At 34.9% G+C, this 72,089-nt stretch overlaps 1 protein-coding gene across 1 annotated transcript; it reads right to left on the bottom strand.

Annotated features, from left to right (window-relative positions):
- Positions 1-35,391: 35,391 nt before the first annotated feature.
- LOC107913032 (callose synthase 3) lies at positions 35,392-56,529 on the bottom strand. The gene is given in 45 exon segments (XM_016841505.2): positions 35,392-35,943; positions 36,414-36,599; positions 36,716-36,766; positions 36,855-37,009; positions 37,012-37,651; positions 37,732-37,961; positions 38,049-38,161; positions 39,445-39,528; positions 39,608-39,726; positions 39,883-40,002; positions 40,573-40,723; positions 40,814-41,000; positions 41,161-41,229; positions 41,369-41,494; positions 41,577-41,686; positions 43,354-43,505; positions 43,872-44,013; positions 44,112-44,212; positions 44,309-44,432; positions 44,564-44,724; positions 44,800-44,884; positions 44,967-45,061; positions 45,166-45,300; positions 45,685-45,771; positions 45,869-45,918; positions 46,004-46,085; positions 46,374-46,434; positions 46,524-46,576; positions 46,662-46,996; positions 47,744-47,861; positions 47,948-48,073; positions 48,635-48,725; positions 48,804-48,880; positions 49,008-49,145; positions 51,230-51,356; positions 51,468-51,559; positions 52,627-52,719; positions 52,826-52,942; positions 53,019-53,129; positions 53,288-53,381; positions 53,495-53,619; positions 54,693-54,793; positions 55,690-55,936; positions 56,238-56,275; positions 56,363-56,529. Coding segments are annotated over 43 exon segments (5,850 nt in total). The 5' UTR covers positions 55,877-55,936; positions 56,238-56,275; positions 56,363-56,529; the 3' UTR covers positions 35,392-35,694.
- Positions 56,530-72,089: the final 15,560 nt, after the last annotated feature.

The following is a 72,089-nucleotide window of genomic DNA, read 5'->3' as shown; positions in this document are numbered from 1 at the left end:
CGCATCTCAAGTATCCTCAATATCCTCAATGCTTAAAAATTTTACCACTAATGGGTTTAATAGTTTTGCAGCACAGCCACCAAATCAATTTGAAAATGTAGCCTGTGTCTATTGTGGGGAAGGACATTTGTTTGAATAATATCCATCAAACCCAGAATCCGTGTATTACATGGGTAACTAAAACCAAAATCGAGGAAGGCAAGGACTGCAATCCAATTTCTATAACCCATCGTGGCGAAACCACCCAAATTTTTCCTGTAATAACCGAGGGGTTGGAACCAGTAACACTTACACCCAACCTAGACCGACTTAGCCACCTGGTTTCCCCCAACAAGTTCAGAAACCAACCGAAGGTAAACTACCCAATAGCTTAGAGAACCTATTGAAGGCATACATGGCAAAAAATGATGTCACCCTAAGGAATTTGGAGAATCAAATAGGCCAGCTTGCAACTGATCTCAGAAACCAACCATAAGGTGCTTTACCTAGTGTTACAGAGAATTTGAAAATTCCAGGGAACGAGAATTGTAAAGCATTGACATTAAGGAGCGGAAAGACATTAGAGCCCAACACCGTCGAAGTTGAAAAGGAGCCAATTGATGCTCAAGGCTCAAAGGAAGTTCGACCGAGTGTTGAAATTCCAATTTCACCGGAACTTAAATCTTCAAATCCGATAAGGTAACTTCTGAACCAGCAAATTTTGATAAACTAACAACTTCGTTAGATGCAGAATTGCCATAGGAGACGAATCAACCAGTTCCAAGTAAAGAAGCCTCCACCACCCTACCCTCAAAGACTTTAAAGGCATAAGCAGGAAATTCAGTTCAAGAAGTTCCTAGACGTACTCAAGCAACTTCATATCAACATCCCATTGGTTAAAGCACTTGAGCAAATGTCAAACTACGTCAAATTCATGAAGGATATCCTATCTAAAAAATAAAGACTTGGAGAATTTGAGACGGTAGCCCTGACAAAGGAATGCAGTGCATATCTTCAAGACAAACTAACCCCAAAGTTGAAGGATCCTAGATGTTTTACCATACCTTGCAACATTGGAGCAACATATTGTGGTAAGGCACTATGTGACTTGGGTGCGAGTATCAACTTGATGCCCATCTTAATATTTAGGAAGTTGGGAATAAGTGAAGTTAGACCTACTACAGTTACACTTCAATTAGTAGATCGATCCTTAGCACATCCAAAAGGAAAAATAGAGGACGTATTGGTACATGTAGACAAATTTATTTTTCGTACTGATTTTGTGGTTTTAGAGTTTAAAGTAGACAAAGAAGTGCCAATCATCCTAGGAAAGCTTTTCCTAGCAATCAGAAGGGCCGTTATTGATGTGTAGAAGGGCGAGCATACTATGCCTATTCAGGATTATCAGGTAACATTTAATGTTTTTAAGTCTATGCGATTTCCTAACACAATTGATGATTATTCTGCAGTTTCTGATTTAGAGGAATTAATCAGGGAAAAGGAACTTAACTATGCTGAGGACCCATTGGAACAAATTTTGACAGACCCTCCAAATAATGAAGAGGAGGATGAATACTTAGCTTTGCTAGAAACTAATCAAAGGGGATTTAATTCGCAATCCCGCTTTGAATCTTTGGAGTTAGAGAATAGGGATTATTCCCAACCAAAAACATCAATCAAGGAGCCACCTAATTTAGAACTCAAGGTACTTCCTTAACATTTGAAATATGTTTATTTAGGTAATGCTTCTACTTTGCTTGTGATTGTTTCAGCGGAATTAACCATTGAGCAAGAAGAGAAACTCATCCTAGTATTGAAACAATTCAAGAAGGCTATCGGATGGACCATAGCCGATATTCGCAATATTAGTCCATCTATATGTGTAAACTGAAAAATATATAGGATTTTTCCTATGTAATTTATCACCTTTTTACTTAAATTCATTGTTAAAACTAAGTAATTGTTTAATAAATTAATGAAATATGTGAAAATATGAAATTAGGACATAGAAATTATTAAAATGTGATTTTATGCTTTATTATATAATTTTCATGCATAAAATGGCTTATTTTATATTGATTTGAACATATTACATTTTTAAGACATAAAATAGGCCATGCATGATTAAATTAAATAATAAAATATAAAATTATATTTAATAAATAATTTCAAATATTTCATTAATAATTTAGGTTGTAATTAATTATTTAAATTGGATAAATTTTATTCTTTGGTCCTTTAACTTATTGATTTATTTTGGACAGGTCTTATAGCTTTGTTGGATTACAAAAACTGTCCAAATTGAAGACCAAGTCAATCCAAATTTGGCTACACATGGCTGTCCATTTAAACCACTTTTTGGTTTAATTACACAAGGTCTTTGCATTATTGAAGAAATTAGAGATTTGCCCGAAGATTTACATTTGACCAAGTCTCAGTCCTGAGTTATTATGGCATTTAAATTGCTTAAAAATCAAGCAAAAATCAGCTCAAATTTCACTAATTGTGGCTGGCGAATCATGGAAGAAGATTGAAGAGACTAAACCCAGCTATTTTTAGCAAACTACCCACCTCTCTTCACCTATAAATAAGACCCCTTCATTCCCTCATTCATCATCCCTCATCCATCATCATTCTCTTAGCATTTTCCATTTCCCACACCTAGCATCATCTCTTCATAGAGAATTTAGCAATTAAATCCTCTTAAAGGGTCCTTGGTCAACCACCTTGGAGAGCCATCAGCAAAGGAGCAATGTGAAGAAGCGAAGAAGCCTCATCAGTTAGAGTCTTGGGTGACAGCCACTTTGATTTGGGTTTATTCTTTCTTTTCTTTAATTTAATCTAAAAATGTTTGCTATGTATTCTTTGTTCTTGTTTACAACAATGTTAGCTTAATTTTATTTAAGTTAGAATGATTGCTTTGATAAAATAATATTTATTTGATTCATGCTTATAATGTTTGTGCCTCAATCAATCATGTTTTCAATTAAAATGAAGTTTGTATTTCATTCGTACGTGATTGAAATGCACCTAAATTAGCTGAGCGATCCTAACTAGACGACGGCAAGTGGACACATAATTGAAATGAGCATGCTCAATTTAGATCCTAACCCGATTAAATTGCAGGTTGCATAACAACTCTAACCAAGTTCTGTTATCTGCATAGTTTTTAGATTTATGTGATTAAACTATTTCAAACCTAACACGTCCCTATTACCTCACACGAATGCTAACAAACCCTTACTAAATAAGGATCAGTAAAATGAGTATTTACTAAGTAAAGGATTTCGAAAGGACCTAAAGTGGTTTCCAAACTCATAAAACATCGAGTTTCCGTGGAATGTTTTTCTGAATGTTATTAAACATGTTGATAATAAATTGAGTTTAATTAAAGTAATTGTCCTAGTTTATTTATGTTATCATTGTTGCAAATTGTGTTTAATTTTCCTAAAGTCTGTTTCATTCATATAGTTTGCATATTTAGGATTATTTGTATTAGGGATCATTGCAATTAGTTTAATATATTCAATTTCAATCATCAATTCTCAACCATATTGTGTTTTTATTTACCAAGTTGTTAGTCTAATTTTACAATTAAGTGATTTAAAACAAATACAATCCCTGTGGAGATGAAAACTCGATACTTACTTGTTACTTGATAACGATTGTGTACACTTGTGAAAACCTACGCATTACAGTATGCATGCACAAGATCATCCAAAAAGATAGCGAAAAAGAGATGATTGATGGACAACAAAGACTGAACCCCGTCATGAAGGACGTGGTAAAAAAGAAAATCATCAAGTGGTTAGATGCGGTATAATTTACCGCATCTCAGACAGTTCGTGGATAAGTCCAGTCTAGTGCGTACCAAAGAAAGGAGGTATTATGGTCATTGAAAATGAGAATAACGAGTTGATACTGACTAGAACGGTTACGGGATGGAGAATTTGCATTGATTATCAGAAGCTAAACAAAGCGACTAGGAAATATCACTTTCCTTTATCGTTTTTGGACCAGATGCTGGATAGACTTATGGGACGAGACTATTACTATTTTCTCAATGGATACATGTGGTATAATCAGATTACAGTAGCACCGAAAGATCAACATTCACCTGGCTGTACGGTACATTTGCATTTAGACACTTGCCATTTGGTTTATGTAATGCACCTGCTAATTTCAAAGATGTATGATGTCTATTTTTACTAATATGGTTGAGAAATACTTGGAAGTCTTTATGGATGATTTTTTAGTATTTGAAGATACATATGATGATTGTCTAGCCAATCTAGCCAAGGTACTAAGGCAATATGAAGAAACAAACCTCATACTCAACTGGGAAAAGTGTCATTTCAAGGTACGAGAAGGTATTGTTCTAGGGCATCAGATAATGAGACATGGAATCGAGGTAGATAAAGCAAAGGTAGACGTTATTGAGAAACTCCCACCTCCAACTTCTGTAAAGGGAGTTAGGAACTTTTTAGGCCACGCCAGTTTCTATCGAAGATTTTATCAAGGACTTCTCCAAAATTGCTAAACCTTTATGCAAGTTATTAGAAAAGGACACGACCGTCAAACTTAATGAGGAGTGCTTAAGAGCTTTCAAAGATTTGAAGAGTCGATTTGTTTCGGCAACCATAATCGTCACATCAGACTGGGATTTTCTGTGATAGCCCTAATTTGACCCTAGTCGAAAAGTGGTTTCGGGACCACAAAACCGAGTCACAAAAATAATTAATCATTATATTCTATGCTTATAATATGTGTAAATGCATGTGTGAAAGTTTCATGCTTTGATTTTGTCATTTGTATGTGAAATTTATTAAATAGGACTTATGTGAGACATTTTTTAAATGTGATAGGTTAATTTAAAATGGTCTATTAATGCATGTTATAAAAAAAAGTGGACTTGCATGTCAAATTGTCCATTTTTTTATAGTGGTCGGCCATGATATTGTTTTATACATATTCTATGTATTTTATATTAATATTATTTTCAACTAAATGAATTAAAGAATTAAGGGAAATAAAATAATGGGTAGTGGGAGGAGAAACCAAAGTGGTTCATCTTTGCTCCTCCATTGCCGAAACTAGAAGGGAGAAAGAAGAAAATTCTTGTTTAAATTTCGGCTAAGGTGATTGCTAGAAGAAGGTATGTATAATGCCACTCTTGGAAATGTATGCATAATTTGGATGATTAGTTTGAATTCTACCTATTTCTTGGTTTGAATTTAGGTTATTTTGGAGGTTTGAAATTCGGCCAAGGAACTTGAAATTCTTAGTAGATACTTTGATGTCATTAGTATGGATAATTATGTTGGATATGTTGAGTTGTTAGTTGTTTTAGCTTGAAAGTTAAGGTTAGTATTTGTTTATAGGATTGCCGAATTTAAATTTAAGGAGAAAAGAAATTAAGTATTCGGTCATGCTATAGATTCATGATGAAAAATGTTTAACGCTTTATATGTTATATAATTGTACTTGTGAGTGAATTTGAGAATTTCTAAATTGTTGTTGGGAGGTGCCGAATGTGGTTTTGGATGTGTCGTAAGGAATAAAATTATGTGGCTAGAGTTTAATGAAATTTGGCCAAAGGTCTTATGTGCTAGCAAATTCGGTATAAATGTTTAAGTATTATGCATTTTATATTTGATGTCTTGATGAATAAGTAGTGGTTTATTGAAGTGAAAAAGTTAAATTTTGAGTTTTAGTTAAGTATGTGCATTCGGCATTTCTTAATTAACATTAGAGATGAGTGCATGAAATCGGCATGTGTATTTGTGAAAATGTTGAATGTGAACTTGAATAATGATTTGAGCATGATGTGTTGTATTGAGATTATGCTTAAGTGAAATTATAGATATATGTGATGAAATTGATTGGTGATATACATGTTTAAATAATATGAATGCAAAGAGTTGTGAAAGAGTAAATTGTAGTAAATCTGCTCGGGACAACAGCTGTAATGTGAATTTCGAAAAATCACCATAAACTGTGGGAGTGGAGTTAGAAGCTGAATAAATTACGTAATTAAATCTTAATGAGTCTAGTTTCAAATGAAATCAACGAGAACATATTTTGACTTCCGTACAATTAGAAATTTGATTCATAGTAAAGGGTGGTCAGATTAGTCAAACAGTGAAACAGGGGAAACTTTAAGAAAAATCTGGTATTGATTGGCCAAACTAAAAATTATGAAAATTTTATGGATAAAATATAAATGAGTCTATTTTCATGGAAATTTTATGAAAATTGATTTGGAGTTTCGTAGCTCCAGTTATAAATAATTTAGTGACTGTTGCTCAGGAAGACAGCTTATTGTGAATTTGTGATTTTGTGGTAAACATTGATAAAAAAATTTGTTAATGAGTTGCTTAATGTTTTCTTATAAACTTACTATGATCTATATGTGTGAAAGTCGAATATATATATATTATATTCCTGAAGTAATGCTTGAATGGTCGAATAATGACTAGTTTAAAATTTTTGAATTTAAGCTCAAGAGCAAAGAGGATCAAAGTTGGATAGGGGAAAAGAGAAAGTAATTGAGTAGCCTTTCCACAACCGTTCAAGTATATCCGAGGTAAGTTTTGAGTAGTCACCTTTAGTATATAATTGATGATGCTTTGATATGTATATATATTAGATGAATTGTGACCTTTTGGTTCTACTTGAATTAAGTTGTGTGATAAATAATTTATGTATATGACTTATAGTCGAATGGTCACTATAGGTTAAGCTTGAATGATGAAATGGATATGTAAAATTTATGTATGACTTTTGAACCGAAATGTAAATGATGGTGTTCATATGGAGCTTATATCCGAATGTAGCAAATGACTACTAATGTGATATGTTGAATGAGATGTGTTAAGATATGATTAAATATGCATGATATTTGATGTGTATCCGGGCTTAAAGACCCGCAGGCTATATGCTGGAATTATATCCGGGTTAAATCCGCAGGCTTCGTGCTGGTAATATATCCGGGTTAAATCCCGCAGGCTTCGTGCTGGTATTATATCCGGGTTAAATCCCGCAGGCCTAGTGCTGGTATTATATCTGAGCTTAAAGTCCCGCATGTTTTGTGCTGGTGACTAGATTCGGGTTTTAAACCTAGCAGGCTTAACGCCAATGATTCGAGTAAGATTATGAATTCGAAAGTTCGAGGTAAACTACTATTGATTATGTATGATACATTATGATATTCAAGTACGTATTAGGAATTCGTATGTGAATTGATTTTTTTTAAAGTGAATTATTATCAAAGAATGATATATATGTGTGAATGATTATTATATCTACGAATAAGAGCATGACCTATTCGGTCGATGTCTATCATTGCATGAAAGTATGTGACTTAAATTAATTGTATGAGCTATAAAGTAAAGTAAAGTATGTGCTGAAATTTCTTTGTGTATTTATATATTTATATACATATATATTCGGCCAATAGGCTTTCTAATTGGTGTACTTGTGTATATTCGGCCAAGTGATTTGTAATTAGAATATTTGTTTTGTGATACTAAATGCTCGTTTTAAATGACAAGTTTTAATTGTTTGAATTGCTTAAAACTTACTAAGCTTTGAAAGCTTACTCTGTTGTTTATTTCTCTGTTTTATAGATTGTTGATTTTGGCCACCAACTCGGGGATCGTCAGCAGTTCATCACACTATCGATCATTTTGGTACTATTATATTTTGGAGTTGATGTGGCATGTATAGGTTAGACTGTTGAGAATGATATTTTGTAAATGTAAATATTTAGCCATACGAATATGGCATATGATCTTGAATGTTTGTATAGTTTTCAGCTTGATTTTAGATTGTGTTTAATGACTATATGAATGTGATAATTAAATGTTTAGTTCGGTAATACCTCTTTACCTTAATCCGGCAATTGGATATGGGTTAGGGGTGTTACATTTTCCATTTGAATTTATGTGTGACGCAAGTGACTTCACGATAGGAGCTGTCATGGGCCAGCGAAGGAATAAAGTTTTTCATCCCATCTATTACACAAGTCAAACTCTGACAAGAGCTCAACTAAATTATACGGTAACAGAGAAAGAGTTACTTGCTATTATGTTTGCTTTTGACAAGTTTCGATCTTATCTTGTAGGTACCAAGGTGACTGTCTATACGGACCACTCGGCAATTAAGTACTTACTTTCCAAGAAAGACGCTAAGCCGAGACTGATCCGATGGGTACTTCTACTTCAAGAGTTTGATCTAGAAATCCAAGATCGAAAGGGAGTAGAAAACCAAGTAGCATACCACTTGTCCAGATTGGAGCCGCAAGAAAGGAATTCTCCACTTATACCCATCCAAGAGACATTTCCAGATGAACATATACTAAAGGTAAATCATGTTCATAATACCCCTTGGTTTGCTGATATTGCTAACTATTTAGCTTGTGGTTTGGTATCGACTGATAAGGCATATCATCAAAAGAAAAGTTCCTTCACAATGTGAAGTAGTATTTCTGGGAAGAGCCATACTTATTTGAAAAGTGTGCAAATCAAATGATCAGGAGATGCGTGGAAAAAGATGAAGTACATAAGATTCTATATCATTGCCACTCAGCTCTGAGTGGGGGAAACTTTAGAGGTACACATACTGCGGCCAAAGTATTGCAAGCCAGAATCTTCTAGGCAACATTATTTAAAGACGCGTTTGCTTATGTAAGGAGTTGTGATCGATGCCAAAGGGTTGGAAACGTCACCAACAGAAACGAGATACCTCGAACAAATATCATTGAGGTAGAATTATTCGATGTTTGGGGTATTGACTTTCTCAAACCTTTTCCTCTATATTTTGGTCACAAGTACATATTGGTAGCAGTAGATTACCTGTCTAAATGCGTTGAGGCTGACACATATCCAACAAATGATGCTAAGGTTGTGATGAAGTTTTTGCAGAAACATGTGTTCACAAGGTTTGGAACCCCAAGAGCCATCATCAGTGATGTAGGGTTCCATTTTGTGAACAACTGGTTGAAATGGTTAGTGGACAAACATGGAATGAAGCACAAGGTTGCCACAGCTTACCACCCATAGACGAATGGGCAAGCTGAACTGGAAAACAAAGAGATCAAAGGCATACTCAAGAAAGTAGTTGTCTCGAACCAACGAGACTGGTCCAAAAGAGTGGATGATGCTTTATGGGCCTACAGGACAGCGTACAAGACACCTTTAGGGCTGTCACCATATAGGTTGGTCTTTAGGAAAGCCTGTCATCTACCCTTGGAGTTAGAGCACAAAGCTTACTAGGCTCTCCAACAACTCAACTTGGATCTTAAGCTTGCTGAGAAACGGACGCTCCAACTCAACAAGTTAGAAGAATTTTGAATGTTCTCATACGAAAATGCTAAATTACTTAAGGAAAGACTTAAGAAATGGCATGAAAAGCACATTCGAGTTCAGGAATTTGAAGCAGGTCAGCAAGTCTTGTTATTTAATTCTAGATTAAGTTTCTTTCCAGGTAAGTTAAAATCATGTTGGTTCGATCCATTTACAATTCACCAAGTTTATCCATACAGAGTTGTCGAACTTCAAAGTAATGGAGGTAATTTTTGAGTTAATGCTCATCGCTTAAAACATTACTGGGGAGATAAAATTGAACGGGATCAAATCTCGTTCATTTTATCATATGATTATTTTTTACTTGTCTTCCTTTTTAAATAAATGATTTAGGGTATATTTTCAGGATTAGTATGTTTAAATAAATCCTGTCTAGGAGATTAGAACTTAAGCAGGACCACTTGTGACCCCACCAATCTTTCCAAGAAATTGATTTTAACATAATTTTTCGAGAAACTATTCCCTAAATGGAAAAATATTTTTTTAGTTTTTCAAATAAAAGGGTCAATTTTTATCAATCTTTTAAATTGCAACTCAATTTCAAATTTTCGTTAAGTATAGGTACTTAATTGAATTATTTCAAAATTTGGTTGCTCTTTTTGTAAATATTAAAAATTAGATGTCTCTTTTTGTAAATATTTTCAAAAGGCATCCAGAAATTATGTTTAATTTAATAAATAAGATGGTAATCATTAATATATGATTATATTCATTATAATATATATTAACTATTATCAACTTTGCATAGAATTAGGATTAGTTTAAATTTGATCATATTTTATTTAATAAGTATTTATCTTTAATAAATTAATAGCAAATAATAATGCATTGTGTTACTTATTAATTGTTGTTAACTTTATGTACAATTAGAACTTAGAATATTTTAAGTATTAAATTGTTCTAAGAATTCTAATTAAACTCCTACCCCTCTCACTATAAGTTTCACCCACCTTTTCCATTTTTTTCACTCATCCCTCAATCAAACCTAGCATCCAAACCCACCAAATCACTTAGTGCCGTAGCTCCCAACTCCCTAGCCACAACATCACCCGTTATCCCCATTCGACCAGCAGCTCATGTGCGCACCAACAACTCATGCCGCTACTCCAACTCGTACCAGACCGACTCTCACGCACCTGCTCGGGCGCGCCAACACACCAGCCCTGCTGTTCACCCAATTGTGCCGCCTGTTGCTTACTTGCTGCCCATCCACATAGAACACGCATATCCTACTACTTCCTAGCAAGCCGCTGCTACCTTGCTACTTGTACCACACCATCAAGACACCCTACAAACATCCCTAAACTGACCTCTTTTGCTTTAGATTTATTTTCTTTGAGTTCTTAACTTTCATAAAAATGTGGTAAGACAAATTTTTCTCGTCAATTTTAATTTTATTTAATTAATTAATTTTTTAATTTATTGAATTATTAATATTTTATACCGATTAAATATTTGAGAAAATATTTGTTTTCATCTTATCTTCAGGTTAATCATGCCTCGCAAGAGAACTCGTGCTTCTGCTCAAATTGACGAATCACAAAATAAATTTCACTGTGAGGAAGCCAAAGCGAGATACGAAAGTATTTTCAAGAATCAACAGATGCATCTAGAGAAAGGCTTTACACTGAAAGAAAGCAACTATATTGATTTCATGGCGCGCATTCGACAAGTTGCTAAAGCTCTCAATTGGGAGTTGTTTTGTGAGAACAGACCTAGTGTAGATAAGGAGTTAGTTTGTGAATTTTATGCGAATTTGATCTCAAGCGAATTGACGAAAGTTTATGTTCGTCGAATCAAGATACCAATAACCTCAAACGTTATTAATGAATTCTTTGAATTACCTGATTTCAAAAATGATGAATATTCTTCCTTGATAAGCAATATTGAGTCTGAAAATCTGCAAGAAGTTCTCAAGGAACTTATAGTTCCAGGTTCTAAGTGTACTGTGTCAAAGGAATTCACATTTGTCGCAGAGAATATTTGACACCACTAGCGAAGGTATAGTTCTATTTCATTCGATTCAACCTTATGCCTATTTCACATGGGACTACAATTTCATTAGAGCGAATGGTCTTATTATACTTGATTTTAACTAGAAATACCTGTAGCACCCCAAACCCGACTTGGACATTATGGCCGAATTTGGCGATGTCACATGAGAGTGTTTTTGAAAAAGCATTAACCTTTCAATCGTTCTAATTATTAACTTTTAACTAGTTTGGGGAAACCATGCTCTAATTGATTTTATTTAAAACATATCTTTTACGCAGAAACTTTTGAAAGCCAAATATTTTTTTGAAAACCGTTTCATTTACGAAAAAACTTGATTTATTTTAAGAAAACCATACTTTGTTGCATTGCAGCTTATAAATCCATAATCAATAGTTCAAAATCCCAAATTAAAAACCAAATAGTCCCAAAGTCCATCATACATAAAATACCAACAAGAAATAAGTGATGTAACCGCAAAAACTGTAAATAAGCAGTTCGATAGTGGTGGTCACCATTGAGCCCTCTGCTGCACCAATCCGTCAGGTCTAAGGATTACCTGCATAGATTAAACAGAAAAGGATGAGTTTTCACAAACTCAGTGTGTAATCCTCACATAAAATATACACAGTAGATACACACTTGCATTAATGAATTACAGAAATATTTAAAAACTTGGGGCATTACAACTCTACCCCCAAAAAAAATTCGGCCTCAAAATTTGACCTGATCAGAAAAGGTGAGGATACTGCTGACGCATCAAATCCTCCAGCTCCCAAGTGGCCTCCTCAGTTCTATGATTCTGCCACAACATCTTCACTAAGGGGATAGAATTTCTTCATAGAACCTTAATGTCGTGATCTAAAATTTGAACTGACTCCTCCTCAAACGTTAGATCTGGCCTCACCTCAATCTCCTCCACAAACACAATATGTTTGGGATCAGAGTGATAACATCTCAACATTGAGACGTGAAACACATCATGTATGCGATCTAACTCTGGAGGTAGCTCCAACAGGTATGCAACTAGCCCCACTCATTTTAGAATTTGGTACAGCCCAATAAACCGTGTGCTCAGCTTGCCCTTGCACCGAACCTCAAAATCTTCTTCCGTGGTGAGACCTTAAGAAAACAAGGTCTCCTATAAAATATTCTATCTCTTGACGCTTCAAATCTGCATAGGACTTTTGCCTATCAGAAGTCGTTTTCGGTCGATCTCAAATCAAGCGGACCTTGTCCTCAGTTTCTAAAACCAATTTCGGACCCAGAATACGTCACTCACCCAACTCAATCCAGCATAAGGGAGTGCGACACTTATGACCATACAGTACCTCGTAAGGTGCCATCTGTATACTAGACTGGTAGCTGTTATTGTAAGCGAACTCTGCTAATGGCAAGTACTCCTCCCAACTGCCTCGAAAATCAATAACGCAGCTCCTTCACATGTCCTCTAGTATTTGAATCACCCTCTCCGACTGACCATCTGTCTGAGGATGGAAAGCAGTACTGAAGTCTAATCTTGAACCCAGAGCCTCATGAAGCTTCTTCCAGAATCGAGACGTGAAACAAGGATCCCTATCAGAGATGATTGAGACAGGTACCCCATGTAGCCTTAGTATTTCAGAAATGTAGAGTTTAGCCAATTTTTGCAGAGAGAAGTCCATCTTAACCGGAATGAAGTGAGCAGACTTGGTCATTCGATCCACGATGACCCATACAGAATCCTTCTTAGTGGGTGTTAGAGGCAACCTACTAACGAATTCCATTGTTACTCGCACCCATTTCCATAACGGTATCTTTACCAGCTGCAGCAAACCCGAAGGTAACTGATGCTCAGCCTTTACCTGCTAACAAGTCAAATAGCGAGTAACAAAGTCAGTAACTTGATCAATCCATGTCGGTCTAACCTGAAGTTCTGCCAACAGTCTCTCATCATCGAAAAGACTAAGTCGAGCGAACATCATTCTCAGATTGGTTATGGCTCTACTGCTCAATGCATCACCCACCACATTCGCCTTACCAGGATGGTACTCAATGGTGTAGTCAAAATCTTTAAGCATCTCAACCCATCTACGCTGCCTAAGATTCAACTACGTCTGGGTGAGGAGATATTTTAGGCTCTTGTGATCAATGTAGATAGTACACTTCTCACCGTACAGATAATGCCTCTAGATTTTCAGCGCAAAAACTATCGCCGCCAACTCCAAATCATGCGTCAGATAATTAATCTCATGAGTCTTGAGCTGATGAGACGCATAACCAACCACTTTTCGTCTTGTATCAGAACACAACCCAGACCCACATGTGACGCATCACTGTATACCACAAAGTCCTTACCAAGCTCAGGCTGTATTAGAACAGGAGTTTGAGTCAGAATAGTCTTAAGCTTATCAAAACTCTCCTGCTGTGCAACAGTCCAAACGAAAGGAACTCCCTTATGCAGCAGCTTAGTCATCGGAACTGCAATCGAAGAGAACCCTTCTACCAAACGTCGATAATATCTTGTCAGCCCAAGAAAGCTACAAATTTCAGACACATTCTTCTGCTGTTTCTAATCAAACACAGCTTCAATCTTACGAGGATCAACACGAATCCCCTCAGTCGAAACCACATGTCCCAAAAAGGTTACTTCTCGGAGCCAGAACTCACACTTACTAAACTTCACATACAGCTGTTTCTCACGAAGAGTCTGTAAAACTACTCTGAGCTGCTCATTGTGCTCGTCCTCAGACTTAGAATATACCAAGATGTCCTCGATAAATACCACCACAAATTGGTCCAAATAGGGCTAGAACACTCGGTTCATCAAGTCTATAAATGTCGCTGGTGCATTAGTCAAACCAAAAGGCATAACTAGAAACTCCTAATGTCTATACCGGGTCCTGAATATCGTCTTATGCACGTCAGCCTCCTTTACTCTCAAATGATGATATCCCGATCGCAGATCGATCTTAGAAAACACAGAAGCCCCTCTGAATTGGTCGAATAAGTCGTCTATTCTTAGAAGTTGGTATTTATTCTTGATCGTTAGCTTGTTCAGCTGTCGATAATCGATGCACCCATCTTTCTTTTTTACAAATGGAACAGGTGCTCCCTACGGAGACACAATGGGACAAATGAAACAACGATCTAATAGTTCCTAAATCTGGGCCTTAAGCTCTGTAAGCTAATTCGATGCCATTCTGTAAGGGGCGATAGACACCGGAGCTGTACAAGGAATCAACTCAATCTTGAACTCTACCTCTCGGCTCAGAGGCAACCCCGATAGTTCCACAGAAAAAATATCTGGAAAGTCCCTCACGGTTCTAATGTCCTTGACCGAAGAGTCCCCAGAATCAGAAATACTGACGTAGGCCAAGAATGCCTCACACCCTTTCCTTACTTTTCCGCCATCAACGTAGAAATCACATTGGTCAAATAATCTCGTCGTTCCCCAATCACGACTACCTCGTTGTCCTCCTCAGTCCTCAAGACAACCCTTTTCGTCACACAATCCAGACTCACCCGGTGTATGTTTAACCAGCCAGTCTGTTCCCGAAATTAGATCGAGCTCCCCAAACAGAAGCTCCATTAGATCAGCTAGAAATACCTTCCTTTAGACCTCTAACGGAACATCTCTATACAGCTTACTAACCTGGACTGATTGCCCCAAAGGACTTAACACAGTTACCTCATTATCAGTACTCTCGAGTGGAATCCCCAAAGATTTAGACATAGTACAAGCTACATATGTGTGTGTAGAGCCTATGTCTATCAGTGCAAAATAGGGTCATCAAATATTAAAAACATACCCGTAATGATGTCTGGAGCATTTCACTCCTCATGGTGACATGCAGCATATACCAAAGTAGGCTGCCTCGCCTCAGCTGGTCCGACACTTCTACCCGGTTCTCTCTACCCTCGGCCCATACCGTTACCAACCCTGGCTTGACCTCGGCCTCTAGGTGGTTACTGAACTACCCTCGGTGCTTGTGCAATCTCAATAATCGGAGCTTACATCTAACTAGCCCTCAATGGACAGTCTCTAACACAACGCTCAGTCGACCTACATCTCAGACATGTCCTAGTAGTCCTCCAACACTCGCCCAGATGGTGTCTACCCCAGTGCCCACAAAGCGCCACCACAGTAGGTGCCGCAGGGGGCTCAACTCTGACTGGCCCATCAAATCTAGCCTTTTTCTTAGGCTTCATCCCTAAATTCGAGGGTTCTGAATCCCTCTTAGTCTTTCTTGTCTCAGTTTTGGCGCTCAGTGCGCTTTACCTCTTCGGTGATCTTCGCCTTCTCAACTAGAGCAGAAAAATCACGCTCCCTCTATGAGGCTATCAGAACTTGCAAACTGTCCCTGAGGCCATCCTCAAATCAGACACAGCACTCAGACTCAGTCGTCACCATGCCTCGAGCATAACGGCTCAATCTCAGGAACTCGGCCTCATACTCGGCTACTGAACGATCTTCCTGAGTGAGATTAAGGAACTCTTGCCTCCTAGCATCAATATAACTGGCCCCCACATATTTACCCTGGAAGGCCATCTTAAAGAAATCCCATGTCATTCGATCGGGCTGGGTGCCCTCTTTAACCGTAAAATCTAGGTCATCCATAATTCTCTTCGTGGCATCCATCAATACTCGGCCACTTTAGGGGCGACTTTAGCGACACCTCTGAATAACTCAACCCCATTGGACCGGAGTTATTCTGTAACTGACCCTAAGCCCCTAGATCCAATGTTGGGCCCAGCTACCCTCTCTAAAATTCGTAACATGGCTTGGGATAGTGCATCGTCCCCAACTGCACGATCTCGAAACCCAATCTCTGTCATAGGTGATACAGCTGTCTCACTAGTATCTAAGTTAGGCAGATTCCCAGATGATAAGGACCCCGTTTGAGCCCCTCTACGTCCTCTGCCACGGCCTCTGGTACCCCGTCCACGAGTATCACGTGCGCTCATCGTAAATTTTGGAATTTATCTGTATTAATAGTTTTATACATTAGTTAATAGTTCCGATATTTTATTATCAGATATTTTATGCAGTACAGTATCAGAATGTTCAGAGTCGGTTATCGCGAGTAGTAGTCTCACTACAGTTTTCAGTTTACACTACCTAGAGTGTTTTCAATGTGATATACTACCTAAAGCAGTTTCAGTATATTCTAATCATACTTTCAGACAATTCTAAACAGAGTTTCAGAAACTTACAGGATCGGCGCCAGAAACTCGGTGTACCACATACTTATTCCAAAAATATTTCAAATTATTTACAACATTTTTTAAAAACCAATCTTAAAAACCTAAATCCACAGCTGAGTTTTATAACCTGGGTCTAATACCATAAATGTAACACCCCAAACCTGGCCTGGACGTTATGGTCGAATCTGGCAATGTCACATGAGAGTGTTTTTGAAAATGCATTAACTTCAAATTGTTTCAATTATTACCTTTTACCTAGTTTAGGGAAATCGTGTTCTAATTGATTTGATTTAAAACATTTCTTTTACGCGGAAGCTTTTGAAACCCAAATAATTTTTTGAAAACCGTTTCATTTACGAAAAATCTTAGTTTATTTTAGGAAAACCATACTTTGTTGCACTGCAGTTTATAAATCCATAATCAACAGTTCAAAATCCCAAATCAAAAACCAAACAGTCCCAAAGTCCATTATACATAAAATACCAACAAGAAATAAGCGATGTAACCATAAAAATTGTAAATAAGCAGTTTGATAGTGGTGGTCACTGTTGAGCCCTCCGCTGCACCGATCCATCAAGTCTGGGGATTACCTACACAGATTATATAGAAAACGGTGAGTTTTCACAAACTCAGTGTGTAATCCCTATAGAAAATATACACAGTAGCAGAAGTCAGTCATATATCCAAATAACAGATAATCCGGGCCTGATCCCTTTATAGAATCTGTGTGAACCTTAGTCCACTTAGATACAGAATCAGATGCGAACTGGGCCTTAGCACATCTCAGATATCACATGCATAAAAAAGCAGAATAACAGAACATGCCCACCAGCCCTGCACACCATCTTCGGCCAACCCAACACACCATGTGGGATAAAATCGACCCACCCATCCCAACACACCCTGCTATATCAAAATGCAGCACATAATCAGATAATTACAGCTATGCTACCAAATATCAGTCTTAAGAGCCTTTCAGAACACTTCTTCCATCATAACACCAACCCCACCCCGATGCAATGCATCATACAAATATGGCATGCTATAATGCAGCTTAACAGATCATACAATCAGTCAGATACACATGCTAAGAGTAACATGCTGAATACTTACATCATAGAATTAGATAACAAAATCAAGGGTCTAACTAATTCTTACTAACCCTATGGTAGGTCACAATCGACTTGGGCGACCGTGCAACCTTACAGATTATTCCAGAAAAATGGGCTCATGCGCCTATATGGCCTACCCGTGTGGGCCCACACGCCTGTATGGCCCACACGGCCTAAACTAGCCTTGGCCGTGTGGATCACATAGCCTGGCCCAGAATCCCACACACCTGTGTGGTTCACCCGTGTAGGCCCACACGTTCGTGTGGCCCATACAGCCTAAAAGGTCAAGCCCGTGTGTCGCACACTGCATTGCTCAGTCATCACACGACCGTGTCACTTGCGCATGGCCTGGCTCGTCGATCACACAGCCGTGTTGTAGCTCACAGCCTTACACACGGCCTACCACACTATTGTGTGGCATGAACAGAATCATTTTTTGGCTTTTACCAATTCTCGTTTTTTGTGTTTTCGGGTACATACCTAGTTCATTTTCGATGCGTAATCACTCCCGAGCAAACCCAAACATATAATTGAACATGTTTTGCTCGGTTAATTCTCTTAAATGATCGAATTGAACCAAAACCCCAAAACAGATTAGACACTTTTCGAGCATACAACCCTTACCTTGCGAACGAATGCTTCCCACTACGGTTTAGCACTAGAAAAGCCTCTCACACCAGACTTTCGACTGTCAAAACAGTTAATAAAAATCCCAATTATTATTTTAAAAACCAAAACTTCAAGGCACCAAAACCATTTACCGAATCCGCAATGACGATGTAGAACAACAGAAGGCAAATTGAAAACAAAATCGAACAGAACTAGGGAGAGGAAGATGGGAATTTCGACAGAGAGTCAAAAAGAAAGAACGGATAGGAGATTTTTGGGGAAAATGAAGGAGAACCGAAAACTGTATTTTGGGAAAGAGATAATCAGAATATTTTCTGATAATCACTGAATCTCAACATCCCCTCACTAACTCCACTAACCCACTCCCATTAGAATTTCAAATTTACTCAAACACCTACACGGCATCAAGCAAAAGTAATTCTGCTCGGTCACGTAGGGATTCAAACTCCAGACCTCCAACACGCCAACACACATCTTAACCACCAGACCAGCAGACCTATTCTGATGTGAAACTACAAATATTTAAAAATAAACTTGCTGGACTAGAGTAAGGCTTAATTCCAAAAATTACTAAAATTTGCCAAATGCAAGGCTTGAACTTGGGAGCTTTCACAGATACCTAGAACACTTAACCACTGAAGTAGATACACACTTGTGTCAATGAATTACAGAAATATTTAAAAACTTGAGGCGTTACAAGACCATTGATGTAGGGAAAATCATCCAGAGAGAAATGCGAAATTGTGCCGCTAGATGTTCTGGCCCCGCTTACTTCCCCTTTACAATAACCATTTTGTGCTTAAAAGCTGAAATTCTTGCAAACGTAAAAAATATAGTGTATAGTCAAGGTACAATCACAGATTGCGACCTTTACTGGATAGCTGGAGACTCTGTTCTACAGCAACGAGTTGAAAAAAGTGAGGATCCCTAAAAAGATCCCACAGAGATCGAACCAATACAATCAGTTGAAATTCCTAATAAGGTAGAATCAATGGAACCAGTAACTGAACCTGACGTTGCAACTTCAATGTTTAAGACTCAATCGTCTAGCCCAGATCTTTGAGATGAGCTGTCAAACTCGATGGATATAATGCAATATATGTAGTGGCAGCAACAAGCTTACTAGAGATATTCAAAAATATGGGACGGCTCAATGAGAAGTGCTCTTACCAAAATAATTTAAAATGGGGGATCTTGACTTTATTTTTTTCTGTTCTTAGGTTATTTAATATTTTTGGATTCGGTTTTACTTAGAATTTTTATTTGCACGTAATAAAACAAGAGGTGGAATTCATAGATAAAAAATGAACAAGTTGCAAAGTGTGGCAATAGATATATACATGTCTAAGATTGGATCTAGAGAGAACTTGGTACTTAAGCAGTCAAATTGACTAACCTCCTCTTTTTTAGAATCCTACCTAGTGTATAGTATTTATTCAATTTTAAACAATGAGGACATTGCTCATCTTAAGTGGAGGGACCGAAAAATTAAAATTATTTCCACTCAAAATAAATTTTTCTTTCAGTTTTTTGTTCAAAAATTTGAAATTTTGTTAAGTATGCTAAACTTTAGTATGAATAAAGTTCGATTATTTTAATAATTGTTATGTTAACTGAAATATGACATAAATGCATTTTTAATAAAGCATGCAAATCATATCATAAAATTTTTAGTTCTTTAGGAAAGTTAGGCATGCATGAAAGTTTAAGTCTCTAGAATTGACTTAGTAGTTTCTTGAGGCGAAATCCTAGGAATCATGGGAAGTTGAAAATGATTTAGGCAACTTTTTTTTTTGGATTGTTTGAGCCTTTCAAGCCAACCATGATGAATTTTTATCCCTTGAAACCCAACTTTAAGACTATATGGCCTAATTATATTTGAACCCTTGCAATATTTAGCCATCACTTTTGTCGTAATTATCTTTAAATTGTCCCAAACGCTAGACTCAGTACTATTCAAAATGTTCCTTCAAAATAAGTTTGGGGGAGTTGAAAAGAAGTATCAAATGCTTAAAAATTGTAGTGTATACAGTAAAATGCTCATGTAAAAAAGAAAAAAGAGAGAGCATATGTACTTAAAAGAAGATAGATGTACAAAAGAGCATGTGAAAGCAAAGTAAGTAGGTGTATTGAAGATAATTATTCCTAAGGTCCAATTGAAGCTGAGTCTAGGGTTTTTAGCCTAAATTTACCTCTAGCTTAGCCACGTTACAACCTTTTTAAAGACCTATTGATTCAAGTTTTCTATGCTACCTACATTAGTGGAGAGAAATTTCTATGTTCAATATATGAAGGCATAAGTTAAACTTAATGATTGCAACTTTCTTGAATAAGGGAATAAAATTAAATTGGTAGGAATTCAACATGTCTTTATTGAGAAAGCACTTAGTCTGTTTTTGCTATCATAATAATAATTGAGATTAATTTGAATGATATGTATACATAAGTAGCATATGTATCAAATTTCTTGTTTTTGAGTATAAGCATACTTAAATCATGATTTTTGGGAAGAATCTTGTTCTAAAGAAAGTTTTCAAAGGTGTTTTTGAGAAATTCTTTCCAAATTTGTGCATTACTCGAGACGAGCAATGAATTAAGTTTGGGGGTGTGGAAACACGAAAATATACACACTTTTTCATACCCTTTTTAACTCAAATTCATGCAGTTTCGATAAAATTCTTGTCGAAAAATATATAATTATTATAAAATAATTATTTTGTACTTAAATTATTAACATGTTGAATTTTAATTAATTTTATAATTAATTTTGATTATTTTCGACATATTTGTACAAAGGGCGATAAAGGACTCGGCAGACACTAATAGAAGCACAAAATCGAGAATCAATTTTGAAGCATCAAGGCGAATTAATTTTTCAGCCTAAGACAGTCCAAATTATGTGTATTAATTCATAATATAATAAATTTTAATTTTAATCCAATTTAATTTGGGTTAAATAATTTATTATTAATTAATTATGAAAAGTGGCCCAGTTGAACTGAACCGAGAAAACCGATCCAACCAAGCACTGGGCAGCCCAAAACCGTCCCATATGCTGACCCAATCAGCTTGCTTGGTTGATTATTTAACTTGAAAAATGGCCCTTGAAGACTCCTTCAAATTGCATTCAAACCCTTCCACTATTTGTGCCTTTTTAGATTTGCCCCTACCTTAAAATAGAAAGTTTGAATTCTTCAAACTTGCCACATGTGTGGCTGGCCATGGGGGAACTCTCTGGCTGCTGATTTTTGCTAACTTTAGCAGCCATCTCAACCTATAAATACCCCCCCTTTACTACTCACTTCAAACATATCTCAACCCTTCTCATCTCTTCACTTCTCTCTCTTTTTTCTCTCTTTATTCCTTCCATTTTTTTTCCATTTCCTTCCCCTATTCCCTTGCCGATTTCATCTCTTGAAAAAGAGTCAACCAACCACCATTTTAAGAAACATTCAAGTGTTCGGGGAGGCCTCGGTTCAATAAGAAAAAGCAGAGAAAAAGGAGCAGAGCAAACTAGTCAAGCCTCGGAGGATCACCGGATTTTATTCTTGTTCCCTATCCTTTTAATTTTGTTGTTGTTATGATGAACATGTCTATGAATATTTGTGATGTTGATATGTTTAATTTAATTAATATGGCTTAAATTTAATTTGTGTTAGGCTGATTGCATTTCGTCTACTTAATTTATTGAAATTGTGTTTCTGTTGTTATAAGCCTCGATAAGATGTTTGATTAAGCAAAACCATGACTAAGTTATTCTTGCATTACAATTGTAAAGTAACTAATGAATTAATTATTTAAACAGATTGAGATTATAATTAATTAACACAATACTTAATGAGTGCATGTTTAATCATCTAAGGTAGCTAAGGGTTAAATTAGCAATGGTATCTAACGATACATTAGCCTTGCATAACTTGCAAGATTATTGTGATTAAACTGTTTCAAGGTAGAAATACATTGTTACCGCACATAATCTTTTATGTGCTTATGAGATTGACTTAATTGTTTGAATTGGCATAAAGATATGTACAAGAGATTATTTTAGTTTCATATGTATGTACTGCGTGCATTGCGCGATGGATGTGAAGAAGTAGACCATTATCTCGGCAATAATGAGCCAATAACCCATTTGCTTATTAAACTTTGTTTAATCGGTTGAATTGACATAGAGATATTGTCAAGAGATAAATGGATTTTGATAAGTATGTTCATAAGTTAGCAAATTACTGAGTTGCCGTGAATTTATTCATAACAACATAAACATGACTTTAGTAATTCTAAGTTAAGAAATGTAATTAATCTAACACAACTATGTCATGTTGATTAAAATCATCTTTTGAAACCGTGCATTGGAACTTTTATTTTATTTTTATTTATTTTAATTAGTTAAAATCCTAGTTTTTAATCACCTCCTCAAATCAAAATATTTTTCTTCACCAAAGTGTTTTTAAAATTGCATTCATAAATAATTCTATTCAATTCAATTTAGTTTTTTATCTCAATATTCCATATCAAACATCTAACCTTAACTCATACAAGCATTATATCCTTACCTCATATCTAAATCATCTAATTTAACATGAATAAGAAATAATTAAATTTAATAGGCTCATAGAAATACAAACCGAAAGCTCACATCACTCATCGTCGGCTCTCGGATTTCCTTCCCCTCTTAATGGTCCTATGTCATCTTTAGCTATGAGTAATAATTCAATCATAATACAGTATAAAAATCCATATTAAAACACATTAAGTTTCAAAATCATGCATATTCTTTTTAATTTATTCAATTTAGTCCCTAAAATTGGGACAAGCATAACTTCCAATTTAAAGCTCCAAATTGAAATTCGATTTCACTATTACCCAATAGGGACCCGTAAACTCGAAATTATATAGGATTTTTATAATAATTTTTACCACCTTTTTACTTAAAAATAATATTAATCTTGAGTATTTGTTAATTAGTTAAGTGAATTTTGCTTAATTATTAATAATGGACATAAATTTATAAAGTATGTGAATTTGTGTTTTTTTTATATGATTTTATTCATAAAATTAAAGTATTCCATGTTATTTATTAATATGTTAAATTTACTTATGCAGTGGGACCATAAAGTTGATTTTATTATAATGTTTCATGGACATGAGTTATTATTCTCATGTGTTGGACAACAAGACCAAGCTTAATGGGTCATCAAGATGCCACCTTGACCCAGTAAAAAAATATGATACATGTTGGTCAAGTCTACAAGCTAGTGTCACGGGGCTAGACCTTTCGTCTCACAATCCGTGCGGCCTTAGGCAATTTGCTCGTCCAAACTCGCCTAAGTCAGCCTTTACTCGAATGAGGATTCCTTAAGAACTCCTCCAAGGCACCAACTCGTACAGCGGAAGCAAACTTATGCCAAAAGAAGCTTAAAAAGAACAACAGAAAGGGACGCTCGCAAAGTGTTTGAGTAAATGCACTCTATTCTCTTATTCACAAAGAATAATGAAACAATGAATGGAGTGAGTACAACTGAGGGGGAGGCTCTCCATTTATACTTGAGCTCCCCCAAAACCGATGGTCAAGATACAATTACATCGACGGACGAGATTAACCATATCCCCTAATTTAAGGTATTTACAAGATATTGCCATATCAAATCCTATCTAATCTTACAAGATATGATTCCCTCTATCTTTAAGATTAGTTACCATAGTTGCCTAAGTTGCCATATCTTCACTATCGGGCCAACCGGGTTTCAATCTGATAGGCTTTTCCAATAGTTCCTTGAATCAGGCCAGCTCTCGTGGGCCAAATGATCCCCATCTAAGTAATAGACCTCCATCGAATGCATTTGGTTCGATGATCATGGGCTTTGAACTCTGGCCTGTGACATTCTCCCCCACCCATTCTTGCAAGGTCCTCGTTGTGACTCTCGAATGGCACTGACTTGATTTGCCTTGGATCCCACTTGTTGCCTTAGCTCTTCCCTTCCTTCAGGACTTTTGCCTCGGCTTCCGTCGCTTCTTAACTCGAGCCATCCTACTCATTTGTACATCTCGACAACAAGGAGTTATGTCACTCCCTTGCCCACATTCTAACTTCCCTCGAACAGAATCCGCGTGATTCACAACACTTGGCTTCGCTTTGCCCACAGTCTCTCGGCCTCCTTGCTCAAGAACTTCGAAAGGGCCCCTACGTTCTCACCAAGTACACAAGTTAGAATACAAAACACTATCAGAGTGTTCCGAATGTACCTTTGTATTTACTCAGGTCAACTGTCCCACATGCATCACTTCTTTTTCCTTGAAGTCTGATGCACCACCCACCTCTCCCATAGGTGGAAGCCTTGTCGATGACTCGACCAACTCCGATGCTTCACTTGATTCGAGCCTTATTGGTCCCAGCTTCAATGTTTTCATCGCAACTTCTTCTTCTAAGTTCGATGACAAAATCACATCTTCCTTGGGTGGAAGCCCCTCTGACGACTCACTATGCTCGAACGTTTCCTTTCCTTTAACTACGGCTTACTTTGGACAGTTCCGCAACTCATGTGGACCACGGCACAAGAAGCACTTTACTCACTTCTTTTTGCTCCTCTTAGCCCTCTTGGCTTCGGCTTTACCCTTACCCGAACCAAGCTTCTTAGGCTCTTTGTCTGCTCCATCGTTCCCTTCGATAACAGACTTGCTCCTCTTTGCCCTCTTGACTTCGGCTTTTCCCTTGCTCGAACCAAGCTTCTTGGGCTCCGTATCTGCTCGATCATTCCCATCGATAACAGACTTCCTCAGACACCTCCGCAACCTATGCGGACCATGACATAAGAAGCACTCGACTGGCTTCTTCTCACTTTCGGCCTCCTTGGCTTTGACACCCCTTACGCTCGAACCAAGTACCAAGGCCTTATCCACCGGCTTCTTCCTAAGCACGGATTTCATCAAACATTTCTTTAATATATGTGGACCGTCGCAGAGAAAGCATTTCAGCTTGTCCTTTTTCCTCTTGGGTTTCTTCTTCCCAACTCGTGGTTTCCCATTACCACCATTATTGCCGTTGCCATTGCCATACTCATCCGTATCTTTCTTGTGATTCCCTTCACATACGCCTCTTTCCTCGGACTTGGAAGATCCAAGCTTGTCTTTCCCTAGACCAAGCTTAACCACGGATACCGCTACCGTCATGGCTTCCGACAGCTTTTGGACACCTCTTTGTTCCACCTCCTGTCTGACCCACGGCTTCAATCCCTCTTGAAAAGCAAGCATTGCTTCTCTCTCAGTCACATCCAAAACTTGGAGCATGAGTTCCTTGAACTAATGAACATACTCCCCCACTGTGCCCCGTTGCATTATCCCTTGCAATTTTACCCGAGCTTCTTCCTCGGCAAACTCCGGGTAAAACTGTCCCTTCAACTCGCATTGGAACTTTTCCCATGTTCCAATCTCACCTTGCCTTTTATCTTTGGTCCTACCTCGCCACCATAAAAGCGTAATATCAGTAAGAAATAATGAAGCATTTTGTACCTTACCCGCATCATCCATGATGCCTTTGGCACGGAAGTAGTTTTCCAGCCTCCACAAGAAATTGTCCACATCACATGCAGACCTTGTCCCCACAAACTCTTTCAGCTTCGGGACATACTCGTTACTGAGTGCTGCACTTGACACTCCTTCCCCCACTGCTACTCGACACAAGGCTAGCTCTCCCTCGAGCTCATTTATTCTTGTTCTTAAAGCCAGCGTCGTGGCCATTTTTTCCTCCTTCAAAGCCTTTACCATGGCTTCGAGAGCATTGTTCCTTTCTGTCAGCTTCTTCCTTTGGGAATCTAGCAACTCCTGCACGTTATCCCTTTGGGAAGTTAGACACGTGGTTACAAAGTCCCTGAACTGTTCCTTCATGTCTTCAATGCTTTCCCCACGAGCATTGTCAGACTCTTTAACATCCTCCATGGACTCCTTAAGTTTACCCACGTGTACCTCTACTGCCGACAGCATCTCCCTCAAATACTTTCTCGCCCATCTTGGTTCCAACTCTTTTTTCGACATCCCAATAGTGCCTTTGAACCAACAGCTCGGATACCACTTGTCACGGGGCTAGACCTTTCATCTCGCAATCCGTGCGGCCTTAGGCGATTTGCTCGTCCAAACTCACCCAAGTCAGTCTTTACTCAAATGAGGATTCCTTAAGAACTCCTCCAAGGCACCAACTCTTACAGCAGAAGCAAACTTATGCCAAAAGAAGCTTAAAAAGAACAACAGAAAAGGACGCTCGCAAAGTGTTTGAGTAAATGATCTCTATTCTCTTATTCACAAAGAATAATGAAACAATGAATGGAGTGAGTACAAATGAGGGGGAGGCTCTCTATTTATACTTGAGCTCCCCCAAAACCGATGGTCAAGATACAATTACATCGACGGACAAGATTAACCATACCCCCTAATTTAAGGGATTTACAAGATATTTCCATATTAAATCCTATCTAATCTTACAAGATATGATTCCCTCTATCTTTAAGATTAGTTACCATAGTTCCTAAGTTGCCATATCTTCGCTATTGGGCCAACTAGGTTTTAATCTGACAGGCTTCTCCAACAGTTCCTTGAATCGGGCCAGCTCTCATGGGCCAAATAATCCCCATCTAAGTAATAGACCTCAATCAGATGCATTTGGTTCGATGGTCACGGGCTTTGAACTCTGGCCCGTGACACTAGTTGGGTCATTAACCGTCTATTTCAAGAGAAGAGAGGCCCAATTCTGAAACCACAATTAGGCAGCCAAGAAATCAATTTTGGGACAATTATTTGAAGGACCTCACACTTGTAAGAACATTGGAAATTGGCACACAAGATTTGCTTGAGAAACCGTCCAGCCCTTGTATGATTCAAGCATGATTCATGCTTGAATCAAGCAACCAAACCACCTTCTCTTCCACATATCATGGTCGGCCATAGGAGGGAGAAATCCAAGGGATTGTTGCTACTATTTTTAGTAAGCTTTCCTACCTACTTCAAGTATAAATACCACACCTATCTCACCTTTTCAATAATCTCTTACTCATCCCTTCATCCCTCATATTCACAACATTCTTCATTCTCTCTCTTACTCTCTTCATTCATCATGCCTATCATTCCATGAACCCTTTAGTTTTTAGCCAGAAAAAGCCTTGAAGAGATCATCTCTTGGCCAGCCACCTTGAGGAGCCATTAGCAAAGGTGCAATAGGAGGAGCAGAGGGAAACACCTTCAATCAGAGTCCGTGAGATTGCCGACTTGAAATAGAGTTTATTCTTCCCTTACTTGTCGTTTTAAATTAATTATGTTTGCAATGTGTTTTACGATCTTGACATCAACAATGGTAGCTTAAATTTGTTTAGCTAGGTTAATTGCATTAAATTAATGAGACTTGTTTGATTCATGTTTAAGGTGTTTGTGTCTCAACTGATCATGTTTTCAATTAAATTCAAGTATGTATTTCAATCATACGTCATTGGATGCATTAGAATTAGATGAGCGATCCTAACCAGATGACGGCTAGTGGAATGCATGCTTAATTTAGATCCTAACCCGACTAAATTGAAGGTTCATAATATCTTTAACGAGCTCTATTGTCTTACATATTTCTTAGGTTTATGTGATTAAATTGTTTTAAACCTAACTCGTCCCTGTTACTTTACATAAATACTAAGAAACCATTAGTTTAATATGATCAGTAAAATGCATGTTTCACTAAGTAAGAGATTCTGAAAAGACTTAATTTGGTTTCCAAACTTATGAAAGATCGAGTTTCCATGGAATGTTTTTCGAACATTATTAAGCATGATGAAAATGAATCAAGTTTGTAACACCCAAAACCCGGCCTAGACGTTATGGCTGAATCTAGCGATGTCACATGGAATGGGGTTTGAAATCGAGATTGACAAGTTAAAACTATTCTAGTTAATTACCTTTTATTTAATTTGAAAAAACGTGAACTAGCTAATTTTCCTTAAAACATGTCTTTTAAGCAGAAGCTTTGAAACCAATTATTTTACGAAACAGAAAATCTTAATTTTTAGAAAAAAACCGTGTTTTGTTGAGTTGCAGTTTAAAAATCCATAAAAACAGTATAAAATCTCAATTTAAACCAAACAATCCAAAGTCCCAACATTACAATAATAAATACCCAAAGATAATATAAAATCAAAAGCTGTAATAAAGCAGTTCAGTAGTGGTGGTCACCGTCGAGCCCTCCGTTACACCGATCCGCCTAAGTCTGGGGATTACTTGTATAGATTAAACAGAAAAAGGGGTATGTTTTCGCAAACTCAGTGTGTAATCCCCATAGAAAACATACATACATATACACATCTAAAAATAATCAATTACAATCTAGGGCCTAAGCCTATTACAGATTCAGTTTAGGCCTTGGCCCATTCGGATACAGTCTTAGATATAATTTAAGGCCTTAGCCCATCTCAAATACAATATGCAATAGCAAAAAATCAGAATCCTACACACCATCTTCGCCCATCCCTACACACCATGTGGGGATTAAATCAACCCACCCATCCCTACACACCATGCTGTACCGAAATACAGCACATAATCAGAAATTTGTAACAGAGCTGTCAGATAATAGGCTTAATAGCCTTTCAGACACTTCCTCCAGATAACAATAACCCACTCAGATGCAATGAAACATACAAAAGATGTCATGCTATTATGCAATTACAGTACATACATTCAAATATCATAATTCATGCTTGGTATAGAAATTAGACAGACAGATCACTCATATAAGGGTCTAAGTAGGGCTTACTGACCCTTTAGTAGGTCCATGGTCTACTTGGGCGACCCATGCAACCTCAGACAACTTTTAAAAAAATGGGCTCACACACCCGTGTGGCCCACAATGCCCAAATTGGCCTTGGCCGTGTGACTCATTTTTAATGTAACCCATGCTAGCTAAATATTCATATATGTTTTCACTATTTACTTATATGTTCATTCAAAGCTGTCTACTTCAGTCATTGTCACTAAATTATTTATGTCTTGAGCTGCAAAATTCCAAATTAAGATCCACTTGATGTTTTTGAAACTAGATTCAAATACCTTTCTACCATAAAATTTTCAGAATTTATAGTTTATCAAATAAGTACAGTAAAATCTTAAAATTTATCCCTATTATGCTATTTCACAGCTTCAACCTCTCCTTACTAAAAATTATTTATCTCTTAGTAGGGAATTTTGATGATGTTTCATTTGTTTATCTTGAAAAAAGACTCCTTAAGGATTTAAACATATAAATTTCAGCCCCTAATTATTTTTTTACAATTTTTGATGATTTTCCAAAGTCAGAACAGGGAAACCCAAAATTATTCTGACATTGTCTCACAAAATTTATTATATCTCATAATTTACAATTTTATTACTTACACTGTTTCTTCCATGAAAAACTAGACTCAATAAATTTTAATTTCATATTTTATTCAACCTTTAACTCAAGTTTCACTATTTTTGATGATTTTTCAAATTTAGACTACTATTGCTGTCCAAAACTATTTTAGTGCAAAATGTTGATTTCCAAGTTTATAACACCCTTATTTCTTTTCTCTACAATTTTTCGCATTATTTTCTCTTATTTCTCTTATTTCTCGACAGCAAGCAATTTCAGCTTTTTTCCAAATCCCGTTTTCTGTGTTTCGGGTACACACCTAGTATCGATTCGCTGTGTAAAGTAACCCGAGCCTTCAAAAACTGTGACGAATCCGATAACTAGTCGTCTCCACACACTAGAATATCCGTTTAAAACCTTTGAACAACACCTAAACGAGAGTAAAATGAACCCTTTGTTAATTGCGTAATCGAAATACGATAACTAAGAGGGAAAATTCCACTTACCGAAACAGATGAAGTCGAAAGTTGCACCCAAAAAGATGACTCGCAAAAAATACATAAACGAAAAGAGTAGGGAAAAGAGAAGAGAATTTCAGCTATAGAGCAAGAGATGAACAGATCAAGAAAACGAAAAGAAAGGAGAAAGAGAAGAAACAAGATTCGACCAAAGGGGAACAAAAACCAAAAGTGAACAAGAAGGAAGAAGAAACGGCAGAGAAATAAAAGTCGAACGTCAAAAAATTTGTTGGAAAAAAAATGAAAATAGAAAACTGATAAGAAGAAAATCTTATTTTTATAACTTCTCCCCAATTATCTCCTAAAAACACTATTAACCCACTAAAACACAACTACTCAGCAGCCCAGTTTAATTTGAACTCCACCACGCCGCACGCCTCAAACAAAAATTAATTAATTCCCCTGCTTGCGTAGAGACTCAAACACAAAACCTCCTACACACTAACACTCCGCTTAACCACCAGACTAGTAGGCCCATTTTGATATATTTTTACCAACAATCAAATAAAAGCCTACTGAACAAGAGTAAGGCTTAATTCATTCAAAATACCAAAATTTTCCCAAGCAAAAGCTTGAACTTGGGACCTCCCAAACACTCCCAGAACACATAACCACTAAAGCTAACAAATATTTGTGTCATATTTTCACAGTAACGAAATTAGAAATTTTGGGGCGTTACAAAGTTGATTAATGTAATTATCCTAGCCTATTCATGTTATTGATTGTTGAAGTTGTGTTTCTGCTACTAAATCCATTCATACATTTAGATAATTCGCATACTTAGATTAAAATTGCATTAGGGATCAATTTTGCATCTAGTTAATTTAATCTAATTTAATCATCATCACTCAAATTATTGTGTTTTTATCATCAAATTATTAACTTATAATTTTACAACTAGTCAATTAACATACACAATCCCTATGAAGTCGATAACTCATTTACTTACTTATTACTTGAACGACTGTGTTCACTTGCACAAACTGAGCGTTACAGAACCTCCTATTTCTTATTCCTATAGTCAATTTTACATTTTATTCAATTTGATCCTTATGAACAAAACTAACAATTAAATTTTACAATCTAGTCTTTTTTCACATCTAAGCTTAAGATCTATCAATTTAACACCAATTTCTTCAAGAAATCAACAATGGAAACTTTCAAAATTTTCAACAGTTTTACAAATTGGTAAGTAGGCTAGCTAAATTAAGCTCCCACGACCTCAAAAACATAAAAATTATAAGGACTTGAAAATTTAGGAATTTGAAGGGCCAAATAGTTTGAAACTCAAAACCCTTTTCTTTTTCTTTTTTTCTTAAGCATGAATGGTGGAGAAGAAGAACATGATAATTCTCCACCATTTTATTTTTTATATTATAATTAAAGCCTTAATTACTTCATTAAATTAACTTAATTTTAATTATATTAAATTAATTATTCATTAACAATTATAAATGGATTCAAACATCATATTCCACTATCTATTTAATAAGTATTGGTTTAATTACCGATTTGGTCCTTTAGCTAATTAAAAATCTATAGTGATAAGACTTTTACAATGAGTTATAAGTAAGTAAGTAAATGAGTTATCGACTATCAATTCAACAAAATTACTGGACCAAACTTTAATATATTTCTATATTAACCTCGTTAATATTAATATTTAATATTTACGAACTTGAACTAAGGAAATGAGGTTTCAAAACTGTATTTTTCAACACCACTGACTTTTGGGTCATTACAATTCTTCCCCCTGAAATTTACTTAAACTGTGATGGGGAAGGTATACTATTGAATCGATTTCTCCTCGCTAACTACCCTGTTTAACTGAACCACCACTTCTTGGACAATTTCGAGTAATATGCTCTAAAGATCCACATTGGAAACATACTCTCGTTTTCTTCCAGCATTCACTTATGTGCTTCCTACCACATAGCCATAGTTTGGAATACTTACGTCCTTTTTTGACTTTTCAACATTAATAGATACTGACGGTTGTTTAACCTAATCTTTCTTGGATTCAACTTGGATTGAGAAAATTATTTAATTAGAAAATTTATTAATTTAAATTAATTTAGTAGATAATATTTATTTTGAGAAATAGAAAAATATGTATTAGGTTGGATTAAATTATAAAGTGTAGTGCTAAAAGTCTAAGAAGCACATATAATTAGACTTAATACAGGAGAAGCCCAAAACCCCTCATAATAAGTATGAGTGGCGGCAACCATAGTTTAATTAATTAGGGTTAGTCTCTCCTCTCCCCTAGTAGAATTAAGGGACTGTTTTTCTTCATATAAGTATTATATGTATTTTACTAATTCAACCAGGATTCTTATAGTTCTCCCTATAAATAGATTGCACTGGTAAAGTTATTTACACATAAGTTTTAAATATTGTTATTCTACCCGAAAATAGTCAAAATTTATTTCTAAGTATAAATTTTATTTTCCAAGAATAACAATTTTACTGGATTCTATAGAGAGATTTACTTTCCTACTAAAAGTAGGAAAATTATTTCTAGTTTTGAGTTTGATTCATGATTGTTCGAGGCCACATTTGAAGCGATTCGTGGTACAAGAATAGAGGAGGACATTCAGTTGAAAGTCAGGAACGTCTAGGATCCGTTCCGGAAAAAGCACAAGCATTTTCTGTGAAACGTTTATTGCTATAAATGTCATAAATCAGATTGATTTTCAAATTTTAAATTTTCCATTATGACAAAAAACCATTTTTAAACCAAAATTTTCCATTAGTTGATCCTCTCTACCTTATGATAAATAAGGTTTTATCAACAAAACCCCTTTCAAAACCTTCAATAATAAGGAATTGTGTTAGCCTTTCATACCATGCATGAGGTGTCTATTTGAGACCATATAAGGCTTTACTCAATTTATACACATATTTATTATGTGTAAGGTCTTCAAAACCTTTCAATTGTGCCACATATACCTCCTCTTTCAAGTAGTCTTTTAGAAAGGCACTCTTGAAATCTATTAAATACAATTTGATGTCAAGATGAGTGGTCACAGGAAGCAAAATTTTCGTGGCCACAGGACCTTAGCTCATTGAGTAATTCCACTACATTTTATCACAAATAAAACAAGTGAATCACACTCTATTACTCTCTATTATAGATATCTCACCTTTGTACGTAAAGACTAGAACAGTAACCTCCAAATCCTCCCCATGATAACTTGGGCATTAAACACCTCACCAATGTTTACAATAAAAGTTGGCACTCTCTTATAAAAACATTCCTTAATGGAAAAATTAGAATGCACTCAATAAGCTCTTATTATATAAACCTAGATAAGCCTTAGCATAAACCAAATTCGGCTTGCTAACATAGAATCTAAGTGAATACAAAGTAAGTCCTTAAAAATAGTTAATACTGTTGGAATAAATCCAGTTTGAAAAACAATTTTCTATCACAATGGAAAATCAAAATTTTGAAAATTAACTGGGCTTGTGCTCTTTATAGTAATATTCTTTTCCCAAAAAGTATTTGTGCTTTATACGAGATGGATCCTAGAGTTCTTGACTTTCAACCGAATACCCTTCACTATTCTCATATCACGAATCGCTTCGAGTATAGGCTTGAACGATCATGAATCAACCACAAAACTGAAAACGACTTGCTTCGAGTATAGGCTTGAACGATCATGAATCAACCACAAAACTGAAAACGACTTTTACATTTAGTAGGATAGTAATTCTCTCTACATAGAAATTGAAAGAATTATTGTTATCAGAAAATAAAACTTACACTTAGAAAATAAATTCTCAATATTTTCGAGCAAAACAACAATATTAAAAACTATTGTGTAAATAGCTCTACCAGTGCTATCAATTTATAAGGAAAAATAAAAATATTGGTTAAATTAGAATGACACAAATAATATTAATTTAATAGAAAAATTGGTCTTTTGATTTAACTAAAAGAAGGGACGACACACCCTAGTTAAATATGTTAGGGTCACCACCCCTCATATATATTATGAGGAGATTTTGAACCTCCTGTATCAGATCTAGAGGTGATCATGGGCCGGGCCGAGCCGGGTTCGGGTCGGGCCAAGATAAAATTTTAGGCCCGTCTACTAGGCCCAGGCCCGGCCCGACCCGAAATATGGGCCTAAAATTTTATCCAAGCCCGGCCCGAAATAAAATTACTAAGCCCGAGCCCGGCCAGGCCCGGCCCGGCCCGTATTAATTTTTTTTTCTTATATTATTAAATAAAAAAATTTAAAAATATAATAAATCAAATATATTTAAAAACATAAAAACAAATATTAAAACAAATAAAAATAATACTAAAACAATTCTTAAAACAATACACAAATTAACAATATAATAAAAAATAGTTATATTAAAAATTTAAAATAATTTAAAAATAAAAAATATATATTAATATATAATTCGGGCCGGGCCGGGTCGAGCCCAGGCCAAAAAACTCTTACCCGAGGCCCGACCTGTTTTCTAAACGGGCCTCGTTTTTTTGCCCAAGCCCATTTTTCGGGCCTATATTTTTACCCAAATCCTCCCATTTTTCAGGCGGGCCTTCGGGCCGAGCCGGACCGCCCGGCCCATGATCAGCTCTAATCAAATCCAATTATATGCATTTTTTAAATTGTAAACCCAACACTTCTAACCCAATACATGTTTTTTTATTTCTCAAAATAAAAATTATTTATTAATTTAATTTAATTAGATAACTTATTTTTTCAATTAAATAATTTTCTCAACCTAATTCTAATTTCATTAAAATCATGACAATTTTTCCATAAAATAATCTATAAAAAATATATTTAATTTTCATATTTCATTAATTTAAAATGACCAATTAATTTAATTCTATTTTCGAACATCAATTATTTGATTTAGAAGGATGAATTGACCATAAAATATTCGGACTCAAATTATTTATAATTAAATTTTAAATTTTTTGTCTATTAGTTATACTATCATTCAATCACAAAATCATTCCATGACTATCTCACTAATTATATATCATTGGAGAAGCTTTTCAATTAATGCTCATCCAATGAACTTGTCATTGATATGCAATCGTCCTAGAATATTCTTAATCTCTTTTGAATAAACACAAAAATCTAAATCCAAAGACAACTCGGTCCAAACATGACCAAACCCGCCTATTTGCCACCGCTAAGCCAAACCTAACCCGTAAGCACGCTTTATTGTTCACAATATTAATGCAGGGTGCAAGGGAATTGAATTGCCTAAGACTCTGCCCTTAAAAAGCAATTCATAACATTCATACCTATTTCCCAGCGGCGTTTAGCCGACAAAAGTAATAGATATGCAGAATAATACATTGGTAAAACTTGCAAATTTTGTTCAGAACCATGCTAGGGTTAAACAATTGGCACCCATATCATATGACTGTTCCATTCAAAATGCCAAAATTGCCAAGCCCCCTCTTACATCCATAACCATAATATAATTACAACAATTGACGAGATTTTCAAGATTGAATTCATGCGAGGGATCAATAACATCAATATAATTACAAACTGCGGCTACTTAGTATATTACTCCTTGTGACGAGATGTGCGATCTTTACGGTGTCCGCCTAGAATACGTGAAATCTGCAGACCTCTGCTGAATGCTTGGTTGAAAAGCATTCGAGTTTGAAACTCAGAGACAAATGGAAACCAGGCAAGGAATGCAACAGGAGTGAAAAGAAGCAAGCCCATTACAATCTCATATCCACGAGCAAGTGTTCGAACTGATCCCCAGAAGCCAGCTTTCTTAACAACAGGCCTCAAAGCCTGAGCAATCTGATGACAGATATGAAAACAGCATTAACATCCATTATGAAGTAAAATTACCACGAATGATTAGATTGCCAACTCCTATTAGTCTCCACAAGCATTCATCAATTTGTTGACTTTTTTAAAATGAGTGCCAAGAGAGAAGAAATGCGCAACTGGTGCACTATGACCCATTGCATTTACCATTTAAGAGCACAATCATTCTAGGTGCAAATCACTATATAGCTTTGAAGAACCATTTAGGTGGCAGCAGATCACTATAGATTCTAGAAAAACAACCCATACCAGATCAGCAAACCGCAAGCATTCTTATTCAGAGGGCAATTTTTTTTGAGAAATCAGCAGTGCATAATGGTGGAAGCTCATCTTTTGAGCTTCAATATATAAAAAGTGCATTTGAGAGCTAAAGAGAACTATGCAAGTTAACCATTGCCATATGATTGTAAAACTGTAAGAGAGAGAGGAGACAAGCTTACCAGGAGCATTCCCCAACCCGTAGGCATGAAGATAAAAATACACACTATAATGTCTTGAATTGTCATATGAGCAAGTGTGACCAAAATAACCAGAATGGACACAAATGTCAAGAATATTAATCCCTTGATGAGCCGGAAAACAAGCTGATAGCTTGCACTGAACCTCCGCCTTCCAACAGATACAGTCTACAAAAAAGAAAAAATTATTAAGATAGATGATTCAGTTCCAAATTAATACCTGAACTTATGCATAGTCTAATAACTTCAGGAAGATAATAAGAAACTATTAACTAGTCACCTACCTTCATTACAAACAATATTAGAACAATCACAAGCCATGATGCACCATAAACCTGTGACAAGAGAAATGAAAATACCCAGTGTAAATATATCAGGATGAAAATCAAGGGAAAATGGCCATGGAAATAGAGAGGAACCTACCAAAAAACTTTTGGTTTCCCTTGTAACATGCAAGTGATAGACAAGCCCATACTGGTAGATAAAGAAACGTAAAGCTAACAATATCTCAGCAATAATACCACGCTTGCCAGAATATTGAAGATGCTCTTGCTCTTCTTCCCACCACGATTCCCAACTTTTTCTGAAGGTACACCTATACCACCTCGGTTGTTTATCCACTTATTCCAATCAGTCCAATCATCAACAATCTTCTGCCACTCAAAACCAGAAGGATTGAATAGGAAGGGAGCAAAAAGCCATGTGCCCACCATAAACCACAAGGATGCAGTGATCAATACATAAGCAACTGTACTTCTGTAAGTATGACCAAAGATTTGGTACACGATAAGCAAGATCATCATCTCAATACCCTTAACAAAATGGCTACGTGAATAAAGCCGGTAGTTTTCAGCAAACTTTGCATGGAACACCACAAAACCTCGGCCTGTAGGCCTGTACTTAGCACCTCCATGAAGCAATGTCCTTCCATAATAATGGGTTTTTGTTCCAAGAGAAAATGTGAAAAATACTGGTGCCAGTTGCAGTTGCATTAATATAAATTCACTCAATGCAGTTCGGAAACCCCTTTCCAAGCCAATTTCCATCAACATGGGTAGTGCCATCAAAAATCCAATTTGAACAAAAGATTGAGAAGCAAGAGCCACTTGAAGAGGCTTATTATCACGGATTGCTGGTTCCCTACTCAATCCTTGTTCAAGGCCACTGAGTACAAGATAGAGGCGCCCATAAAGGAACACATAGACGGTGAGCACTGTTACCTGCCAAAGAACACAGAATGATGTTTGGTTTGTATGACATTTTAAAGCTATAGTTAAAAGGGGAAAGTTTGCGGAATTACCAGAGTACTGAAATAAAAACCAACTGTAGTGAAATAACAAGACAGCATTCTGAAAAAGTCAAAACGATGTCCCAGCCGGTATATATCTCGACTCAATGTCTGCTCACCATTTCCATTAGCTATTTTGGCCTCAAACATAGATATCTGATTTAGACCCACATCCCTTCCCTTCCCAACTTGTATGTATTCATGATGAGTCACATTGCCTTCACGAAGTGTAGAATTGAAGCCTGTAATCACAATCAAATCACATAAGTTACAAATCAAAGTCAGGCAAAAAATCAAAACCCAGTTAAAAAAAATCAAGGCGTTCCTACCAGCAAAAATATCTTCACTTAAATTAATGACTTTGGATGCTTTACTGACACCTCCTCTTGTGAGGTGAAAGAGCCTATCAAATACATCTGGATGACCATAATGGAATCGAACCCTATACAAACAGGAAACACACAAGTGATCTAGCATTGGTTAACCGAATGTACTAAAAATGTAAAGAGAGCCAAAGATAAAGAACATTTTTTGTTTGCTTGGAGTAAAACCCACAGTACCATACTAGCATGGACAGGGAAGATCCATTAGTATGAAAAAAAATGATGATATTTTATGACATCTTATTTGAGAGTAGAGAAACAATTAAGTGCGACGAATTGTCCAATATATATAATAATTTGACAGTAGATAAACAAGAAGCCGATGACCTCCAGATTTAGAATGTTTTACATAGTGATATCCCTGTTATCCCACATTTATTAAGTATAGCTTTTCCCACTCTGTAACTTAGCTCAAATCTAATCAAGATTTAATCATATTCAAAAAAAGGCTCCAAAACTTTGATCAATTTCTATGGTTTAGCCAAAAGGAATGCACGAATTTTAGATAAGAATTAACAATGATAATTGCAAATGAAATGTTAACTATTCGTGCATGCAGTTTGAGCTCTAGAATTAGAATTTGTTAAGTGGTGTTATCCCCACATCTATTGAGTATCCCCTCTAGCTATAACCAATTGATTTTAGGGTTTTATACTTCACATAGTATCAAAGCCCGGGTGTGTTCTACTGTTCCTGCCTTAACATAAGTGGTGTTACCCCACATAAATATTAGGCTTCTTGTGGCCTTATATTAAAGTTGGGCTACCACCTAAAACCAAGTAGTTTTAGGTAGGATGCTTCACAAAATGCATTTAAGCAACCCTAAAAAAATCTATTTAGGATTGTTCTCATGTTTATTGTTAATAAAGTGGCCCACACAACAAACTCTCAAACTTAATCAACGTTGGATATTACCATTTTAACTCTTCACATCCAATAGGCTCAACACCAACTCCTAGACTTGATCAAATTTTGATAATACCATTTAACAAAATCTCTCTAGGCTCAACACTAATGACAAAAAAATAGGCCTACAATGTGGTCATGAATATAAAAGAACAAAAATGAAACAAAAAATAAAAAAATAAAGAGCAACAATAACCTGGGCTCTAACACCTTGTCCGATATCCAACTTAAAAAACTAATCACTAGCTCAAAAAGATTGTCCTTAGTTTTCTTCTAGAAGAGGGGGAAGGGTAAATTGATCATGTATTCCAAAGGAACAAGCATATCTAAGAATTCACACTTATCTTTTTCAAAAAGAGATTAAAATCCCAACAACCACCCCACTGAACAAATATAAAAGTATTATAACTCTGAAAGGTCTAACAAAATAGCTTACTTTAGAGGGTTGGCTAACAGTCGCTGACCAATAGTAACAAAACTGGTCTCCTGATTTGACATAAACCATGCAAGAGAAGAAACACTGCACCAAACAATAGAGTATCAACAACCTATGAAAAAGAAATAGTTAATAATATAGCAAAAACAGGCTGCCAGTATACCTTCCAGTAAATATGTGCTCTCTGAGCCCAAGTATGGTTGGGTATCTTACACCATCATGCTTTTTGAGGAATTCTTGCAACAAATTCCTCATTTTCAAGGCCTCTTCCATGTAATTATCCTATGTGATACAATAAGAAAAGATAGAAACGCAATTATCCTTTGCAATGCATTCAAAAAAAGGAAAGGTATTTTTATCCCATGAGAACGAGCAATAAAATAATAGAAGGCAGCATCATGAACAATGATGTTTAGTAAAAACACGATAAATAGCAACCTGGTTCATGTCTATTGTCTGCAAGCCTTCTCCTCGTGTGAAGATAATAGCATGGTTTTGGTTTTCTGGTTTTCCTTCACCCAAGATAGCAGGTCCTGGAAGTTTTATCCGATAAATTTCCTGTTACAGAAATGATCATAATGAAAAGATAATTAAAAAATGAAAAGCTTTAGGATGCAGAGAGAGTGATAGATATCCAAATTGAAAGTGGATATTTAAAACTGCGCACTTCGAACAATCAAGTGATAAAAATGCACTGAATTTAAAATTTTAAATAACCAACATGAAGGTTCTAGAACAAAATGCATACCCGAAGCAACAAATTCAATCTTTTAAAGCTGTCACTAGAAGAGCAGGCATATTAAGAGCACGTATCAGATGATACCTCTCTGTCATCTAACCAATGTTTGATAAACCAAATAAACATCTGGCAAGATGCAATTTAAATGCCAATATTGTATTTCTATCAAGAATGGTCATTGATCTTCTTACAGATCCGTCAAAGGGGACCTACTAACAAAATGTTGAAACGGCTTCTTAACTTCTACATGTATGGCCATATGTCAAAATGGGCTAAAATACTATGAAAGCCCTGAACTATTCCACTGTTCTTAAATAATCCCCAGGAAACACAAACAACAATCTAATAGCTAGCAACATATGATATTGAAACCATGGTTTTGCATTTACCTGGTCTAGATTTTGCTCTGAAGAATCAATGGATTTCGGCACAGCCCTCACTAGCACTGAGAAATAATTAACCTTGCCATTAAGCTTCTTCGACCTATCCTCACTACGTTGTTCAATCTCATCAATATATGCTACACGGAGTGATGGGTATCTGCCAATAAACTCCACTTAATGAAAAATATGTACACTTGTTAAGCAACTGAAATCTTCAATTACTACTAATGGAAGTTAGCATGCTCACTTTGTCATAAGCCTCAGAATGTCCTGTGCACGCTCACTACCAGATCGCTTCTGAATGCCATATTGTTGGCAAGACACCACATATGTAAATTTCATATCAGCTACAGCTTCACACTGTGCCTTCAGTGATCTGTTCTCTTTACTATCCTCTGTATTTAGTTCTATGGCCTTATAGCCTTCCATCAAATCTAAGCAGGTGGAAATTAAAACAATGTAAGATTGAACAAATCTCAGATCGCTAATAATTCTTACAAGCAGATAAATTTGTAATCAATATGTACGACTAATTAGTGATTAGCAGTGTACAATCAATTATACCGGAAGTTTACGGGAAACAGGAACATATACCTTCATGTTTGGCCATATCAAGGAAAGCCTGAAGCTCCAATGCTTCTCGATAGTACATCATACCTCTAACTGCCATTTATAGTGCTCTATTAGTCTAGAAAAATGGAAACAAATCGCAAACACAGCCGCAGGTGCCAAAACAAGCAGGCACACACACACACACACACACACACACACACACACACATATATAGAGAGAGAAAGAGGACCAGTTCTTGTTAAAGTTTGCCCCCTATATGATGCCCACAGACGAAGTTTTTCTTGTAATTCAGGAGATTCTTTAAGTTCTTCTTCATTGTTTCGTTCCACCCTTTCAAGAAAGTTATTCCATTCATCTGGAAATTATTAATGGCAATCAGCCACAACTTAAAAACAGTGCATAGATTTAACATTTGCAGCATACAAGCGAGTGTAAACCTGGAAAGATTTTCTGCAAGTAAAACAGAATGGAAACACCATCTTCATTTGGCTCTTCCAATTCTTGCAAGGAGAAGAGAACTTCTTCTGTGTAGTAAGGAGTTAAAACACTACAAAAAAGAAAACAGAGGTTCAACAATTAGATAGATTGATATAATGATAAGTATAAAATTTTACCAGATAAATGGGGAACAATAACTCATTTGAGGTACTTAACCAGCGGTTCAACAATTACAACTACAGCAACTTATGAAGGTCAACTCAATTGCAAGGGAGTTTACAGTTTACAATTTTAACCAACTTGATAAGCATGGCCAAAATGAATATTAATAATTAAGTAAATTAATATATTCTTAAACTTTATACATTTCATTTTGTTAAGTTATTTAATTTTTCATGCGATTACATTATTTAAGACAGGAATGGAATTAATTAGGTTCTTAAATTTATAAATTTCAATATGTCAACTTGTTTATTTTTAATGCAATTACATTATTTGATGCAGTTTAGTCAAGGCATGAGCTTTAGACATGCCTATGACAGCGTTGCACTTCAGCACCAGACAACAAAAGTGCCTCAAACCCTTTCGGGCAAGGCCCATTTAATCAGGTGCATGCCTGTTGCTCCTAGGCACTTTCTTTAGTAAGGAAATAGGCATAAAAAGCCCACGTCATTGAGATCTTTTTAATTTCTTTTGTTTTTCAATTTTTCATCAATTATACCTTTACCAGTAAGAAAAGGATAGTATTAAACTCTATGCTTCTCAATATTTGAGTATTCAACAACAAACATGGACCATAAGAAATCATGTACATTGACCAATAAAAAAGTTTAATGTTTTGTAGATATAGATCATACTTTAGAGTTTACTAATGTCTTATGCTATATTATACAGACACAGAAAAACGTATAAATACACATATTGTGCTTTTACTTCACTCAGGCTAGCACTTATTTTTGCACCTTACACCCCTGACAACACTCTGTTACAGAAAGCCGATTCTAAAAGAGGTAAAAGACAGAAACATTTAAGGTAAAACCACAAAGAGTTTTACTTCGTTATTCTATTGATCTTTCTATTGTGTTATTACAGAACAGTTGGTGTAAATAATAGTAACAAAACAAGAATAGGAAAAATAAAAAGGAAAAGGGAGAAAATAAAAGGAAAAACATACACCAAAAGACCTTCCATTCCATGGAAGAGTAATAGACAGATAGGTGGCAAAGCATAGGGTTTAAAAATAGTAATTTTAAGTATTTAACTCTTTAGGTAGTTTGTGCTAACTATGAATAACTAAATAAATGGCAATTATATTACTATGAATATCCTAACATTTTGCTGAAAATTGAGCTAGTTTAACTCAGTCTAGAACAATACTTTTGCAAGGCATTGATCAATGTCATAGATGATAGCTGGCATGCCCAATTTGTCTAATCTACTCCTATTTAGAATATATATTTTTTTTTTTCAAAGCATAGAAAAAGCTTCTCTCTTTTTCTAAAGTCAACCAATCTATTTATTTCCATAGGTAGAACAGCCCAAATACAAATAAAATGGAGATCTCTACTGTAAAACAAACAAAACAAATGGCTCTGTTGCAACGGAACACCCAATTTATATATTAATAATTGCATTAAAAAGTAGTACAAGAAAGCTCTCCCAATTTCCTATCCAATCAACAACATGATATATTATTTAGTTATAAACCAATTAGATGTATAACAAAGAGTAAACAATAGTATTAGAATGAAACAATGAATCTAGGAGAAAGCTTACGAGAAAGAAAGCATATTGCGAACTTTAGGTGCAGCAGGCATGTCCATAAACAAAGAATTTGAGAAGAAAGAAATTCGCCTCCTAGCATCTATATTAGAGGGTACATCCATTGCAGATTCCTTTGTGGTAAGCAATAAATAGAGCCGGTTGATCTACAAAAAAAAAAATAGGAACATTAAGCATACAACCTAAAACCGATTGCCAGTGGGTGAAGGGACCGAAATTTAATAGAAGTCACAGACATAGAGAAACCCAATACTCAATTAATGTGGGCTAACAGCACTAACACTCCCACTCATGTGTAGCTCACAGTGCCAACACAAGGACAACCTCACCAAGGATCATCAACATCACATAGGGTAGGGCAAGGCACTAATACCATGTTCAACATCCAACCTAAAACCATTTGGCAAGAGCTGCAGGAGCCCAACTTTAATACAAAACCACAAGGAACCTAATACTCAACTGATATGGGATAAACCACTCAAATAATCAGAAAAGCATAACAAAGAGCTCACCTTTTCTCTCCATGCTTCTGAAACAGGAGTTGGAAATTTGATAGCTCCAGTAGAAGCAAATAACTGATCTAACTTTTTTGTATCAAATAATTGATGAAGTGGATCAATCATCCCATCATGCCCAGACCCTCCATGTTCCAAGCTTTAGAGGAGAAAGGATCAAATAAAATAAAATAATAGTAAGTTATGGCACTAGAACATACTTGTGTTTGAGGAGACAATCACATGAAGATGCCAAACCTGGAGAATTCTTCCTCCGCCATTATGTCCTTTGTCACAATCTCCAGCATGTCCTGGAAACAAAGTACCACTTGACCCCTTTCGTCCTGCTTATTTTCCAACTGCAAAAACCAACATGCTTATTTTAGGACTTCCTATTACACCCAAATGCAATAGGAATTAAATCTACTTAAACCAATTTAATTCTCGAATATTACCAAAAGTTTTATCAACTTCACAATGTGGTCATAGAGACTAGGAAGAGCACTCATTTTGTAAGTCTTAATCAGACTACCATCGGCTATACGTTTGTCAACCTTGGAAAATATGTCATCTATAACTCTGGAAACACATTAGAATCAATACAAATGAAATTAAGCAACAATATGCTTCACAAAGTAATAATTCCAACAAGAGGAAATTGCAGATTAACTAAATATTTGGTTAACATTCTAAGTTAAAGAGAAGCTTACCTTTTCTCACGCTGCCCTTCAACTAGAAACCTAATAATGCTTCTGAATGAAGCATAGCATTCACGAATTGCACAGAACATGTAAGGGTCAGCTTCAATCCTCTTTTGCAGCTCTCTATCCCTACTATCACTGTCCTTGGCCATGTCTAATGCTATTGGGATCTACATGAAAATACACAGCTAAAATCAAGATACTCAACTCTAAATATCACCAGAGAAAAACAGGTCGAAGCAAACCTTGCTAGCAAGCAAAAAAGGTGGCCACTGGATTTGATCTAAATCACGGTCTGCCCAATAGGGAACAAGCAACAGATTCATCTCCCTAAAAATGAAACAAGCTCAATACATAGAAACAGTAAGATGAATGTAACACATATATAACATGAAGCACAGAGTGTAAATACTTGTTGCTTATAAGATCCTCCTCCCGAAAACTACTGATTATTTTGTTCCACAACTGAGCAAATTTTGCCGCCTCTTTCTCTTTATTAGACCGTGGCTGAGAAATAGAACAGTATTAGATGGAAAGTGTATTTTGTGATTCTTCAGCCAAAAACTCAGAGAGATCAAAGTTTATAGTATATAATATTAAAGAGATTTGACCTGCCCAAAGCTGCGAGAGAAAAAAAGCCAAAATCCTTTTTTCTTTTTCTCGCTCTTATCCCCTGGAATTAAGCGGGCATTAAAAGCACCAGGCAATGATCCAAAACGAGACCGGAGCATTCCTAATGTTCGAATCTGGATTTCAAAACAAAAATATAGAAATAATATAAACGTACAAACACTGGAAAGGGAAAACAACTAATATAGGTTCTAAAGAGTTTCTATGATAATTATAAAGAAGCCGAGAATGAAGGGGTTTTCGAAATATTTAAAAAGAAACTGCCACTTTTCATTACGTGAAGTTTACAAAATAGAAAGATGCCATGTGTTCTCCATCATCTACATAAAACAGGTGAACAGAGCAAAGAAATGGTTGACCACCACCATAGGGCATGTTTCAGGAAAATGCTTGGCAAAACCAAGACATTTTCATTGGAAAATTTGAAAAATAACCTCGCTAGGAAAAAGTAATAGAAAAACAGTGGTAACAACTAACTAGTTATGTAAAGCTCCACTTACCTCTCCAAGGCGTCGAAATGCACCATAAATACCTCCAAATAGTGTAGAGAATATTGCATACCAAATCTGGGTATCCATAAAATAGACCTTGAAAAGTAAAAACCAGCAAATTAGACCTTGAACTATCAGAGCCAAGTAATGACAGAAAAAAATGGATCAATTATGATCAAGAGATATGCCATACAAGAATGATTGGAGCCCAAAGAGCAATCACAACGCCTATGTTGTTCCTTGCTGCAATAAAAGAAATCAAGAAATGAACTTCCATGTTCTCGAAAAGTCGAAAAGATGATGGAATGACATATTTTAAGATTCATACCTTGGGGGAAAAATTCATGCCACTGGAAACGCGTTATCCGAACAGACATAACAGCTTTTGTGGGACCAACTAAAGGTTTTATCTGTAACACCAAAAGGAAGAGGTGATGGATTATTCAGTCTCTAAAAACACATCAAATCTGACATGCTAATCAAAGAAGGAAGATGAAAAAGATCTTTTTTAAGAATTAAAACAAAAGAAACACCAATGGAAGTGATTCTAGGTAGCTTAAGTTCATAGGATCATAATCATCTTAATCATGGCCAGCCTTTTGGTACCAATATTTTGATTGATTAATGATCAGTGGAAAGAAAAGAAAGGAAGTATGATTGTATGTGGCAGTTTAGAATGAAATGAATGGAGGGCACACCTCAATATAATAACTGAATGCCAACTTAGTGATGATAAGTAGGACCCAAAACATTGTATACCTGAAAGTTCAAATACAAATAGAAATCAAGTATCTCAAATAGTGGTCACAAAAGCAAATTGGTAGATCCTACAAGCATTGAACTCTTACTTGAAGAGAGAAAATGTGCTCTCATGCATTCCCCTACCAACATAGAGACGAGGCTGAAAGATTCAAGCAAGGGAATAAGTGAACCAGAGAAGAAATAAATTTGAGAGAAGATGATGATATAAGAGAAGTTATCTCTACCTGTGACCACCACATCATAAGCATCACAATCTTGTAGTGTGAACTTTCAAGGAATCGACGAACAAACGGAAAGAGAAACAATATTGCAGCCAGCATATTTGGTGACAAGTAAATCACAACAGCTAAAATGAATAAGGAAGGTGAACTTGAGGCACTGCCAAACCAGCTTTGGATTGTTCGCGCAATTCCTGAAGGATTGTCTGAAGTATAAGCATAAGTAACCGGCAGAACAATCACCCATGCAGCTGCTGAAACAACTTTCAATATGTATCTTAACTTAACATGAAATGACATGCTCTGCTGTGCTTTCCAACTAAGGATTACATCAAGGACAGCTGCAAAACATTAAATAAATATCAGTAGAAACTTCAGCGTAGCTGGTATGCAATAAGATGAAAAGGTTGTGCAAATAAGTGTTAAACATGTATGCATAGACCCACAGTAAAACAAGAAAATTCCAACTTAATTGATACACAAGCATGCAGATTAAAACACCAGACATAAAAAAAAACACTCAATGATAATTGGCACTTCAAAATAACCCCAGTAGTATTTAGCACCTTAAATTGGTGGCTTTCATTAATCAACATATTATTAGTGATGATGAGAAAATTGGAAAGGCTAAACCAACAATGTGCATGTAAACAACATAAGGTTAGCCACTTCGAATGCCAGAAACAGTCCGTACGGTACTAATAGATTGTCTACAATATATAACCAAGGAGGAGTTGCATTAAGACAACCAAGAAACTGTGATCTACTTGAAGTTACAATTCAGCATGCAGAAAAAGTTACCGACTTGAAGCAAATCTGCCAGCACAGTAAATGTTTCCTAACTACAAATATTTATTGTTACCCATGCATGAGATCTAGGAACAAGGTTTTAGAGTTAGAAAGAAAATTGCTTAATGCTACAGACCACAGAATTCAGAAAGCAACAGGATGCTTTCTTTTCTTTCTACCTTAATAATGGCTTCTCTACCATTTAAAAGGTTTGTTCCACTTAATCATGAAAACTTGTATTGCCAACAACTAAAGCTATAATGACAGATAATAACATAGGATTAACCGGATTCACTCACCTTGGCCAAGCTTTAATATAGCAGCAGTAATAAAGACAGACAGCACTTTCTTGAACACATCACCCGTAAAGATGGAACTTGGTTGACCATTGCCATTCCAAGCAACAATGATCATAACCTTGCACGAATCAGACAATATCAACACCATGGCAAAAATATTCTCAAAGGAAGAAAGAAAATGATTTGTGAGTGTCAAAGTTTTACCTGCAAGCAGAGAATGAAAAAGCTCCACATTCGATCAAAGCTTCTAAAAACATGCCAGAACGAGCGTATCTCAACAAAGTTAACTTTCCCCACCCATCGGTCCCTAGTAGCTTGTGGCTTGTTATCCTACACACATGCCACAAAATTTAAACAGTAAATATGATAAGAGAAATTATTCTTGGTAAATAACAATTAGACAGGTGCAATTATTGCGCCCTTCCAACTTATTTTTAGCAACCAACACAACATGAAATCTCCACCATAAGTTGGAGTTACAGACTACATACTTCAATTCCCTTGACCACAACACCATCAAAAGACTGACTTGTATACCATTACAGGAAATAGGGAACGGAACATTTGAGACTCATTAGAGACAGGAGATTGACATTTATTTAACTCTAATGTCCACTACAGAGTAAATGACCCAAGTAAACCAAGCAAACATGCAAAGCAAGAACCAATAATAGGACAATTTGCAAAATCACTTGAATTGCCACAATAGATTTAATTGTCCAAAACCTCCAGATGCAAGAGCAGAGAACCATAGTTAAAACATACTCCTCACTCCCAATTGAACATCCTTCGTTTTGTTTAACAAATGCGAGGTCTGTTTGATATCCAAAACTGTTCTGCAATAATCCTAGGTGGGAAAAAGCAAGACTAGATATCCAAAAATATGCTTACTCCATTTTTTTCAACAAGTTGTTCAATTGGCAGGCAAAAGAAATCAGCATCAGCACGCATTGGCCAGCCCAATCGGAAGCAATCAACAGACCTAAAATTAAACAAAGGTAAATAAATCACCGAGTATAACAGTGTGGACAGATAAAAGTTGTAAATAAAAATTCCATACCAGAAGTATTCATTTAAATCATCATAATTTCTCCATTGTGAATGCTTTGATTTCCCTCGTTTACTCCTTTCAGCTTCCTGCAGTGAAAGTCAATTGTTTCACAGTCAGAAAATGAATTCTCCAACATCATCACCTTTTTTACTAAAATGGCACACAAACTCTGAGAGAGAGAGAGCAAAAGTAGACAGGAAATGCATATGATACCCTTCGAATAACTTCATAGATAGGTGTAACAACTTTCTTCAGAAAAGCTTCCTCCTCTCCTCCATAGGCTGGCTGGATATTCTCTCCAGTCAGTGGACTGACATTTCCCGCCAGCATACCATAAAGTTCAAATGCCATCTACAGTAAACAAAGGATAGAAGTATTTAATATCTACAAAATTAAAATAGATCTGGGAAAGCATCTATCAGAAAACATTATTGCCAGAGACACAAACCAGGTTATATAGACATTACATAAATTCAGTCCAAGACAAGTAGAAGAAACAACATCGAAAACGTCACTATGTACGGAAACAAATTACAAGGCTAGTCTTCTTTTATTAACATTGACAAGCCACATGTTGAGGTGTCCATGGATCAGGCTAGGTCACATATGCTAAACCTTTCAATTTAAAAGTCAAGACTGAGACAGGCTTATCAATTTACATACCGGTTATGTTAAACCAATAAAATATTGTATTATTAACATTTCAAAAGAAGCTTTCTAATTAAAATTAAATAAACATGTTTTTACTTATAATAAAAAAAATTCAGGATGGCTCAAGCCTAAAAACCTATGTCCAAGCCCAAACGCACAAATCAGGCCAGGCTAACGCCTATGGCAGACAGTCAACCCGTGGACACCAATGTCTAAATCATGGAAACAATGTCATTTCACTAACACTATTGAAATATGGGCTGACAGAACTTATATTAGCTTGTCCAATCAAACAAATAACAAGGCATTTAACTTGAAACCAAATCAGAATGGACCATGAGAACTCAACTATATTAAAGAATCCCCAGGAGATCCCAAACTTAATCATTAAGATTCAATTTTTACCATTCTCATTCATTTTAAAGATCCCAAAAACATCTAAAACTTAATCATCATAAAATTTGTGTTAAACACCATCTTCATTTGCCTCAAATTTAGGAATGATAGACCTATGACATTGTAAGTACCTGATGTTTAGCAGACAAGTGGATAAAATCCTAAATCCTACTTCATGGCATGAATTTAAAACATAGGCAGAAGAATCCCTCTTGGAGAGGTCAATAATGGGGGACAACTTGCTTTGATTGTTAAAATTTCCAAACGTATTACTTGCTCTCTCTTATATGAAACACCAAGTTTACTGACATGTGATATATTACTTGCACTCTCTCTTCTATGAAACACCAAGTTTACCCAATGTGTGATATATTACTTGCCCACTCTCTCATATGTAGGCCCAATATTAGCAATTTAACAATCTTGCATCAATAAAAATAGAGAGTAGCAACAACAAACATAACAAACTAGTCAACAAGCAAACTGGGTTATGAATAGTAACAACAACTAGATAAAGTGAAAAGAATTAACTTAAATATAAGATACAACAATCCCAAACTTGGCCAATGTGAGACATATTACTTACATGCTCTCTTATATGTATGGGACCAATATTAGCAATTTAAACAATCTTGCATCATTAAAAATAGAAAAAGTAGCAACAACATAGCAAACTAGGCAATGAGAAAACTAGGCTTTGAAATAGTAATAACAACTAGATCTAAGTAAAAAGAATTAAATTAAAAATAAGACATCACAATCCCAGACTTAGCCAATGTATGCAATAACAATACTCAATTCATCAATAAAAATTACTGCTACATACACATGAAAACTTGAGCACAATGACTTAACCAATTTTACAAATGTATCAGTTATTGGCAATCATCATTCAAACTAATAGAAATTAGCACCAGATGCAATTCAAAACCCCAATAGCATATTACCATTTTTGGCTCCAATGAACTAACATTTTATCAAACCTCGCATCATGCATTAGGTTTGATAACCTCTTCTAAATAGCGAAAGTGCAATGTGATACTATCAAAGGATGACCTATTCTAATTTGACATCTACCATCCAGGCACCAATTGAAACATTCAAGTATGATAATGTCCAATTCCGCAAAAACAAGATTTCTATCGAATAAAAAGCAAACTCTTAGAACAAACTTCATATCAGTTGCTATTTTTTTTCTTATAGAAGTCAATCTAAATAATGCTAATAATACGGGAAAGAGCAGTTGGGTCAAAAGAAAATGACTATTATCTCCATAAACACTATAGACAAGTCCAACCCCATTTAGTTAAAACCCTAAAAAGTGATGAGTGGCCACATTTATGATTTTTTTTTGGGGGGGGGGGGGAAGAACAGTGTTTAGAGCATACATGATGATAGATGTAGCAAAGGCATTCTGGCATGAACCGCAAGTTTGCAGCTTCACCCCATATTAAAAGGTACAGACCCATGTACAATAATTTTCTCTGTTGCACTTCCTGCTGAATGGTGGGCAACCTGCAGATTTAAATATCAAGAAGAATTAAGACAGAAAAATATGGGAACCTATTTATGTTGATATTAACTTATTTCATAGCATGACTGCTTGATAATAGCTTAGCGTCTCACCAAAGACTACTTTTGCGATCCAAGTACTTGCACCACTTTTTGTAGTTCTTAAAAAGTTTCTTCATCACTTCTGTCAGTGCATGGTCATCCAACTGTGCAAGAAAAAAAGTCGCAATTTTTATCCACATAAAAGCATCAAAATTCAAGCAAGTAGATAAGATCCAAAACATTTTGTTAACAGACCAAGATCAAGAATTTTGCATCTTTTCTCTTTGAGAAGTTAGATTATGTCTGGAGGATTTACTCGTTTTATGCTTTCCTGTGATAGTTCATAAATCATCACTACAGCTTTGATAAACCTTTGCAAGTTTAAATTTTCAATAATTTTTTTCGAAGATCTTTATAACTCATTTTAGATATGATTTAATGAAAGATTTAAGAACAGAAACTGTAGAAAAACCTACAGCAGCTAGAAACTACTTAATGCATTAAGTTCCTTTAATTCAAGGAAAATTCTGTTATTCAATTACATTAATCTTATATGTTCCTACTAACCACACTTATTTTCCCTTTTTGACTTCTGATCAAATGAAAAGATACCTCTAAAATTATCTCTCTTATGAAAGGTCAAATACAGAATCTACTTAAAATTAAATTTTCAGTAGCTTACAAAAAGAATTACCATATCATACATTTAGCCCTTCTAATTTTCAAATCAATGCTTAATTTATTTCAATTTAACAAACAGCACCCATAACAGTTTTGGAAGAAAAGGAAAAACCATATCGCTCACTTGGTAGTGCCAAGAATGACACCACAAAAGGACTCCAATAGAGATCTATGAGATAAGGTTGAAAAATTATTTTGAAAGAAAGGAAAATGGAGAGAGAAAACATAATTATATACCAACATTAGTTAAAATCAAATATATTAAGAGAGAGAGAGAGAGAGAGAGAGCATATGCATATGCACATACACATACACATAGAACTAATAATGCCCTTTTGGTTATTGGATCAAACTCAATAGCCCCATAATACTAATTCACCCCAGTAAAAGTTTAGGGACAGAAAGACACATAGTTTGGATAAAAATTCACCAATGAAATTGGCAATACATAAGACAAAAAGGGGATAAACCTAACTATCACTGTTCCCATTTTTTCATAGAAAGTTCATGCTAACAAAGAAAAACAAAATTATCCACTTGACAAGCAAACCTTGGGTTGTTGATCAGGCTTCGGAAATTGCCGTATGTGGACATTTGCAAGCAATAAGATCAGGTGCTCCCTTTGATTTGCCACATTATCTTTCTGAAGAGATCACAACTGAGATATGAGTATAGGTCCAAAAAACATACTGAACCGACTCTTGAACAGTATTCTATTGTTAATTTACTCTAGTTAGTTCATTTTTCACCTGAAACCCAAACATTTCTTGAAGCCAATCTAGAATGTCTTCATCTTTCTTTCTCTTGTGATCATTGGGCCAAGGAAGACCCCTTGTATTACGAAGAGCATAAACAGCTGCTTGGATCTGCATTTAGGTAAAAAACAGAATGTAAAAAAGGAAAAGTAAATTGTTAGTTAAAAAATACAAATTCAGAACATACCTCAGGGTATTGCATAATAGCCTGGTTTGCACTATCAGGATCAAGCGGAAGGATGTTGTAGGGGACCAAAATTTGTGTTTGTTCTGCTACTTTATCCTGAGCTTCCAGAATCTGCATAAACCTTAATAGTTATAACATCCTTCGCATACAGAATTTTGAAATTGTTCATAAGTTTATAGTAAATTAATCTTAGCCAGTGAAAGATATCTAAATCAAACAAGACACCATCAAAAAATGATAACAGGTCAAGAAATCTAGAAGAGTTTCACCTCGCGGTCAACTTCAATAGACTGCGTCAAATTGACAGCCTTTAAAACCTCAAAGAGAACATTTGCAGTCTGGTATGCTTTTGTGAGTTGTGCCCTACAAAGGAACAAAAAATTTACCATCAAATGGAAAATTATGAATAAAATTCCACAACAATCATCCAAACAACTTAAATACTAAAAATATAACCATGTAATATGATGACTTACCGATCAGCCTTATCGGCAGCATTTGTCAAGGCCTGGATGTATTTTTTGTAATAGTGTTGATAAAAACTTTGCATTTCACGAGCATCACTTTTCTTAACCCTTCCCTGTAGGGTTGGATCGTTCTCCTGTAATAATAAGATCATATCTCTTCATAAGACCAATAACAAAAAAAAGGATGTGAAGAACTAGAAGTATTAAACATGTACAAATGAAGACATGCAAGGAAGCTTTGATAGTCTAATATGGTAACTTCTAAGAACTACATAAGATCAAACAAAATAATATGTTTTTCTAAAACCCCTTAAGTATCGGATAAATTAACATGAAAATTCCAGCCCATGATTATTTTTAAACAAATATTGCATGCCCTTTTCTATGTTCCAGGGAAATATAAGCAATTCGTTACGATTCATGAACAATAAATGTCAGTTGTCACTGCTAAGTCTCATGTCAAAACTCACAAATCACTATTGGAAATATAATCACCCTTGGGGTTATCAACACACAGCCTCCAATGCAAAGTTATGTATGAGCTAACATAAGTTTCCATAAAAATAAATAAGCACAAAAATTCATTAAGCAAAAAGGACAAACAATGTAACAACAGATGCATCCCATGCATGGGAGAAAGGAAAAAGAGAGACAGTAATTTAGAGTTAGTTTAACATGGAACCTCAGAGGAATTATAATACAAGTGAAATTGAACAAGCACATAAGCTCATTCTCAATTAGCCAATTTGTGAAAATCCTTTTGGCACGCATAGATTTCTCAAAAAAAAAAAAAAACAAAACAAAAACAAAACAAAACCTAAGCTGCAGGAATGGTAAATCACATTCATATGAAAGAAGCCAAAAACCTGAAACCGACTTTCAACTGATCCCAAAGTTCTAAAGAACAATTCTAACAAGAAGAAAAAAATTTATTATAAAACGGTCTGTGTTCTCCCCCCCCCCTCTTGCATAAAGCAGCTTAATTTCAGTGTGGCAACTCTTACTCTAAGAACATGTTTAACAAAATACAATTTTTTGACAGTATGATAAAAGTAAAGTGACCAAAGATAATTAAATGCAAATGCTTATAGACCACACCATTATTGTCACACTAATCTACACAAATTGCAAAAACATTTCTATATTTCAAAGGCCTTTCCAAAATATGCTAAGCAAAATCTTTAGATGAGAACACAACTATACTCACTCTTTCGAGACGCTGAAGGAGTGCAGTTTTAAATTGGCGAACGCCACGTCCACTAGAAGTGGGATCCAACCTGTGAGCTTTCTCAAATGCATAGAATCGGCCTACAAAAAATAGCATAAATTCTACTGAAGACTGCAGATAATATGACAGAATCACACAGCAAGTAACCATGAAGCAAGAAGCAGATTAGAGCAAGAATGAAATGAAATAAGCAAATCCAAGATGCTTATAACTGAAAATAGACATATAAATAAACATGTTTATAGATGTAAAAAGTATGTTAAAAACATAAAATGTAGAATTTGATATATCAGCCCCAAAGCAAAACTAAGTATGTACGGATGTCAAACATACACTAAATTACCGCACTCTGAAAAGTATCATTTTAAGGTATTGAGGACATAAAACAGGAAAAAGTACTATTTCTTGACCATCTGGGCGAAATAACTCCAACACTAGAAAATTTCACAAACAGTTTGGTTCAGAGTTCCAATTCTTGCTACTTATTTTGTAACAGATAAAGGGGAACAAAATAAGGTCTTTTTTTTTTTCGAGATACTCCTAATATAGCAACAATAAGACCAAAAAATCCATTTTTAAACAATATATAATTGGAAATAACCCAAGAGCCAGCAAGGCATATGTTTCTAACCAGAGTAAGTATCATAACAAGAAAGTAATGCAAATAAAAGCAGTAGTACCACAAAATAATTAACACAGTGAAGTAGAAAACAGTGTGCACCAGTCAAGAAACAAAACCCTATGTATATCTTCATTGGCATGTGCAATAACACAGAATGTATATCCAGCAGTACACAATAAGTATTAACAAAGCTGGTTAGATTTCCTGTTATTCAGAACTGCTCCGGTATAAGGCTAGCTCATATTAACAGCTAGAAACAAACGCTATAATAATACGGCAAGTAACAGCATTAATCAAAAATCACATAAAAAACCCATAATCATATTAGGAAAGCAAACTAAAGCAAAAACTTACAGAGGTAAGCCACCCTTGGGTTGCTTGATTCAACCTCATTGGCAACACGGAGAATGGGTGCAATCTCGCTAAGAGAAGATGGCACCACCTCACTATCAAAAGCGGCCTCTCCGAGATTACCAGCAGTCTGTGTTCGTGTGATCCGCCTCATCGGCTGTGATTGATCTGACCCCCTGCTCGAGGACATTTTTGCCCTCGTCTTCCACCCAGAATCTCAACAGAAAAAAGGGAAAAAACACTCACTTCCCTGCAACATAAAAAAAAACATCATTTTCATCTTATACCATCCTTTTAGAAACATACAACATCAGAACCAAAATTTAACCCTAGCTCAACTTAAACACCCAGAAACCAAAAAAAGCAAAACAAAACGGGAAATTTTCAGAAGCCTAGAAAGCAAAAGCAAGTAAATCTGGCATTCAAACGAGAAGAAAAAGACTGGCGAGAGCAAAAAACTACAGTAACATCGAGTAAAAAACAGGCCAAGCAAAGTAAAACCTTAATCGAACATCATAAAATAAAGTAGCTGGGAAAAGAGAGTGAAGTACCAGGTCACTAGAAAGAAGATTTTAAGCTATTAAATCACCTGCATAGACAGGAACAGGGTAAACACTGAAACAGTAAAGGTAATGTGAGGAGAAAATTAGAAAGCAAAACTAGAAAGAGAGCTCACAGAGAGAAAAACCCTAAGAGAGAAGAGAAAACCAGATATAGAGAGGGAGAAACAGAAGGGCGGCTACTTTAAGCTACTTAGCATCAAAGGAAGCAAAAAAGAGAGTAAAGCTAAGAAAAAAACACAAGTTTACAACCCACAGCTATGGTCTCTTCCCTTCTATCTTTTTCCTTTTTTTTTTTTTTCCTTTTAACTGCTATTGGTGGAGTGAGGTGGGCAGAGAATGAGGTTTCAAGACTATTAAAATTACGAAATTGCCACTGTGTGGTTAAAGCATTTTGTTCTTTATTTTATTAATTACTTCTTTAATTCAATTAAAATACACGCTGCAAATTTTCTACTATTAAAAGAATCTCTACCAAGCTTTTGTTTACCTTAAATTCTTTTTAAATAACAGTTTTATTTAGTCAGCAGTTATAATTTTAAAATTGAAAGATAATAGAAAAGATATGTAAATTACCAACGGATAAATTTTTCATTAAATTTTATTTATACAAAAAGTTTCCTCTTAGCATATGTGAAAAAACAAATTCCACCATTTATATCAAGAAATAGTAAAAATATTATGAAAGTTTTTTTATTAAGAGTGAAATTATATTTTGTCTTCTTTATTTAAAAGATAAGTAAATTAGTCTTTATATTTCAAAAGAAGATACACATAAAATGTCATGCGTAAATGTTTAATTGTTTCGTCAGTCTTATTAATTTTTAACAACATAAATAAATTAATTTTTAACAAAAATAATAAATTTATTTTTTATTAATTTATGTAATTTTTAAATAAAATAAATAAAATACAATCTAATTTTTAATTCAAAAACCTACGTGATACTTTTATCATCATCAAATTGACAAATAACATCAAGGGTATTTCTAATAAATAAAATCAAATTTCAAGAAGAAGGTAAGATTCTTTACAATCTGAAGCAAAGTTATCGGGGAAACAGAAATAGTAATCATTTCAAATATATAGAAGGACCATTTTATCCTCAATAAACTCATTATTATTCAGTATTTATTATTATTTTATTTGATGTTTAGTGTTGAAAGGAAGAAATTGTAAATGAAAGAGACATGCATTTAAGTAACAGTGACTAATTCTCTAAGTTAGAGGAAGATAATCATGAAATATATTTTATTTTTATGAATCTCATAATTAAGAGATGAGATAAGTAATTATTATAATATGTATTGTAAATTCAGAATTTTCCCTCTTCATTAGGTGGCACTTAAAAGATTGGGTTGGTGGTAAACTAGAAGTTTGATTAAAAGAAAGGGATAAGCATTTTGAAAAGGAAAAATAGGTTTATAAGATCATATCCCACTGTTGGAGATGATTGTAGGTTTGCTTTGTCCTAACTCTGAAATTCCCATATAAGTTTTTTCCTAGCTAAACCCCATAATCACACACAAAAGTCCAGGCTCTTCTCAAAATGGGTTTAGCTATTACAACCCAGAAATAATAAATGGAAAGCTTTCGCTATTCTAAAGTAAAGTCGATTATTTAACCTAATATAATTATTATTTACAATTATAATTTTCAGTCTATACCTAAATCTGATATATTTGAATGATAATTAATTTTTTTCTATCATTATAAATTTGGAGAGTGAATGAATTATTAGAATTTGAGTTTTGATCATTGGTGTCAAGTGTCAACCAATAACAATTTTACTATGATTTTATTGGCAGTTAAATAATAGACATTAGTGTTGAAAGAAGTTATTAACTAGCCTTCCTTCCCTTAAATTGATTGTATGTATAAAATTATTTGCAATATAATATAATTATACTATTTTAAATATATTATATGCATAAAAGTTGCCTCAAAAATTAATATTAAATCAAATATGCTGATATGAAATTATAAACATAAAATTGAACTATAAAAATACATTTTTTTTATGTCTAAGTCGTACTTTAGTATTTATATTATATGAGTAATTTAAATAAAACCCAATTTATTTTTAGACATAATTGGAAATGTTTAATAATAAATATAAATATAATTACTTTTTAAATTTTTTTAAGATTTAAGGGTGTAAAAAACTTTTTTAACTTTTTCAAGAAAAACAATTAAACTCCTATTTTTTTCCACTCAATTAGGTATTTGAAATACCAAAAATGTATCAAAAAGATCTTTTAACCGTTGACCGTTAAAGTTAGCGGCACTCAATTTTTTTCAATTAAAGCCGTCACGTATCGCAACATGACGTGATATGTTGCAAAAAATGATAAAAGATAAAAATCAATAAAAGTTATAGAAAATATTAAAAAATTATAGAAAAATATTAAAAATTTATTTAAAATAACAAAATTATAAAAATCATAAAGAATTTATAAACAATGTAATTTTTATAAAAATCGTAAAAAATTATTTTCTTATAAAATTGTAAAAAATCTTATAAAAAATTATAAAATCAAATAGAGGAAAGTGTTATATCAGTGAATGAATTGATAAAAGTTGATGAAGATTTTTACACCGGAACTGCTATGAGAGTTGCTTTTATGGGGAGTGTTACATACATGTGTAAAAGTGTAAAATATTGATAAAGGGTCAAATATGTGAATTTAAGTGTTTTAAAGCATTTCAATTGGTTAATTGAATGAAAATATTATATTTAGATCAAGAAACGAATCAATTGGTTGATAATTGCGGGAAAGGAAAAGTTGTCGAGTAGTCGTCGTTGAAATGTTTGTAGCTATTGTGATTAGGTAAGTCTGTAACTTAGTTAAATTAATTAGTGTTGTTTTTGTGATATATTATCTATCTATATATGTTGTGATTGAGCTCATTTACTGGTTAAATGGAAAAGGATGAAATGGGCTAAGTTGAAATGATGATTAGATTAAAGGTTATGTTTGAAAATGAGAAACTACATGGACGAATTCTTGTGATGAAATAATGTGTATATGACTAAATGATATAGATATGAAACATGACATGTATGAACATTATGAATGCTTAGGATACAAATGACATGTCATTAGGGGTTATTCACAGTTTTGGGTACTGGTCTTGGATGTCCTACCGATGGATGAGGTCTCGCATTTGTTGTAGATTCTCCATAGCTCGTGTGAGCAACATCGTGTAGCCTAACATACTGACCCATAGCTCGTGTGAGCAGGCCTATTTCACAGCTCGTGTGAGCATTTATAGTTACAATATAGCTGCAATTACAATCACACTTTGTGTAAGCCTTGTTTCTGAATATCCAACGTTATTTCATTTGGTTCATTGGGTGTTAAATGTATAAAATGGAATGGATATGCAAAACTATCATAAGGAATGAGACATTAAATGGAGAAATTGATATGATTTATTAAAATGAAATGTGATATACAAAATGGTTATGTGCTAAATGTGTAAAATGAAATAGTTATATGAAATAGATATACAGAATGGTATATGAATCAATTATATGGAAACATATATACGAAATGATTATATAAAATAGTTGTATGAAGTTTTTATACGAAATGTTTATATGGATAGATATGTACAAAGGGACAATTGAAATGAACTCTCAAAATAGAAATGTGATGTAACATCCTTTTTTCAATGGTGTCGAAAATAGTGGTTTCGAGACCACAATTTCGACATGTCAATCATAAATATTAATTATTTAGTATTACGAAGTCATTAGTGTCGTATTAAAAGTTGGTTAGGAAATTTTAATGTTTAATTAGTTAGTTAATAAAAAGGGACTAAATTGTAGAAGTTGCTAAAGTTAATATATATTAGTTAAATGTGATAAATGCTATGAAATCATAAATTAAGGGATTTTATTGGTAATAATGTCATTTTAGATTAGGGTGGACGGTTTAGGTGGTTTATAACACAAAATTATATTACTTTTAAAAAGGTAAAGAAATAATTTCAAAATTAAAGAAAAATTAAAATAAATTAAAGACTAAAGAAACATTATCTTTTTTGGATGTTTCTTTCTTCTTCACAAACCAATTGCCATTGATGAGCTAGGGGAGAATCGACCAAGCTTTTTTTTTCTTGCATGTGAGTCGATTTTGATTTCGTTTTTAGTCATTTTTATGTTTTTGAGGTGGTTGCAACTTGGTCTAACTAACCCTGGTGTCAAATTATGAAATTGTTAAATGTTTTGACTTGTGCCATTGTTTAAATTGTGAGATTTTTGAAGTTTTATGATAGATTTATAAGTTTGATAGCTAAATAGGATTATTTTGTAAAGTGATTTTTAATGATTTTGATGTTTAAGGATTTATTTGTTAAATTTGTAAAATCTCATGAAATTTTTGTGAATTGGATAAATGTATGGGCAGTTCATGGAAAATAAGAAATTCGGCGAGCATGAATTAAGCTTATTTGTGTTCAATTTGATAGTTTAAAGTTTAAGGACTAAGTTGTATAAAAAGAAAAGTTTAGGGGTAAAATTGTAAAGGTGATTAAAAGGACTTAATTGTTCAAATTGGGTATTTATAAGATTTGAATGGATTTAATTAAATTAAATTATACTTTAGATCAAGAATATCAATGTGTGGATGACGTACGAGGAAAAGAGAAAATCGTTGATTAGTCTTTGATAGTTGAATCATCTACCAAGTAAGTTTCTGTTGATGTTTTGGTCATGATTTGATATTAATGTTATTAATTATACCTATAGACATAATGAGTTGTCATTATAGTGAATTTGATCTATAAATGGTAGAAATAAATTTTCTGTAAAAATTTCGATGGATCGAGTAAAAGTTTCATACGTGAAAATTCTGTCTGAGTATCTGTTATGGATCGAGCTTCTACATGTGTTGCAGACTTGGGTTAACATGACTCAGATTTAGCCTAAATTGGCTATCTGTTGTCGTTTAATACGTTTACCTAGCTTTGGCCAAGCTAGTTTACCTGTGTTGTCATTGGTTTAACTCGAAAGGGTAACCTGATGCAACTAATCTATATTCGATTAGCTCTTATGAGCATTATATATTTCTGGATTTACGTATTGAGTGCTTTTACAAAGATCCATCGTAATAATAAAAGTTATTCGATACAGATTTGTTCCAACGAAGTATAATAAGTTATGAATTCTGAATATTCGTATGTTTAAATGTTACTAACTTTGATTTTCTGAATCATGTTGAAACAAGGTTGAAGCTCAATTGATTATATGCTCATAGCTACTTAATGAACATAGTAAGTAATGTGTTGATTTTGTGGAAGCTTAATAAGTATTTCTTATACTTACTTTGGATATTATTTCTCTGTAGATCTTGAACTATTGGATCATATTGGTTGGATCACTGGAGCATACACCTACCTTCATCTCTTTTTGGTAGTTTTTAAAGTCTCAATATATGGTTAATCATGGCATGTAAATTGGGTGTTTGTTTTGTAAGAATATGGACATGTTTTGGTACCTTGTGTTGTAATGGATCTTTATACAAGTTTAGTGCTAATAACTATATTACAAGTTTGATCTTTTGGTTATATATGGCATAACTCATATTAATTTGGTATTTAATGGTTAAACGGATGAATTGATGAGTGAATTTGTGATAGATGAATGTGCTTTTGTTTAAGTGTTTGAATTGTAGTGTCAATGAGGGCACATTGGTTAGGCACTTAGGATGAATGTTTTGGCATATTTTAAGCTTATTAAATGTGTTTTTAAGGTATGGATGACTGCATCTAGGCATACTAACGTCTAGAGTGTGAATACTGCTACAAAATGTATGGAATTTGGGGCGGTGTCCTTAAGTATACGGGTCAGGTTTTAATATATTTTGTTTACAACAAAACACTTAGTAAGTATTTCAAGGATCGTACCCAAGGGAGGCTAGTACTAAATTAATTTAACCTAAACGCCAATAGATCTAATTAGTACTTTAAGTAAACTATATTACGAATGAACATAAATAAAGGTTTTTAGGGGTTTTATAATAATAAAGACAAAATAACATAAAAGAAATAAAATTCAAGAGATAAAAAGGGAGAATAAATCAAATATTAATTATGTGTGATTAGCTCACTTCGGTAATCTCCATCAACTTTTGTTTCGGGTTCCTCATCAATCTACTAGTCTGTAACATCCTAAACCTGGCCTAGACGTCCAGTCCAAATTTAGAGAGTTACATCTTCGATACTCAATTACCACACAAATAACACAATAATATTAAACCATGCTTTGCATAATATTCATCACATAGATTAGTTAAGTGCATAATCTTCCAAAGTCATACTATCATAGTTTTGCTGAAACTTCTAACGTAATACTTAAAAGAAGGGAAAAACTTGACCGAGCTCCCACGACGCTAACCTGTTCAAGATTGAGAACCACTTATAAAATTGTAACAGCCCGACTTAGGGCCTAGTCAGAATAGTGGTCTCGGAACCACAAATTTGGAGTCAAATAAATTATTTTATAATTTCTTAGATGTTATAGCATGTTTTTAGGAGTGCATGAAAATTTTGGTGAGTTAATTGTGACGTTTGTGAGCCCGTTTGTGAAAAAGGACTAAATCGCATAAAATGCAAAAGTCCTATTTTGATAGCTAAAAGTGAAAAATAGCTAAACCTATATTGGGGGTCTTTAAAGGGAAATTAGACCCTTTAGGGAGGCATGGCCGGCCATAGGAGACAAGGGTGGTCAAATTTTCAAAATTTGGTAGGTTAGGTGGCTTATTTTTTACTAAAATAGAAATAAAATAAGAGAAAGATGATATCACCTTCTCATCTTCTTCTCTACCACTGAAATTTTCAGCAAAAATAAGGATTTTAGAGCTTGAAAATTTTAGCAACTTTAAGCCTTCACAATTAAGTGATTTTCCAACCTTTTGTTGAATATTTTTGTACTTTTGAGACCCTTGAAGCATAAGCTTTCAAATGAAGATACTATTTTGCAAAATGATTAAGAGTTTAGGGTCTTTCCATGAAAGGATTTGTAATTTTTATTGAGTTTTTGTGAAAGAAAATGAGTCTTATGTGTCTTATAACCAACTTATGTGAAAGATGTTAGCATGAAAACACTTAAAAGGACTATTTTGCATAAGTTGTAAAATAGATGATAAGTGTGTGAAATAGTGGGAAATTGGAGTTGCTATAAGAATAGAAAGGTTTTGGCTAGGCTTAAGATGTGAATAAAAATCGATTTTCGGGCTTAGGGGTAAAATGATCATTTTTGCAAAAGTCTAGGGGCAAATTGATCGTTTTGCCCAATTATGTATTGTAAAGTGCCTAGATTGATAAAGTGACTAAATAAGTGCATCTTGTTATTATAGATCAAGAAATACCGAATCCGAACCTAGACCGGGGAAAAGCTAAGTAAATCAACTAAATCGACTAATCGCCACATTTTGTAATCCAAGGTAAGTTGTATGTAAATAATACAACTACATTGCTTATGTATGTGTTGAATTGTATTTAAATTAATATAGCATGAATTGCTCGAGTGTAGAATTGAGAAATTATGATGATGATAGTGATAGTAGAATTCTCGATTGAACCTTAGAAAATAAATCGAATATTCATGCCATAACGTTTGGGTCACTTGTGTGAGCTAGTGTAAGACATGTCTGGGACATGCATCGGCTACATTATGAGAGCCAGTGTAAGACCATGTCTGGGATATGGCATCGGCATTGAGATGAGTGCTAGTGTAAGACATGTCTGAGACATGCTTTGGCCTCGAGATGTAAGCCAGTGTAAGACATGTCTGGGACATGCTTCGGCCTCGAGATGTAAGCCAGTGTAAGACATGTCTGGGACATGCATCGGCTACGAGAGGTGCCAGTGTAAGACCATGTTTGGGACATGGCATCAACACAGATATGCTAGAGCTTGTGTAAAACCATGTTTGGGACATGGCACTAGCACCTGACCCAATGTTTTAGGCTAAATGAGTATCCGATAATGATCCAAATGGTTCAACGGTGAAAGTATGATTTAAAGTTAACCAGGAAAAGTATAACCGGGTTGTGAGTGGTACAGGTACCTATATGGTATGTATGAAATGTGAGCTCAATATATGCTAAAGAGGTGTATTGAATACTTATGAGTAAGTTTTGCTTATGCCACTTGTGTGTTATGATACTTGTTGATGAATGGTAAAATTATGTTGTATATTTATTTATGTGCAACTTACTAAGCTTTATGCTTACTCCCTCCCCTTTTCCATTTTCTTATAGTGCCGCCTATCTAGCTCAAGGATCAATGGAAGTCAGAGATATCAATTACACTATCAACCGAAGCTTTCGGTATAGTTTGATTTATATTTTTGAATATGGCATGTATAGGGCTTAGACTTTACTTTGTTTGTGCCATTAAGAATTGGACAAATGTGTTGGCTTGGGTTGAGAACACATCATTTGTATTAAGTCTTGAATGATGGTTATTATTCATTTTGATTTATATGCAAAGATGCTATTTTCAAGGATGAGTAAAATGCAATTGGAATGTTATTTATTGTGGTTGATTTGGTTGTATGAGATAGCCTTATATCGGTTTGGGTTGCTATTGAGCAGGTTGTGTAAATAAGGGTGCCTAAAAGGCTTGGTAAATAGCCTTAAATTGTCCACACGGGTAGACACACGGGAGTTTCTAGGCCGTGCGTGATGCACGGTCTGCCCCATGGGTGTGTTGTCCAGCTGTGTGTCCCCTGCACGTAACAATTTCAAGTCAATATGCATGATAGTAAACACACGGGCAGAGACACGACCGTGTGTCTCAACCGTGTGAGGGACATGGCCTAGTACACGAGCGTGTGCCTTGGCCTTGTTTCATTTTGGGGGTACTGACGTCAGAAATAGAATGTCCATGTTTTTGCACACGGACAAGGACATGGGCATGTCATGGCCGTGTAAAGGACGCGGGCCAGGCACACGGGCGTGTGCCAGGCCGTGTGAAAACCCATATAGGTTTACATTTAGAATTAATTCCATACGGGTGGCGGACACAGGCATGTCCTTGTATTGCTTAGGCTGTAAGAGCCACACGGGCCATCAACACGACCATGTTGAAATAGCCCACAGACGTGTTGCCCTTCCACACGAGCGTATGCCCTGTTTCAAGGTCAAATTTTATATATAGGGTTTAAGAACCCGGGTTGATCCCGAATAGTTTTCAATGGTCGATTTGGGGCTCATAGGCCCATAATAAGAAGTTTAAATTAGAAATTGAAAGAGTTCTAACATGGGCCTAAGTCTTGGAGACTTGGGGAACGTTTGTGCGTATGAGATCGAGTTAAGTAATGCCTCGTATTTCGCTCCAATGTGGGTTTTGAGTACGGGGTGTTACAAAAATAATTCCAAATTTAAAGATTCGGTTCGATACAGAAGCGATTTCAATTTAGATTCAGAACAGATTAGTTACATATATATATAAGCAATTTCAGTTCCATATATGATACAGATCAAATTCAAATGCAGTATTCCTACCCCCATCTGCTACATACCGTCTTCGGCCATCCCAACACACCATTAAGGATATTCAATGCCCAACCAACCCTGCACCCCTTAAAGTGTCATTTTGAAACTTTTACAGAGATGTAGCTTAGTTACTAGATCAAATTGCGACAAAGCACTAGAATCAGGTTTATACATATTGTGGCTTAGCCACGATTTTAAAACAGATTACTTCTTTCTTCACAATATCCCACCCCATGCAAATGCAGAGCATAAATACCCATGTCATGTATTCACTCATTCTAATTTATTTTACACATAGATAAGACAGTTCAATATCAGAATTAGTATCATAGTATACATATAATTATGTTATTCACACATTAGTCTCAGAGTATCAAACAGTTCTCATATAACCAAATTCAATCATTCATACATTGAAGAGGCCAGTATCAGTGTTAAGCAACATTCATGGCCTCAAAAACAAGTTTCAGGGTCCAATAACATGCCACATAGCCTGGTCACAAGCCCGTGTCCTCTGCCCGTGTGGTTTCAAAGCATAAACAGTGAGTTACACGGCTTAGACACACGCTTGTGGTCTTGTACCACAAACAGTGCGTTACATGGCCCAGACACATGCCCGTCCGTGTGCCTTGCTTGCGTGGCCCCAAATTGATAAACAGTGAGTTACACAGCCAACCACACTGCCATGTGGCTCACACAGTCTGGACACACGCCTGTGCTTGGTCGTGTGGCATCGACAGTCACCATTTTTGGCGACTGAAATTTACAAAAATTAAGGTTTCCAGTACTCTCCTAGAGAGATTTTGAAGTAATAACAACACAAAAGATCCTTGAAGTCTAAAACAATCATTCAGTAACACAATTTAGCCATTTAATCAACAGAATTTCCTGATTAAGCACTTGATGCCTATGTCGAAAGTTTCGACACGAAACCTTCAAGGACCCAACTTACCGAAACTTCAGCGACAATCACGAAAATTGTCATGTTGTTATTCCTTATTGCTAATATTCTCGCCTATTAAGGAAACAAACAATCGTTTATCAGAGATTCTCGCAACTCACAAACTACCCAATTCAAAGCAAGTTACGAAAACAAAAAAAAAAACCACAGAAAGGCTCACATTGACAGTTACTTACCCGATAGACTTCTGACCAGCGACTAACAACAAAATTTCCATTAATTTCGTATCCCTCATGTTTCAATTAGCAAAATAAAATAAAACAAAAAAAAACAAAGAAGAAGATAAAAGTGACGAAGAAGAAAAAAAATAAAAAAATTAAAGAAAGGAACTAACGTTAATTAAACTCCTAACTTCCAAGAAGATTTCTAACATTTGACAAAACTTTTCCTTATCGTCCCCTTCAAGACTCGAACACTGGACCTAATAGAATACAGATGCTTAACTAGTGAACCAGCAGGCTCATTCTTAGCACAATTTCACATTGAGTTGAACTTAACTGGGTAATGCATGATAAAGGGTTGCTTTTAAAATAACAAAACTTTAACAATACAAATCTAACTTCAGACCTTAAATGCAAAAGCATAGCACAAGACCACAAATACAAAAATTTAATTACTGCAAATTCTCACAATTAAATTCTTAAAATTTTAGGGCGTTTCATAGTCACTACCCTAGCAGGATCTTCCAATCTTCCACTAACATAACGAGTCGCAAGGACTACTTATCTTCCAACCTCACATTCCAGACTGGCTTTGTAACACCCTTAACCCATCTCTGTCGCCAGATAAAGGTTGCGAAGTTTTAACTTACGAATCATAACAATGAACCATAAAAAGAACATCAATTAAGCTTACTTATAAATTCTAATAACTAGATATAATCATAACAACCAAACACAGTTTGAGCCTTAAATAACGTCTACGAAACTAAAAAAAAAAGTATTTTGGAAACAATCTAGGACTAATTTAAAACAAATCAGAAAGTTTGAGAAAAAATTGAAAAATTGAGAAACATGGGTCACACGGTTGTGTGGCTAGGCCGTGTGACATAGCCCAGACTGTGTGGAGCCTGCACCTCACGTAGTAAATCATACATACCATTTCATTAATAAAACACTCTTAAAATATCCTAAATCATACAAAAACAAATAAACTAAGACTCCTAACTAATATTCCATTTTAGGCACATCAAATCATACCCAATTCATAATGAACTACATGCACACCAAACATATAAGTGTATATATAGATTGAGTCATTCATTCATAACCAAGAACTAAACTTTTTTATACAACTATAGAACTTTCATTTATAAACATAAACTAGATGGCATAATATGTATATAAATTAACAAACAAAATGACATATATACATGCCACAATTACCCACAATAACTACAAAAGTTCTACCGATTCAAAATGATGATAGGTGTGAGCTTCTTTGTTGATCCTATCGACATGTTCTAAGTTTCAAAAATCCACAAAAATAGATAGAAAGTAGTAAGTATACCAAATATTCAAAAATAATTCAAATTGATCCATTTCAATAATTGCAATATTCAACAACTACTAAAAGAACTCGATCCATATATAACCCTCAACCATTTAGCAATACTATTCACATTATTAATAAAACTAACTCAAATATTTCAACCACCCCAGATTTCATGAGCAAATCTTCTATTCATCAATTAGACGATTATGAATTCAAAGTTCAATTTCATGAGAGATTTAATTTCAACAATTGTTAATAGATATTCAATATTTAACCCACAAATATTTTCGATGAAAGTTCGTAACTCACTCCAATATACAGATATAGCAGAAATATTCGGTTTTTCAAAATGGGACAACCTACGCAAATAATTGCCTGGCGAGGGATAATTATTCTGTATTCTCCAGTTTGCAACAAATGCAAGAAGGGGGAACCTAAATCCGTATTCACCAGTCCGCAACGTATGAAAGAACTGGGAACCTGATTCCGTATTCACCAATCTACAACAAATGCAAGACATGGGAACCTAAATCTGTATTCACCAGTCCACAAGAAATGCAAAAGCTGAGAACCTAAATAGTAGTCACTAATCTGTATATGAGCATTTACTACTTTCATTGGATTATACAGAGAAGAAATTATACATATATTTAATATCTATATGGAATGATAAAAATAATTACATATAACTAAAAATAAAGAATAAATTTCGGTAAGTAATAACTTACACATCGACTTCATAATTGATTGTATAACAAGGTCACTTGGTAGCTTTTCCCTTTCCAAGTGTTTCTTCTGATCGTTGAACTTCTTGATCTAAAACATAATTTAATTTAATTACATCTATTTAAATCTCAAATCCAACAAATTTATGCATTTGAACATAATCATGACAGTCATTCTTTTATGCAATCCATCAAACCATTTATACTAAAATATGAAATCCAGACCCTTCTCTAAAATTCAACTTCCTAAATGAAATTTGGAAGTACTGAACTCTTAGATTTTTTGCACGAATCGAAGATATTGCTACCATATGAGATTTCTACACATAATTATAAGGTTCAAAGAAATTATTTTAGTTCTATATGTTCAAAGTTTGAAAATCAACAGGTTTTCATTTTGAAAAAAATATGTTTAAAAGTATATATTAAAAAAAGAAACAAATTACACGAAGATCCATTAATAAAGCTATCAATAGGCTAAAAAAAATTTTACCCAAAGGTACTTACCACCCAAATTTCACAAAATTTACACTCAGTCTATTTCAATCTTTTTTTTATCATAAAATTTTCATGAAATTTTTACTGTTCCACAAATAAATCCTTAAACTTAAAACTATTCAAAATCACTTAATAAAATATTTTTTCTTAGCTACTAACTCTAACAATCTACTAACTAGATTCAAAACTCATTCATTTCATTCATGATAAGTCTTTAGAGTTTTAACGATTTTGCAAAATAACACCCGGATTAACTATATTTGACTAGTACGAACTCAAAGCCCTAAAAATAATAAAAAACGAGTAAGAAATAGCTTACATGCAAAGCTCAAAACCCCAACTGAAGCTTGAAGCTTTCCCCAACAATGGTATTAAACCAAAGTAAGAAAAAGAAACTCCCAAAGATGAAAAAGATGAGATTATTACATATTTTGTCCATTACCATTCATTATTTAATTACTATATTAGCTTTTATAAAAATTATCAATTTACACCAAAATCAAGTCATCATTATCCACTATTTATAAACATGGTATTTTTATCGATTTAGTCATTTTATTTAATGTCCCACAAACATTTACTGCTTTTACTATGGAACATCACATTTATAATTATCATGAATTAATTCTTTCTACTTAATTTACCAACTAAACCTTAAAATTTCTTAATGAAAAATTAATAAAACATTAAGAAATATTATTTATTATTAAATTAATAATATTTAGCAACTAGCTTTTTGAATCGTGGTTTCAAAACCAATAAAAATTGGGATGTTACAAACTTGGGGTGAAGGTGTTCATGGATAGGCCATACCAATTTTGGGTTAATTCCCACCTTGTTGACTTCTCAGGGTTGCCAGACCTAGGGTTTGTTCCACATTCTTCCTTTCCCAAACAATTGATCCGTTAAGTATCCCTACAAAATAGTTAACAAATCAAATCTCCACTCGCTAATCCCCCATAACAGGATTAGTTCCTCATGGCTTTCATAGACAATATAGAATCGATGTAAAAAGAAAGCACACTAATTAAATTGATAAGATATAGTAAATGAAAAAGCATGATTGTATTGAGATTAATTGTGAATCCATAAAGTTTGAATGCCTCCACAATTCAAATATCTTGAAATCAACAAGAACAATTGAAATAAATCTAAAACCTAAGAATGAAAGAAAATACTAAACTAAATTTTAGATAGAGAATCTAGGCTAAAAGGAATGGTGTCCATAACAAGTGACAAAGAAGCCTATTTATAGCTTTAAGGTGGCCATCGTTTTTAACTGTAGGTTAACTGAGGTTCCCGAGCTTTAAATTTGATTGTGCAGACCAAAACACCCTACTTTGTGTTTAAATTTCCATCATAGAGTCGATGTCGTGACACACCAGGACCTATATCGCGACATAGCAATCAATTTCCTACTCTTCAGTTATCTTCAGGGGTATGTTGCAATACCCTCAATCTATGTCGCAACATCAAAGGTAGTCTTGAGCTTTCTCCATTATGCTCCCTATGTTGCGACATCGAGTCATCTGGGTTGTGACATAGTTACCAGTATATATTTTATACACCTTCTAACGGTTTCCTGCACACTCACAAAGTGCGTTAGCTCATCCTTAGGCCTAATTTGATCTCTAAGGTCAATAAAAGACTCAATTTGTACATTTTATTAACTTAACTAGAATTTATAAAAATATAACTAAAACCTACTAGAAATGCTTGCGTTCAAGCTCCTAAATTATAAGAATTAGTTTAATTTGCAACACCAAATTACTGCAGATCAATGGAATTGGTTAGTTTTGAATTGGCTTGGTACCTAAGTTTTGGTTGAAAATATGCATTGTTTTATAAACTTTTTGAGGTACACACGGCTTGGAACATGTGCTGTCACACGACCATGTGCCTTATTTTTTAGTGCAGGTTGGTCCACATGGGCATAGAGAATAACACGGCCTGGCCACACGGTCGTGTGACCTTAATTAACACTGGCACAGTTAATTACAAGGTCTGTGTACACAAACATGTGAAGTAGCCACACTACCATGTTCTAAGCCACAGTCTGGGCTCTGTCATACGGCCTGGCCACACAACTGTGTGACACTTGTTTTCAAAGATTTTCAAATTTTTATATTTTACTTTAAAATGACCTCTGATTATTTTCAAATTATTTTTAAGGCCTCGTAGGCTCGATTTAAGATCCATAAATGTATTTTTACCTTGCTTTATATGGCTTATTAAATGATATAAGATAATTTGCATAATCATTTCTATTTGTATTTAAATGTTCCGAATGGTACTGTAATACTCCGTAACTTTAATCTGGCGACAAAGATAGGTTAGGGGTGTTACATGTGAAATGTTAAATGAATTGATGTGGAATAAATGGTATTTCAAATTTGGTTATTTGCACATGTTTTATGACATGATAAAGTTATAAGTTTTGTATATGTGAACTCACTAACCTTGTGAAACTTGTGATATGTATAAGTTAATAATGAACGCATGACCATTCTTATGAATTTAATTTGCAAAATGTTTAAGTTACAACCTTTACAGTAAGTTAAAGTTAAAGTTTTATACAAACTTACTAAGGAAAGATTTGCTTACATCCGTTGTATTTTATTTCTTATAGATCATCAGAAGTTTATGTCGGTTGGAA

This window comes from Gossypium hirsutum, chromosome A08, assembly GCF_007990345.1.
Source record: "Gossypium hirsutum isolate 1008001.06 chromosome A08, Gossypium_hirsutum_v2.1, whole genome shotgun sequence".
Classification (NCBI taxonomy): domain Eukaryota; kingdom Viridiplantae; phylum Streptophyta; class Magnoliopsida; order Malvales; family Malvaceae; genus Gossypium; species Gossypium hirsutum.
The sequence above is the reverse complement of the archived record's forward strand: the minus strand, read 5'-3'. Positions and strand labels throughout refer to the sequence as shown.